The sequence below is a fragment of the Vigna unguiculata genome, chromosome 3, assembly GCF_004118075.2.
Source record: "Vigna unguiculata cultivar IT97K-499-35 chromosome 3, ASM411807v1, whole genome shotgun sequence".
Lineage (NCBI taxonomy): Eukaryota > Viridiplantae > Streptophyta > Magnoliopsida > Fabales > Fabaceae > Vigna > Vigna unguiculata.
The window spans coordinates 49,865,367-49,926,314 of NC_040281.1; the positions used below are offsets into that span (position 1 = coordinate 49,865,367).

The 60,948-nt window shown below is 27.1% G+C and overlaps 4 protein-coding genes across 5 annotated transcripts; 1 reads left to right on the forward strand and 3 right to left on the reverse strand.

Moving 5' to 3' along the window:
* Positions 1-21,230: 21,230 nt before the first annotated feature.
* On the forward strand, positions 21,231-25,726 carry LOC114178684 (AT-hook motif nuclear-localized protein 1-like). The gene is made up of 5 exons (XM_028064732.1): positions 21,231-22,102; positions 23,274-23,341; positions 23,816-23,947; positions 24,800-24,961; positions 25,150-25,726. The coding sequence occupies exons 1-5, from the start codon at positions 21,703-21,705 to the stop codon at positions 25,381-25,383; spliced, it is 996 nt and encodes a 331-aa protein (XP_027920533.1). The 5' UTR covers positions 21,231-21,702; the 3' UTR covers positions 25,384-25,726.
* A 6,834-nt stretch (positions 25,727-32,560) lies between these two features.
* Positions 32,561-37,352, reverse strand: LOC114175498 (ATP-dependent Clp protease proteolytic subunit-related protein 2, chloroplastic). Of its 2 annotated transcripts, XM_028060254.1 has the most exons (9): positions 37,140-37,352; positions 37,003-37,046; positions 36,849-36,921; positions 34,914-35,034; positions 34,614-34,751; positions 34,384-34,500; positions 33,632-33,700; positions 33,450-33,545; positions 32,561-32,875 (listed from the first exon to the last, which is right to left on the reverse strand). In XM_028060254.1, exons 1-9 carry the CDS (start codon positions 37,199-37,201, stop codon positions 32,738-32,740), a joined length of 858 nt encoding a protein of 285 aa, XP_027916055.1. In that variant the 5' UTR covers positions 37,202-37,352; the 3' UTR covers positions 32,561-32,737. The 2 variants fall into 2 exon arrangements, with proteins under 2 accessions (XP_027916055.1, XP_027916054.1); XM_028060253.1 differs by having other exon boundaries at positions 36,849-37,046; positions 37,140-37,346.
* A 3,080-nt stretch (positions 37,353-40,432) lies between these two features.
* On the reverse strand, positions 40,433-43,466 carry LOC114176702 (protein cornichon homolog 4-like). The gene is made up of 4 exons (XM_028061823.1): positions 43,138-43,466; positions 42,119-42,300; positions 40,796-40,918; positions 40,433-40,709 (listed from the first exon to the last, which is right to left on the reverse strand). Exons 1-4 carry the CDS (start codon positions 43,207-43,209, stop codon positions 40,673-40,675), a joined length of 414 nt encoding a protein of 137 aa, XP_027917624.1. The 5' UTR covers positions 43,210-43,466; the 3' UTR covers positions 40,433-40,672.
* An 8,036-nt stretch (positions 43,467-51,502) lies between these two features.
* LOC114179526 lies at positions 51,503-52,335 on the reverse strand. The gene is made up of 2 exons (XM_028065896.1): positions 51,845-52,335; positions 51,503-51,762 (listed from the first exon to the last, which is right to left on the reverse strand). The coding sequence occupies exons 1-2, from the start codon at positions 52,185-52,187 to the stop codon at positions 51,614-51,616; spliced, it is 492 nt and encodes a 163-aa protein (XP_027921697.1). The 5' UTR covers positions 52,188-52,335; the 3' UTR covers positions 51,503-51,613.
* Between the last annotated feature and the right edge of the window lie 8,613 nt (positions 52,336-60,948).

Below are 60,948 nucleotides of genomic sequence, written 5' to 3' on the forward strand. Positions count from 1 at the left end.
CACCGTCTCTGCGAGAGTAATTTATTTTATATTTATATATAATCAAATTCCTCGTTTATTTTCTTTATTTCTCTTACCTCTTTAATTATTTCTTTTTACTTAGCACATTAGTAAGTATATACTTGAGCTTTTATTACTTTTTGTGTTTTACAAATATTTTAAACAAATTTTAACAACTTCCCAACAGAACTTAATTTTTCAAAAAAGAAGACAGATATGGATAAAAATGAGTTGTGATGTCTTTTAAAACAATTTTAAAATCATATTGACTCGTCTTTGATATTTTTCCATGTTTTTGAAAATTTTCGTTGTCCTTTTCGTGCCAAGTTAGGGGAATCAAGATTGATCTTGAACATTAATCACTTGTGTCTTGATTCTGAAACAGTTTGCAAATTGGTGACGGAAGAGAACACGATATACTCAGTGGGAAAATGTCTTTTTTTTTAGTAATTTGACTTGTTAGGATAGTGTTAAGGAAAATGAGAAGTGAAAGGAAAGACGTTTGAATGTTTGTGTTTGATTAGAAATAAGAAAAAAAAATGAAAACAATCATTGTTATGCAATAAAAACCTTTGATTATAATATTATTTTAATTTTAAAATTCAAAACTTTTTCCTTTAAAATTTGGTGTTAGTTAGAACCTTAGCACCTTAGATTACTAGTGCATAATTAGTTATAATATATTTATAATTGATTCTTAGATTTAAGTATGTTTCCAAGATTTTAAGTTGTCACCGTTCGAAGGTGTGAATATAAGACTTTGACTGAGAAGATCAGTATGATGAACGAATAAAGGGATCGTGTCGGTCAATTTAAATGCGAGAATTCCACAATAAGAGAACGAAAGAAGGAAAAAAAAAAAATCAAAGATACAGAAGATACTGACAAAAGGAAAATTTTATTTAATATTAAAAAAAACCTTAAATACCTTTTTGGTCTCATTTTCGTAGTGTTTGTTGCGAATGGTCCTCATTTTCACAGAATGTTTAAAATGGTCCTCATTTTTACTGAATGTTTAGAATGGTCCTCATTTTCGCAATTCGTGTTTTATTTGGTCCTTTTCTGTAACGTCGTTTAAATCATTAACGGAGCATTATACATGTGGCACGATTTGTATTAGGGTGTATTATGTGTACTGTACAGGTGACTTAATTAGATATTTGGAGATAAATAAGTGAGCTAGGATTTTGGTAGGGAATGTATGGACAGTTGGTGAGTTTTGGCAATCTTGTTCCTCCATTCCCAATTGGTATTGCTGCAATCTTCTTCTTCCCGCAATCCCATTATATAGGTATGTTACGGTCCCAATCTTCTTCCTTTACCTCTGGTTGTAATAGTTGGAGGCAACCGTGTTGTATCACTTCGTGCACTATTGGTGATTCAACGAGAAACAAATTAACCCCGATTTGTAGTTGCAGAGAGATGGCTGCTTTGAGGATGGCAAGAACTCCAAAGAATATTGGTAGAAAATTTTGGGTACAATCTATTTTTATTTTTGTGTTAATAATAAATTGGTTTTAATTTTTGATTTATTGATTTACAGAGTGGTGGTTCTAATAATGTGAGCTGAAACTTTTTCAAATGGTGGTGTTGATGAAAAGGATGTCATCATCATGACACAAATGAGGCATATTAATGATTTGGAAAATGATGTCCACTTCAATTTCACCTTCCACTTCAACATCACTATTTAGACCACTGGCATCCCCAATCTCTACTTCAACAGCCTCTTCATGGGCCTCTACTTCACCACCGTGGTGGACAATAACATTGAACCTATCATCACTCATTGCCCTAAAGTAAATTAAACAGATAAAAAAGATGTATTATTAAGCCTACTTTAACGCAATGGGGGACCACTGCTACAATCAATTACAAATAAAATAATGGAAACCATTACACCAACATCGACAACCGACAAACAAACCAACTAAAATAATACTCCACTGAATCCCACCTACAGACACAAACTACACAAAATCATGAAAGTAATTTAGAAACCATGCAGAACATCACAACAATCGAAAGACAAACAAACCCAAAAATAGAATTACGAAAACCCTAACCCACGAGTAAACACAACCCAGAAAACCCTGAACCCACTTACCTCGTTGATGATTAACTAGAAAATTGAAATGAAGAGTGCAACTGCAATCCAATGATGAAATGGCAAGTATTAGCTGCTTCCTCTCTGAACTCAAGAAAGACGAGGATAAAGAAATTTCCCTAATTGCAAAATTTCTTCTAAATTGAAAAATTAACGTTAATTAGCCACCTGTACAGTACACCTAACACCCTAATATAAACCGTGCCACCTGTATAATGTTCCGTTAATGATTTAAACGGCGTTACAGAAAAGGACCAAATAAAACACGAATTGCGAAAATGAGGACCATTCTAAACATTCGGTAAAAATGAGGACCATTTTAAACATTTGTGAAAATGAGGACCATCCGCAACAAACACTACGAAAATAAGGATCAAAAAGGTATTTAAGCCTTAAAAAAACAAACAAAGAACAGAAAAATAAAAATAATAAAAGGTAATATATTGATTAATCATCATTATTAAAACATTATCGAACTCATTATTAAATTGAGACTTGTATAATCAAATCTACCTGAATTATGCAATAAATACTAATACACTTTTTACTATATAATTAATAATCTATGAAGGATTCTCTATTAAATTATGTCCTATAATCGCATAATTAATTATAATCCAAAAGTTTGTTGAGATCTAAAGAGAGCTAACTCGATATGTCCTTTATTTTGTCTTTGTTATTTATTATTACTGATGGACATTGTGTTTTGCTACATTATTTACTTAGCTTTATCAAGACTTGATAATGAAATAACATGTAAATGGAATAACTTGATAAAGAGGAAGATGAGAAATTTTGGTAAAGTAAAATTGAATAAGGATAAGTATTCCGAGATTAGCGGCAACTATGATGCAGGAGCACGTGAATTAATTTTACGTATCCTCTGTTTAACACACACGCGACAAATATACTCTGGAATACTATGGCAATTTGTATTTGTGTCGTATTTCACGGCAACCGTTTCACGCATGTGCAGCGTCTCACACTAATAGTTTTGCATATATATTTGCTGAACAGTTCTAAAATAATAATAATAATAACATCAACAACTTATCAGTTAAAATCAAGTAATAAAAATTTTAAAAAATGCTTAAATACTTACTTCCCATAATGCACAGGAACAACATGTTAATTAAAATCAAATACCACCTAATAGCTTCAAAATTGTCACGGCCACTAAAAAAATGTTTTATTAGTAACCAGTATCTACAAATTTATATAATTTTAAAAGACTTGACAACTTTGAAATCACCAAATAATTATTCTAATTTTTTTGAAGATACATTTTTTTAGAGAATATAACATAGAGCAAATAAAATATAAACTATAATAATCTTAAAAACTAATTTAAATAAAAAAAATTATTAAGTAATTAATCTCAACAGAAATATGCTACTATGTACAAAGATATTGGAATGATGATTTAGGTTTTATTTCCTAAAGATTTTTGGACGCCTTATGTTGTAAACACATCGAATATTGTCTTGAAAAACATACATGCAACAAAATATACTAAAGAAAATAATGTTGTTTATGGTGAATATAGTTGAATTATAAAATAAGTTGATGTTTTTTTTTTTGTTCATAATTTTATCATGAACCAGTTGATCACTTTTAATCATTTCTCACATTTGAAATTGTTTGTTGTAGTAGATTCGTGTTTTTTTTTGTTTGTTATAATTGTGTAGATATAGAAAATAGTTGTTTGAGTAGCAGTAGGTTTAACAAAACGATATTCAATTATTTTATTAATAAAAAATCTAACTACAAATAAATTTTGTTTTTATCGAATTCAGTTTATAAAACTTTATTATCTTTATTTTTTTTCTTAATCTTCCTTTGCCTTTTATCTAAGATATCTGATTAGTTCTTCATTTTTTCTTCAATTAGAGACCATCACTGGATTTACAATAAAAAATCCTACAACTCTATTTGACAAAGTCAAGAATAGAGTAATTTCTTTTTATGTTCCTTTTTTAGATTCAAAGGTATTTTTTCCTTTTCCTCTAAGTATAACTGGTTGCATGTGGCTCAATTATAATCAAAATGATTATCATTATGTCGGTGATCTTAGTAGTATGTTCAAACTTATTTGATGCTCCTATGTGAGGTTGAAGCGCTCGAGGACTTCTTTGAGAGCTATAGGAGCATCAGTCAAGGTAAAGGGAGCTAGTCTCTATTGTTGATGTAATATTGTTCATACTATGAAATATGATTTGTGAAGTTACAAGTTTTTTATGTAAAATTGAATTGGTAGATTGTGATTTAATGTTAAACTACTTTCATAGATGACTTGAGTTTAATTAATGAGTTTGTGAAATGGATTTGACTATAATAGAATATTCAATTCCTCTGTCTAATGATAGAAATGTTAAGCTATAACTTGTCCTTTTACACAAAAGAAAAGACGGAATCAACTAGACAAGTAGATTGGATAACCTAATATAGAGAATCAAAAATTAGTCTTCTGGTGTAGTGTTGAGCGGCATGACAATAGTATTGGGCGTTAGATTAAAATCTAAAGTCAATGAGATTCAATGAAAGTAGTGCCAAGTGCCACTCCAAAATCAATGGGCGCTCCTTGGACATAAGTCCTAAGGGAATTTATCCTATGTGTATTCACTTTTAATAATTTATATGTAAATCATTAGAAAGTTACTAATTTGTATAATATAATTATATTTTCTCAATTGATATTTATAGGTGCTATAATGAAGAATGACTTCAAAAGATTTTAAATACAATGCTTCCACATGAGGAATAAGGAAAAAAGTTTTTTCACAACTAGTGAGGACTTAAGAAATATTTCACATTAATATGTTGACTTTCCATAAAAATAAACTCACTTTGATCCTTTTGACTCAATTGACGATAGAAGAATATTGGACCTTAAATGTTGTTGGGTGATACATCCTTTAAAAGTTAGCATTGAACCTTCTTCTACAACCTTACTCATCATCTTGTAAAAGAAATTAATCACTCATTAAACATAAATTAGTTGAATCTTAAAAAGTAGAAGACTTAGTTTATGTGCATATTAATATGTAACTTCTAGTTAAGAAAAGTGAATAATAGAACCATGTGAACACTAAGATGTGGGACGCAAGTGGAGATGTATGAGATCCTTTTGATGATGTTGGAAACCTAGGAATGACAATATTATTTCTACTTCATATACATACATAGACACAAACACACATACACACAATCAGAAATTAAGGTCCATTAGTCAATCAAAACCACTACAAGGCCACCACTAATTTGAACTAAGTTGAGTTAAAAAAATTCAAATTTTAAAAATAAAAATCAAACTCAACCCACTTTTACCTTGACTTGACTAAACTCATAATGAACTGAATTGACTCAATTGAATCCATGATTAAAAAAATAAATAAAAAGCACTTTAATGAAATATCTTTTAAATTCTCTTTCTCTTGAATTGTTCTTCTTCCCCCACATTTTTCCTCTCAAAATCCAAAATATCTTAATTGACAAGTTTTTTTCTTTCTCTAGTTTAAGATTTTCGATTTTCCACCCCTAGTCGACACACATATCACTTTCCGTCGTCTCATGTTCAACTATAAGTAAAACTGCACACAGCCACACCAACACTCCTTATTAACAAAAGAATTTCAGTTGTGATTGATCTAATAGTGTGTTATTGTGCCTCTGTGCATGATTTTAGCAATGTTATTATGTTTCATAATTACATGATAATTTTATACCATCAGACCCTGGGTAGTGATGTACCCAATAGTAGGGGTTTCATATAAGTGGAGATTTCATCACAGTCAGAGACAGAGAGGTACTTATAGTGGAGAATGCACGTACTGTGTTCGCTTGAAAACACCACAGATAAAAATCAAGTCCAGATAAATAGGGTAATTAGTGAGCTAACATGAACATGAATATCCCAAAAAGGTGTGTCACCCCACATTATATAAGAGTATCTAAGGTAAGCATTAACGCCAAAACTGGTTTTGCATGATGGAAGATTATCCTAAATGATTATGCCGACACAAATACTATAATTCATGATCTACAACCACATGATTTGAATTGTCCCAAGTTTACATTAGTTTATTTTCTTATCAAACAGTTACAAATGCTTTTATTGTACATGTTTTATTGTGCGACATAGACATAATTGTTAGGAATCCAAGTGTGAGTCTAAGTTTCACATTAACTAGAGATAATAAAATAGAGCATTATATAAGGATAAAGACCCATAAACACATTGTCTTAAGGTTTTGGGTTGGAAATTGTGTCAATGTCTTATGTGATTAGGCTCAAGTCTTATTAGTGTTGTATCTCCCCAATGAACCTCCTCTTAGACCTAACAATAATCAATAATTTAATAGATAAAAAAACACCCCCTATTTATAAGTTGTTATATTAGGATCGGGAGATGCTGGTTTACCATAATTAAGGTGGTGAAAGAGTAGGTTGAGAGCTGGTACTAGTTATTTTCTTTTAATACACTTAAGTACGTTAATATTTTATAAATTTTGATGCTAATACCATAGAACTCAAAAGTCGAAAACACAAAAGAGAAAGGAATAGGTGAAAGAATCATATGAATGGAAAAGCATTCAAAGAGATGGCGGAAAAAGAGATAGACAGCGAGGTTGACTACCTGTCTTTACATTTGTTTCTTAAGTTTGATGTCTTGTGAAGAGAGCGAAAATTATAATTTTATAATTTTATAATTTTATATATGGAATAACCAACACTTATCTATTTGTTGCTTTGGCCTTTGGCTGTTGACATAATCATATATAGGTACAAAACATTCAATTATCAATGTCTGATTCACACTCCAATAAGGTACAAAACATTCCTATTACATAAAACCACATTAAGAACGATTAGATATAAGATTACATGAAAAATTGTTGTTTTTCTGTTACATTTATGTTTACTTTTCTATTCTTACATCTCGAACCATCATTTATGTCACACACATTCTAAATTCATAAATGTTTTTTTCTAGTCAGAATCCAGTAGCATATTCTTTATTACATCATTAGTCTCTGCTAATATGTCTAGATTTATAAATTTTTTTTCAGGTTTTAAAACATTACTTTGATAAAGTATTCTAAACACATAACTTATTTCTATATATTTTCTTTCAATTTACACGCTGAATAATTTAAATAGAAAAAAGGACATTTTTACTAATTCTAGTGCTGGGTGTATAAATTAATTTGCTTTTATTTAAATAAAAAAATCATCTAGAGGTTTTGAAGAGTTTCTTTTCTTAAATATTTTTATTTAAATAAAACCACAATAAAATAGAAAGAAAAAAAAACTCTACAACTTAAATTTTTTTTTATTAACATGGAACATAAGTGTATACTTTATTTTAATATAATTAATTATAATAAAAAATAAAAATAAAGTTTAAATTTATTATACTCTTTTATTATATTTTGATGAAGTGGAAAACGTAAACCTTTTTTATAATTTATAATTATTAGTATTTTGTGGGTTTAATACCCATATACTTTTAATACAAAACCCTGTCTATAACAGTAACTATCAACTAAATCTCTTTATTTTACCACACCATATTCTATTGTTTCAAATTATTCAAAAATATAAAATATAAATATTTCTTTTATTATTACATGTCATTGTAGGTTATCAATGACCTGTTTTTACGTCAAAGTTGTTCTCTATTTATTATTTGAGCAAAAAAAAATTGAATATTTTATCTATATCACTATATTAGAATATAAATGATAATCAGAGGAGGCCTTTAGATGAATTTTAAAGTGTTTTTTCTAATATAGATATGACTCAGTAATGTTGAGCCCAAATTACGTCTTTCTGGAATGAGAAGCCTGTTTTGTGTTTGTTCAATGGATAATCTTCAATTTTGGGCCCAAGGTTATTTAGCTTCTTTCTTTGGGGCATTTTTCCTTCCAAAATTTCTTCTACACATCTAATTATTTTTTAAATCTTAAAAATACTTTTTCAACATTTAAATAAAACTATGCAAATTACATCTCAATTTTCAGTGAAAAATATTTTTAAATATATATATATATATATATATATATATATATATATATATATATATATATATTAGTGTTTTATTTTATTTTTTAAATATATATTAAAAATACTTAAGAAATAAAGTAAATTAAAAATATTTAAACTTTAACTTAAAAAAATATTAATTTTGTTTTCACTTTTTTTAATTTTTTTTAAAGTTTATGTTTGCTTAATTTTAATGTTTTTTTATTTTATTATTATTTTTTATGTTTTCATATTTCTTAAATATATTTTGAAAAAAAAGTTAAGAAAAGAAAAAAAGAAATATATACATATATAAATATATATATATATATATATATATATATATATATCAATATTATATTTTACTTTTAAAAAATATAGTAAAAAAATAAAATTTTAAATTACAAATGAGATAAAAAAAACTAACAAAAAAATTAAACATAATTAATAAATTAGAGAATTAAAGAATATATATATATATATATATATATATATATATATATAATATAAAGTTTTATTATTTTTAATTTAAATTATTTTTTAATTTTATTTAATTTATAAGTATTTTTTATAATTATTTTATTTATATAATATATATATATATATATATATATATATATTTATTTTATTTTATATACATTTTTTAATTCTATTTAAAATTTAATTTTAAATTTAAATTTATATATATATATATATATATTTATTTATTTATTTTGGAAAGTCGACTTATGTTGTATATTTTGTTTTACATCCAAAAGTCTTAATTCATGGTTGTCGATATTTAAAAATATTTCTATTGAAAGTGTAATTTTAGAGTATGATTTATGTTATTGTGATGAAGTGGTCAAGTGACATTTTTTAAATTTAAAATTTTGGGAAAAGGTTTTTGGACGTGTAAGAAGAAATTCTCTCTTTCTTTTTAGATTAAAACTTCTTGCAACTTATCAAATTTAAGTCTTATCCCATAAAAATTGTAGAAAATATTCTTCGTTGATTGATATCAGGAAAAAAAATTGAAATTTTATTGCGTTTAAAATATAAATTTTAAAAATATAAGAGAAATGACAGTAGGATGTAGAAAGAAAATGATAGGGTCCAGTAACTAATTGTCTGTGTGTTTTGTTTTTTTTTTTCATATTTCAACGACAGACAGAAAATTTCAAAATCCTATTTTGCCACGATAACGTGATTCTTGTACTTACACTCATTACATTAGATTGAAGGAAAGAAGACAAGAGAAAAAACTTAGTCCTGTATTATAAATTTATTTTTTTAAATGATAAATATTTAATAGAATAAAATATTAATTTTAAAAATTGTTTAAATAAATTGTACTATTTCAAGACCGATAAAATATAGTATTATGAAATTCTGTTTCAAGATTTATTGAGTTAAATATTTTTGTAATCCTTAAATTTTGTATAAAAAAATTATAATTCATTTTTATCTTAAATTTTGGCAAAAATTTTCAAATAAATCATCTGAACGTTATTTTTTTAAAACGTAAAAAATTTAATTCAATTAAATCATAAAAATTATATTTGTTCACTTTTTAAATTTATAATTTATATCAAAATTTAAAATAAAAAGAAATTTAATTTCGTCTCAAAAAAAAAATACTTAACTCTCTAATTTCTCTAGTTTTATCTTTATGAAAACACAGCGTAAGTCACTGTATCATTAATGAATATACTGTCTTTTATACGAGAGCAGTGATATTGTTTTGCCAATCTATAAAAACGAAAAACAAAACAACTATTTCACAGTCCAAAATATAAATGTCTTAATTATATTTTTTTTTTCCGATAAGCGATAAAAGTTTGTTTTTATTTAGTTATACCCCTCACTTTTGTTTTTGGCACCAAACCCTCACTTTATCAAAGTAATAATGAGTTTTTCTTTTTTCTTTTTTGAAAGACACAAATCACTTAATATTTAAAAGAGAGTAAACAATAGAAAGAATAAAAAGTAGAAATGAGTGAAAATGTTTTAAATTTTGGTTATAAGTAGTGGAGTAATAATATAATTGTGTTGTAGGGCCAAAACCAGCCATACCCATCTCAAACAATTGCCACATTAATGCAAAATTGAACACTTTCACATGGCACACATGAAATTTGTCAATAGCTTAAAAATATTAATATACCATATAAAACTGTTGCGTTTCTTAAAGTTATAATAAATTTGTAGGTGGTATAAGATAAAGTTTTAATTATATAATTAATATTTGTAGTATATATTCATTTTCCTTGCACAAATCACATTATCATTAAGATTCATAATAAATGAGAAGGTTAAATATATTTATAGTTTTTAAATTAATTAAAATTGTGAAATTAAAATTTATTTATGTCTCTTTGATAAAGTTTAATTTTAAATTTATAAAAATGAATAAATATAATCTTTTTAATATAAATATATTAATTTTTTTATATGTTAAACGCGGTTGAAAATATTATTTTAGTGACTTACATCCTTAAGTTTCAACTCAAATATTATTTTGGAACACCATTTAATAAGTCTAGTAAAGTCAATGTTATTAGCTTAAAATGATTATATCTATTCAATTTTAAAGTTTATAAATAAAAATATATCAAAGTTTAAGACAAAGATGAATTTAAATTTTATATCAAGATTAAGAATTAAAAACATTTTTTAACTTTAAATATAATTTATAAGCTACGGATGAATTTTAGTTTATTGGTTATAACTTTAAAATAATTTTATAGCTTTTATATAATTATGATAATTATATGGGAAGAGAGATTTTAAGAAATTTTATTTAATAAGAATTGTATCGTTCCTAATAAACCATTGCGTTTTATATAATTGTATCGTTTCTAACTTAAATAATAATTATGTTTTCCAACTTCTTTAAATAAAATTTTCAAAATACAAACTCTCTCTCTCTACATATATATATATATATATATATATATATATATATATATATATATATATATATAATTAAACAACTTTTAGCATTTCATCGTTGAATATTTTATGTGTAAGATTTTATGTTTTTGTGTAATACATACCATTATAATTGAAAGTCACATAAACAACAAAGCAAGGTATGCTAGCAAATTTTTGTTAAACATATACATTTATAATTTAAATATTCCAAAAATGACATATTTTCATATCTTATCCGACAACTATACACAATATCATTCAAATTAAACATTTATCACTATAGACAATTTATTACAGTTTTGAAAGACTTTTATTGAACTGGACATATAAATTTTTTACATGTCATATCACATTTCACTCATATAAAATCATATGTGTACATTTTAATAATTAAGTCCTTATCATATAATAGAGGTACATTTCTTTTAATTTTGAGATATTTTTTTCATATCACACTTCAAATTACGAACATTCATTAACTTTCAACTCCTAAATATCTTTTTCTACGAGTTTGATAATTAGTATAATCAGGATAATCTCGTTAAGAAATTTTCGTTCAATACACATCCTAAAACCATACAATATAATATTTCTTTCTTAAGAATAAATACCTTCACATCACATATACATCAATTAAAATTTCACATCAATCAACATTTGTTCAGCGAGTATTGGCTTTCAATCATGTAAAATGGTTTGATCACTCTGAATTTTAAAATCTCAAAATTTGCTCAATGAATGATGGGTTCATTTAATGAATTTGCATAATTTCATAAATCTTTACTAATATATTAGATTAGTTATTTGGCCATACCAGACAATTTCTCCTACTTTTACCAAATTGACTAAAATGATATATTGCTATTGCTTAGAACTCGCAAAAATTAGCAAAGCATATCATGTATCATGTCAATCCTTAACATCTCAAACAACAACTAATGCAATATTCATAAATCATTATGTCTTAATATCCATCACAAGGGTAAATTTAATATTTTAATTACAATATCCAATTAATCAAATCATTCAATTTACGATAACAATAAAAATAGACTAATTTACCTAAGCTGAATTTTTGACTTAAGTGAAACTCCAAAGATGTTATATTCATAGGAAGACTTTCAATAAAAGATCTTGTTTGAGCCTTTGATACCATTGTTGGGTCTTGGGTCTTTCAAGACTGGGGAGATACAACACTAATGAGCATGAGCCTAATCCACACACAAAGGATTGACACCACTCTTAACCAAAAATCTTAAAATGATGAGTTTATGAGCCTTGATGTTTATATAATATTTAACTTTCTCATTTTTATTTAATGTGGGACTTAGATTCACACTTGAATTCCCAACAATATCATAGGTAAAACTTTTAAAATTGATTATAGAGAATGGATAACAATGAACTTACATACAAGAAATATCAATATATTTAAATCAGGATATTTATAACGGTTTATGGTATATATGAATTTGGTGAACGAAAAGATAAATTTTAAAAAAAATAAGGAAAGGAAATAGTTTATAAAATAAAATGTTATCAATTAATTTTTCCATTTTATATTTTGTATTTTAGTACTAAAATATTCAAGCTCAATTTTTAAATAATCACTTTTTATCGACTATTTTTCCGGTTCTTATAGGATTTTTTTTAAACAAGAATATTTTTAAGAAGTTGAATTAACCTCTTAATTTTAAATTAAAGTCCAACAGTTTTGAAACTGCAAAAATGATTTAACTTATGAAAACGTGAAACATACAAAACTGTTTATTTGAAAATTGTCACTTTATTATAGTAACTAAAAAACTGTCTTAAAAGGTAGCGATTTTTTTTAATGTGATTCTTATATTTTTCTTTTCTCATACTATTTATTGAATTTTGATTTTATTTTCTGATTTTTCTATCTTAAAAAATTTCAAATTACATTTTCAGCTTTTAATATTTGTTTTAAAATAAACTTGTACATTTTAAGAAGTTTTTGAAGCATAACCTGTTTTGACATTACATTGCAACAATATTATGTGTCACTTAATCATTTTGTTTAACACATTAATATAATTAATTAGTACCATATAGTTCGAGAGACAACCATTACTAATTTCTAAATTTAAATAAAAACTAAAATTACGTACTAAAAACATATTTAAAAAAGTTAAGGGAGTAGAAAAACATAACAAATAAGCTTAAGTGGAAGTGAACAACATTGGAATCTGAACACCCTCTTTAGGTGATATTCGAAACAATTGGAGATTCTGGATCTAGTTGGAATTTAGCTACGAATGTGATGTGAAAATGATTTTGACACCAATCACAGTCAAAATAGAAAACAATTACTCTAAATTAATTAATTAGTACGAAGAAATACACTCACAGATGTATTTGCCAAATCCACCTACTCTAATTAGATGCAGATTTAGATCACAAGATCCTCGCATTTTCAATTCTCGCTACCCCTCTCCTTGTTTATCAACAAATCATTAATAAATTTAACTCCTATTAATTATTTACATATGCTTCATAATTTGTTTTTTCAAGTGTATTTTAACTATATAATTATCTCATACTTACACTTTACAATAAATAAATAGATATTTTTCACCATATAAATTATTTTTAAATTTATGATAAATAATTTATATTGTAACATCTTTAAAATGTTTCTATTTATTATCCACAATATATATATTAATGTAAGAATGCGTATAGAAAATAGTAAATTATTTTTGAAAGTATTAAAAGGCCATATTTGGTGTGACAAAGACCTCCACTGACTAAGGTGTCCTTAATCCTCATTCATTGCCTGTAAATTGGAAGGGTAATTTTTCCCATGTCACACCTGCCAACTTATATAATTTTTTAATCATCTTTCGCTTTTATAAGTTAGGTCCTTTATCAACTAAAATATAATAATTATTATTATCATATTGTAATATAAATAAATAAATAAAAAGAGGTTGAAAGTTTGAGGGCAAACGCAGAATAATACATAACCAATGAAAACAAGAAAGCAATTCAATTAAAAAACGTATAGTTGCGGAAAGCTAGTGTGCAATCAATACTCGTCACCTAATATAATATTTTTATGGTTTTAATAAAAGCACAAAAATCTAGTTCGTTCTTATCGCATCCTAATTACTTTAATATATTTCTTTTTTGGTGACTTCACTAAAAATTGTTTAAAAACATTTTCAACTTTATTGCAACTTTTTTAATCATTTATAGAATTGTGTACATCGTAATAAAATAAAAGGCATAAATATTACAATATGTTTGATAGTTACTCTAATATTTGTATTTTTTTTATTTGGTATCCATGTGTATAAACTTATTATAGTCGTAATTCAGTTGATTTGAATTTATATTTTATTATAAATTTATTTTGCAAGCTAATACGTCATGAATGTTATTATAATTATGAAAAATCAGTAAAAAACATCATTTAATGTAAAATATAATATAAATTATAGAAAATTTAAAATATTATTAAATTATTAATTGTAAAATGAATTTTCGAACTTAACTAAAAACTATTTTAAAACACTCAAATTCCAGTTATAAAACAATTTAATATAACATCCGTGTTTGAATAAGATTGGGTAACATACATAGTCGTCGTACTCTAATTTATACATGGCAAAATTTTGTGTGTAATTCTCCTCAAACTTATTTGATAATTAAATACCTTACCAATTGATGATAATTATATATACTTTAAATCTAGGTTTGATAATGATCCCTACGTGTGAAAACTTCGATAATAGGTTAAATCACCTATTAGTTTAAATTAAATTGAAAGATGACTTTTTTAAAACAATTGAAAGATGACTCGAATAACAAGATCCAAAATTTTAAGAGTATATTGTATTATGTGTGAAAAGAAGAGAGGAATAGTTCAATAGTATATAAAAAATCAAACCGAAAGGTTTATATATATATATATATATATATATGTATATATATATATATATATGTATATATGTATATATATATATACATATATACATATATATATATATATATATATATACATATATATATATATATATATAAAAGAAAGAAAGAAATCACTATTAAGTTTATTGAAGTCACTATTCACATTAATAAAAAATATTAAAAATGATAGACTGTTGTCCAAATATTAATGTTAAGAACAATTTAATTTTAGATACTAATGCATGTTATAATATTTGATTTATATATAACATATTTTTTCGAATGTTACATTTGTTCATGAATCGATACATAAACATATGTCTTTACAATATACTATATTGAGAGTTGGGATGTAAAAAATATCCATACACTCGTGGGTATCACGAATAAAACCTGCAATGAATAAAAAATAAATATTAAAAATGAATACCCGCTAGCTGCGGATACGGATATCATAATATCTGTATTTGTGGATATCCGTACCTGCTAAATTTTAATTCACAAAAATACCCTCATATATATATATATATATATATATATATATATATATATATATATATATATATATATATATATATATATATATATATACACATACATACATATATTAGTAAAAAATATTCTGACCTAATTTTTTCTAAGCTGCATATCTTGTCTTCTATCTTCACTCTTTCAGCTTTAAGTATTGATACGTTGTCTTCTTCCAGTTACACCCCTTAACATTCTCCTCTTTCCTTTTTCTAAAATTAGGCATATACATCAAATCCTATATAGACAATGACGTTTATGGTATGCTTGTTGTCAAATGGTGGAATCAAAATAAGAATATTTGGCACGTGGCAATTGAGGTTTATTATTGGTTTATTTTGTTTATTTTTTGGAAAATGATTTTTTTACTACTAAATTTTGACAATTTTCTCTTACAACCTAAAGTGTCATCTTTTAAGTAGTTTTTCATTTTTTATTTTTCTCATTCTCAATCTTCCAAAACCACTTAAAAGATGACACATAATGTCGTAAGAGAAAGTTGTCAAAATTTAGTAGTCAAAATTATCATTGCCCTTATTTTTTAGGAATCAATCGGAGAAAGTGGGCTTATTGATCAAAACACTAATTAAAGAATTTTCATTGTGTTGGACATCATTTTATATTTACTTTTATAATTATTTGGACTTGTATGAACTTGAGTTTATTTGAACTTTATTTAAAATTTATGACAGTGATGTATTTTATTTTATTTTATTTGAATTTATGATTAAATATTTTTTAAAATAATTTTGTAAATACCCGCGGGTACCCGTGGATACCTGCGAATATGAAAAAAAAATAGGCGCGTACCCGCATAACGGATATCTGACGGATATGCGTACCGGTACGAGACGAACATTTATCCAACGGGTAAGGTATGGGAGAACTACTACCTGTACTCTATCTGCCCCGTTGACATCCCTAATCGAAAGTGATGATTATTTAAATTATTATCTCACACTAATAAGTATGTTTTGAAAGATAGAAGGACTTATTTATTACAGTAATGTTACATGTAATAATGAAGAGGTGATAGTGAGAAGGAGATTACATACGATTTTTTTTCTAGGTTTTTTACAATATATATATATATATATATATATATATTATATAGAATATTAAATGTGGTATTAAAATAATAATTGTACTAAACATCATAAGAAAAATAGAATTTATGGATGGATAAAACTGGTTGTTAAACACAAAAATTCACTGATAAAATACATTATTAATGACTAAAAATATGTTAGTAAAATGTTTGTTAATAAATTTTTACCGACGAATCATAAAATTTGTTGTCAATTATCTTTTGGTATTTATGTAAAAATATGTTGATAATTATATTTTTGTAATTAATGACAATTTAAATCCATATGTAATTATCGGTCGGTAATTATCGACAATCACAAACATGTTTCATCGGTAATTATTTATTAATAGTTACCGACATTTTTTTTTCATTCTCTTCCTTCTTCTCCTTCCTCCTTCCTCCTCCTCCTTTTATTCTTTGTACTCATTTTTCTTCTTTTTAACCATATTCATCTAATTTATAACACACTCCTTGTTAGATTTGGTGGAAAAATTGACGTCATTTTAGGGACAAACTTTCCAATGAAATTACTAATTGATTTACAATGGATATACTTTTGTGTCACGTGGAAAAGATAGTGTGATATGACAGTGACAATGCAAAATTTGGACCAAATTAAGACAAAATAATAAATACAAAGACTACATTGAGAACTTTCACATTCAATAGTGACACACTGCGCATCCGATAGTGACACGTAACATTGTCGTTGCTACATTATACTGCCTCTATCATGTGACATAACGTCAGCTTGATACGTGACAATTTTTATTATTTTTAAAAGAAATATAAAAAAATTAAAAAAAAAATTACGTGCTGACACATGACACATAGTTAACACACTTAGTAAACTACTAATAGAAAAAACCTCATTATAACAAATTTTTCAAAATAAGAACCTAATTTAATAGACAAAAAAGATCTTATTGAGATCTTCCTAAAATATAGGAACCAATAAAATGATTTAACTTTTTTTCTTTTTTTCGTTAAAAAACATAGTTTTATAACTATAGTTTCTCCACAAACCATGTATTCCAAAACAAACATGATCACATAAAATGACTCTTAGTTTCTCTTACCTAAATTGGAACATATTTTGTTAACAATATCTTGATAGTCCTTTTTCACTATTTCAAACTATTGAGATAAGTTCTTAAAGGTTTAATTATATAATAGCGTTTTTTCTTAATTATCCATTCAATAATAATAATATAATAATAACAGTTAATTTACAATTAATTATACCCAAAAAATAAATTAAATCTAAATCCAGAACCTTAAATAATACGATCTACACACGTTTTTGCAATTTAATATATAAAATTTCTATAATTTATTTCAACCTTGAAAGAATACATAAAGAAAATATTTTAAAAAACTAAATTTTTAATAATTAATTTTTGTTATAATTTTTATATATTTTAAAACTTATTGTTAAAATGTATTGACGTCTTGCACTCTATAAAGGATAATTTATTGGAGTTCTTAGAGCATGTGAAATTGGATTATTTTATTACACATGAGAACGAAGACACTACTTCTCAATCATTTTATTCGTTCTCCTATAGTAAACCGCCATCAATTATCTAAATACTCATGATTGAAATCAAAGTTTTTTTCCTTCTTGAAAAATACCTTTTTTCTCTTAAGTTATGTGATTTTTTCGTATTAAATATTTTTCCTCCCTAATTATTGTTTGAATTTAATTAATTACCATATTTAAATTTAAATTAACATAACGTATTCAATGAAACATATTTCATTCCATGAAATATATTCTAAATTTTGTAATCTTATACAATCTTTATTAAATTTCAAATTTTGATACTCCATATTAAATTAGCAGAAATGAGTCTGACGTATTGTAGATTCTGCCATGTTTTAACTTTTGTAGATTCTGATTTATGAAATTTGGAAATACATAAAATTTAAATACAGTTCTTGATTTTTTATACTTTCGTTAGTTACTCCTACAATCTACTTGAAACAATCATTATAATAAACGCTGCTATAAAAATATATGAATTACGTGTATGTGTTCAATAACAAAAAATAATAAAATTATTATTACAATTATTATTGTAAATAAATTTTATTTATTGTGTACATAAAAATAAAATTAAAAATAAATATGAATACCAAAAAATCTTTTTATACATCAATAGTATTGTTATTGTTATAATTAAAAAAATTATATATAAATAATTTTATATACAAAAGTATAGCTAAATGATAAGATTGGAAAAAAATATGAAAATAATAATAATAATAATGTGTATAGATTTAATGAATAATCAGCCTTAATTATGAAGAAAAAAAAAACTGTGGATTGATAAGTTATTTCCCTGTACACAATAATTTTTTTTTGTTCTAATCTCCTAGTTTCAAACAGGCACGATTCCACTATACTCTTAAAATATGCATTTTGTTGGGAAAAGATAATTAACAGCATTAAAGAGAAGTGACACTCAATTTTATAGTCCACCATGTGCGACCACTAACAACCAGTGGTTGTTTAAGCACATGATCTACTTAGTTTAGACTCAACACAACACCTATCTATCTATTTATTTTATTTTAAGATTAATCACTAGTACTATAATATATTTATTAAAGAAAGTTTTAGGAGTAAACTGTACTCAAAATTAGGGAAGTGTATTTAATTATCATAGATCATCATTGTTTTGTATATGTATACTTTTGAGGCAAAATCATATTGAATACAGTTTGAGAAAATAAAAGTTGTATTTCTAACCTTCGAAAAAAAAAAAATACGGTCTACTTAAAACTATCTTATGATATAAAAATTCGTGTTTGTTATTCAAATTGGTTCCTACACTTAAAAGTTTGTTAACCCAATTTTTATACGGTAGATATAATAAATTTTAGGGTTAAATATGGTTTTGGTTCTCAAGTTTTAGTGAAATTTGAAATTAGTTTATCTTAAAAAATTTTGATCAATTTAGTCATTTATATTTAAAAATACGTGAATTTAGTCATTTTAATCAAATTTTGTTAAGTTTATCTGATGTTTCAAGTGTATTTCACGATAATATTTGAATTATTTATACCATTTAACACATTTAACACATTTTCGCTTCAATGTTAACTCAAATATTATCATATAATGCGTTTAAAATGTTAAATAAACTTAATAAAATTTGGTAAGAAAGACTAAATTTACGCATTTCTAAAGATGAATGACTAAATTGGTATAAATATTCGAAAAAGAACTAATTCCAAAATTCACTAAAACTTCAAGAAAAAAAAAACATATTTAACTCTAAATTTTATTTTATGACTAATGATTTTGTTTTTTACAATTTTAATTTAATGTATGGAAAATATGTTATTTTATATATGTGAGTAAACTAAAAATATATATAAGAGCTAATTGTCAACGCGTGACTATTGATACCAAACCAATAAATCATTTAATAGTTTTTAGATGATAAAAATCCACAACTTCTATGTGAATTAAGTTATGTTCTTATCCTAAAAAAGTATTATAGAAATATTTAGAAAAAGTGGTGGATTTGGTCAATAGTTAGATTTGAAAGTGGAAAAGCAGCAGTTTGTGATAGGCAAATACTGGAACTTGGAAGAAGCAAAGAAGCAGAGTCACTGTTTATTGTACTGTTTTTATTTTTATTTTAATTTTTTTAATTTATTGGTTTCATGGTGTCATGTATATCTTTCTCAAATTAACTTTCCTTTCTAAGTGGAGGGGGAATTTATGAATGTCTTGCTTTACAATTTATTCCACTCATAAATAAAGTTTTGTTTAAGCGTGAAAAAAGCGGAAGTGCGGGTCACGGTTCCTTTTCGTTTTATTTTCTCTTTTCTTTTTTTACTACTCATTTCTTGATATTACATTCCTAAACTTACCTCTGTATTTAGGTAACATATTTTAAAACTCATCTCAATTAAGATTAGAACAAGTTGCACTTTAATTTTTTATTTATTTCAGAAACAAAAATTAGAATATTTTAAAATGAAAATTTCGGTTTAGTTTAAAACGTACGTTTCTCTTCTTCTAATCAAATTATTTAAAATATAACAACACTGAATGCATACAAACTCAATAAAGAAAATTGATGAAGTAATGATTAATTTATTTGTTTGTATAATTTGAATTGTTACAGGTGGATATGATTTATGTTTTAAAATGAAATAAGATGGAGTGAGAGTAATTGGGTAATAGGTATTATGATATTGTCATTCATGGGTTGCCTTGAGAGACTCTCTAGCATGCCTTCCCTTTCCTTTGGAGGGTAGTTTCTTTGGTTCATGGCAACCTATTTTACTTTTTCATTCACCTAATAAAATCATATGGTAACGTGTGGTGATTCTTTTCTTTATTTTTTCTTTATTTTTTTTTTCTCCTTTGTCCATATTCACACATTATTATATATTTTTAAATGGGGGAAAGAAAAAGAAAGCCCCTCCCAACAACTTTAATACTATTTTATACATTTCTCCACCAGATTCCAACCAAAACCAAATAATTATTTCCCTTAAAATATTATTTCCCAATTAAATATTAATTCACTAAAATCATTTTTAATGCTCCTGTTCAGTATATCTCCTTTTCCTTCCCTATAATTTTTTAATCTCAATTTGGACAGTCTTAGGAAAGTTAGGAACCCAATTACCTGATCACAAAAACAAAGATTCATTTTATCTGCCCATTTTCATTTCCCTTGGAAACTCAAAATATTTCAAATTTCACTCTTTCTTTCTGCACAATATTTCCCCCATCTATATTTATCAAAACTCATTATTTTCTCAACAAAATTTCAGCTCATCATTTTTATTTTTCCAGTTTCATCCAATCCTACTAATTTATTTTAACCACAAAATTTATGCAAAGGGTGCAAAGCTGCAGATTTTTCACATCTTGTTTTATGCTCAGCTCCTCAGACTTTTAATTTGATTTTCTCATTTTTCTTGCATAAATCTTCGTATTTTCTAAAATATTTTTTTCCCAGCATAGTAGAGAGGAGGAGTTGGGGTGATCGAATTGTTGAGGAAAAAAAATGAGATACTGATGCGTGATTTTAGTTTATGTTATGTGTGACTGCTACTTCACAAGTGTTTGAACATGGAGTCAAGTGGCGGTGTTAGCAGCGGCGGCGTTACGGTGGTGGGATCGGATGCTCCGTCGGATTACCATGTAGCTCCGAGGACCGACAACCCAGCTCCCGCAAGCGGATCCACGACGCAAATTCCGGCGACGGCGGGGAGTGCTCCTCCGGCACAACCACAACTACCGCACACGGTGGCGATGGAAGCGTTGCCGGCGACGACGATGCCAGCTAAAAAGAAGAGAGGGCGTCCGAGAAAGTACGCACCGGACGGCTCGGTGACCATGGCGCTGTCTCCGAAGCCGATATCTTCCTCCGCTCCGTTGCCGCCGGTGATCGATTTCTCGTCGGAGAAGCGTGGAAAGATAAAACCAACGAGTTCCGTGAGCAAAGCCAAATTTGAGTTGGAGAATTTAGGTAATAAACAAATCTTTTTGGTTTGAGTTTATTTTGAAAGGAAAAAAGTAGTTTGAGTTGAGGTGGTGGTATATTTTGTTGTGAGTAGGATTTTGGTGTTGGAAAATGGAAAATGAAAAATGAAAAATTGGGTTATAGGGAGAAGTGGAATGAGAGTGAGGCAGAGTCACATTGACAGTGTGGGACCTTTGATTGATTGGATGACCTAAGTTAGGGTAATTGTTGTCCTGAAAAGTGAGTTAGCTTTGTGGGTCGGTATGGGACGGTGGAATCTCGTTATGCCTGTCGTTTTTGCAGTTCAAACATGATCGTAGGAACCCAAACCAAACCAAACCAAATCTTTCTAGGTACTATGTTAGGTACTACCATCTGGACTTATAGGAGGAAAAGTAAAAATGCTGATTTTTTATTTTTTTTAGTTATTTGGTTTTTGTGGTTATGTGTGTGTGTTGTGGGTGTTGCTTTCTAGGGGTAGAGTGATGGAAGGACTTTAATATTGTTGTGCATTGAGTGAGTGTGTGTTGTTTGGCAAGAGGTGAGGTCCAAAGTCCAAGTTGACATCAGGTCCTCCTTTTGGTCTTCTCACATCAACCAACGCTATTTACTACTTCTTAGTTCATACATGATGCAATGCTATTACGTGGTCCTTCTTTCTCGATCACCAGCTTTGTTTGCTTCTTGGGATATATATATGTACACACTCATGCACACCCACCTAATATTATTCTCAGATTTAAATGGGAAACAAACTCTTTGCTCACACTGTAAACGTATTAATCAGGACCTCTATTTTTCTGTTCCATCTCTAAAAAAGTAAAGAGGTATAAATTTCAATAGTCTAGGCTTCGTGAAGGTAGTTTCTGTGTATAAGATGGTAATAATATGATATTTCATATGTATTGGATACACGATAAATGTCTGAAGACTTGTATCATTTATTTAACCAACATTATGCTGAGTTTTAAAATGAAATTTATAAGTAGTTCATAACATGCGCTATCAACATTATTCCTCAATCTATGACAATATAATGTTTCAACTTTTTAGATGGAAAATCTGATATAAATATTTGTCATTCTTTATTTGGCCTATATTTAAAACGCCTTTTAATAGAAACCGAGACTTTCTCATTTCCAATTTTATTGATAATTTTTTTTCTACCCTTATTCAGGTGAATGGGTTGCATGCTCAGTTGGTGCTAATTTCACTCCCCATATCATCACTGTTAATTCTGGGGAGGTAAGCGTCAGAAATATCTGTTACTTGTTTTGCTCATCTTATGCAATGCAAAATAACATTTCTCGCATTCATGGTCAGGGAGTAGCCAAAATTATTGCTGGAATAATATATCTGTCATTTTCTTGGTTTGAAACAAAAATTCCACCGAAAATAATCATTGTATCTATTACTTTTATTTCTCCTCCCTCCTTCAAATGTTTCCCCTGTGGTCCGTTTTTCACTTTTTCTTTGGCCTCATTCTCTCTGACTTTAACATATGTTGCATGCCTTTTGCCATACAAAGTGATAATTGTATGAAAGATGAACCATTAATTATCAAAAGAATGAGAAAGAGAATAGAGAGAGAGAGAGAGCATACTTCAGCTTGTTAGTTTCCAGGAATGATTATGTTCATTTTGTTGTTTACTGTGATAAGTGAAAAATATTTGTTATGATGGTTGACAAGAAAGAATTGGTTTGTTTTTGTTATCTTAGGATGTGACTATGAAGGTAATATCATTTTCTCAGCAAGGGCCTCGAGCTATATGCATTCTTTCAGCTAATGGTGTCATATCAAGTGTCACACTTCGTCAGCCCGATTCTTCTGGGGGCACATTGACATATGAGGTGAAACATTTCTGTAATTTGATAGTATCATTTTATTCCATGAACAAAATATTTAATTTATTTTTAGTTATTTTTTTTTATTTCTTAGTAACATTCGTTGAGGAAACTTTATATGTCAGCTACTGTTATCCGCCCGATTATTGAATTTGCATTTACTCTTTTTCAGAAAAATACATACTACAAATATTTGCTGATAACCTATTTCTATGTTGTTCCTTCCTCTTATTATTATAATGCTCTAAATTTTAGCTGTGTAGTTTATACTTAATGGTGATGTTTCATTTTTTTTATGATTAGAAGTGTAACTATTAAAAGGATGGATCTGGATGTTTCTAATGCTGATATCTCCCTCTTTCGTATTATTTGCTGTCCCAAGTTATGTTTTGTGATATATGTTAAAATATACCTGTTGTTGTGTGATTAGAATGTAAACTTTGCTGTGTTTTTTTTTTCCCTGTTTGAAATTTTCGGATCCGTTGCTACGTTAGCACACTATATCAACTTGATGATTAACCGGTAAAAAACAATATGTTTGAGGGTCTCTGAGCAGTTTTATTGACTCTGCACTGTTAAATAATGCTACCACTCCTGCCTATCTGAACTTTGTTTTTTGCATTTGATTTCTAGCATGTCCTTTATTTTCTTTGTTTTTGCCTTTGGGTACGTTGTTGAGTTGGTTACTCTTGGTTACTGCTACTGATTACTGTCAATAGTTTCATCAAACAAAGTCAAAACTCTAGCTCCACCGGATGACTTCTTTTCATTCTGCATTCATATTTGAAGTATCACATAGCACTTAATTAGCGTTCCTAACACGAAGAAATCCAATCTCTCTTGCTGCTGTTTCCACAGGGACGGTTTGAAATTCTGTCTTTATCTGGCTCATTCATGCCCAGTGAAAGTGGAGGAACACGAAGCAGATCCGGTGGCATGAGTGTATCTTTGGCAAGCCCTGATGGACGTGTTGTAGGTGGAGGAGTAGCTGGTTTATTAGTAGCTGCAAGTCCTGTGCAGGTACGTTTTCAATTCACAGATTTATTCCTCTTTCTTTTTAACAATGAAGTATGCATAGAATTTGTTTGGATGAATTGTAACAACAATTTAGTTTCAAGTTTCATGTACTAGATGATAATTTAGTATTCAATGACAAGTTTTATACCATTCTGACCATTCTTATTTTCCAATTAACTGATATGTATCAGGTAGTGGTAGGAAGTTTTCTGGCAGGAAACCAACATGAACAGAAGCCAAGAAAACAGAAACATGAAGTTATATCAAGTGTGACAGCAGCAGCAGTTGTTCCCATCTCCACTCTTGATCCAATACCAATTCTATCATCAGCAACTTCCATCCGCGGAGAAACTTGGTCTGCTATGCCAGCAGCAGAGGCCAAGAATAAGCCAGCTGACATTAACGTGTCGCTTCCAGCAGGGTAACTAATTCCTAGAGTTCATTCTATCTGCACTTTCACATGCATTTGCTGCTGACAACATTGTAATGGGAGGATTCCTAGTTGTTGCTCTTCTATCCTTGTTTGTTGTGTCTGTAATCTTCTTCACTGTGTATCGGTACCAGCATTGTTTTCAGAGGTTTACCAGGTTCATGTTCTTGTAGAATTTGAGTTCAGTTGGCTGATTAGGTATGCTTTTAATGCAGACATTGTGTCATGAATAACACTTTCATAGTTATTCCTCACAATCCATCTTCCTTTCGAGTGATAGATTGTGCAATCCATGCTATTGCTTGCTATTAAGACAATTAATATTCCGAATTTGAGTATGATATCAGTCCTAATTAATTTACACTACACCTTATCAGTTAATAATTTAAATTTTAGTCTCCATGTTAACCAATAATAGTAACGTATAGGACGTTGTTTTCTTCTACCTTTCAATCTTACTATAAACACGCTGTGTGCGTGTGTCTGAATAAATTCTCGGACAGCTTAGTTTTTTCTTTCTATGATTTATCTCTCTTCCGAGAATCTAGGGTGTTCTGTCGTCAACGGCCATATTGTCTTATATATGTACATAATGTGCCGTGAAGCTGGGTTTGGCATTTGATTTAGACTACTTTAAATTTTGTCAAAGGCCATACCTTGGTGCACGTAACGTAAATCTATTGTCTTGTATTGTATATGGATATATAAATGTTTGTTGAACCTTGGTTTGACATCTCAACTCTACTCTCAGGTTGGTTTACACTAGTTTTTGTTTTATTGTTTTTGTGGGTATAATATAAAATTTGAAAGGAAGGGAAGTTGTTTGAGAGTGATGTTTTGAGCCAAACCCACTAGTTGGATTAGTTTAATTGTACAAATAAGTAACTTGTTCGGTCCATGTCTCTATCTGAATTTGTCACCCACTTGGCCTCTCCCACTATAGTTCGTGTAATTATATTGATATGCATGCGATGCGATGCCTCCTATTCATATACAGAATTATATATATATTATCAAAGCCATTTAAGATTTATCAAAGGGTAAGGAGAAGAGTTAGAATAGTTTAAAAGAGATTATGATGAAAAACACGACCAGTTTGTGAAGAGGTTCGAGACATTTTTGAAATCTTGATGGAGTCGAGCTCAAAAGTTTGATGGATGTTAATTATAAATAAGATACCTATAGAAAAAGAAAAGTGAAAGTTTAAAGAACGTTGCAGATTTATAAGTATGATACAATTAAAATATTTAAAGTTGTATTATATTCTTGGGAGATAAACCAAAATGGTATGCATATTTTATGGATAACTCTTCACGAAAGAAGCATGGATTTTGCTATGGATACTTATTGTCTTCATATTTAGAGACGTCACCCGACACAAGTTTATTAGGGCATTACCTAATAGGATAAAAAACCAACATAGTTCAAGAACAAGGGAAGAGGACTAGAGCATAACCACTTATAATAATATTGATTTGTTTGATATAAAAACTACGATAGAAAAATATGTCAACCATACAAAGCTTATTCTCATAAAAGAAAAGAAAGATTTGGTCAAGAGAACAATAAAAATTAATTTTATGTCTCATGTTGCAATTTGTTATTATGTAAGCTTCTTAATCTCATTGTTAAGTAATTTTCCTCATTATGTATTCATTTTAATCTTTTTAATATCTATTGTTTAACTTTTTTATCAATAATTAAATGTGATTACTTTTGTCAATTTTTATTTTAAAAGCTTTATATGTACTAATTCTAAAATTGAATTAATAATTTAATTTTTAGTTAAGAACTTAGACCAGAGTTCCTTACTAAACAATAATTATACATTCAATAATCACTCTTGACCAAGTAATAAGAATTGTTTGGATACAATCACTTTTGACAAAGTATGAGAATTATTTTTATCCAACAACTTCTATTAAAACACTTTGATAAACATAGGTTTGATAGGTTTGATTTAACCGATAACATATTTTGTTCATAGAAAGAGAACAACCTTCTAATTCTAATATGAATACAAGATGATAAATACTTTTTTAGGTTGCTATGAACACAAATAGTGCTTTGACTCACACATTAGGGTTAAGGATTGCTAAAGATTAATAAAAGTTTTGTTAATCTTTCTTCAAAAGCAGTGACAGATCTTCATAAATTATTTTGGGAATGCCAAAATAGATATAATTTTTTTAAGGTATGAAACATCCTAAATGGGGTTAAAATGTTTTTGTCTGGTAACTTACACGAAATTGGAATTATTTTCTACTCCAAACATTGATACAATTTGTTCATCAAATTTAAAAAATGAATAAATATAGTCACTTTAACCTAATTGTGTTGAATTTTGTTAACGTGTCAAATAATGTTTTAGATTGATGTTTAAACTACTTACACTATTTAACATTTTTTTCAGGCTCAAATGTTTATCAAGAATTTCGTTTAACACGTTAAATAAATTTAATGTCATTAAATTAACACAACTATGTCCATTCATTTTTAAATGTTAAAAATCAAAATGTATCAAAGTTTGGAACATAAAAGAATTACAATTTCCCTTTAGGGATTCAGAGTATATTTAACCATATTAAATAAATTAAATCTATAAAATTTTATTTTTATTTATATATTAGTTTATTTATTTGAAAATTTTTGGAGGGGCATGATCGTCGTCACACCATGCTAAGGTTTGTCCTTGTTCACAAGAGTCTACTATATATAGAATTGAAATGAAAATATCCGTTACAAATATTTTTGGAAGTTGTGAGGTTGTATTTCTTACATCTTCTTTGTCTTTCTGACCATGTTCAAGAATATAGACACATTGAATGTTGTCCATCCAACATTAGATGTGTGTGATTTATGCATTTACTCAAATACAAGACATGCATGATTACTTCTTTTCTTTATCATGTATATCATAGGCTGATACAAGATGCAGACTTTGCAAAACAAAGACTATCACTCCATCTTTCTAAAATAAAGTTGTTTGCATAAAACAATTTTAAGTACATTCTTTAAAAAGATCTTGATGTGAATGTTTCATTAGCAGATATTGTTGAGAGAAATTAAGAAAAAACATTTTGTGTACATAGATAAAAATTTACAATTCTTCAACGTACATTAAGAATTATTTTATAATTTATTGCTTAAAGAGATAATCAAAACTAAATTAAAATGTTTGCTGAACTTTGATATACCAATTCTATGAAAAAAAATTAGATTTTTAATGGACATAAACTTTCAGTTCATTATAAATTTTATAAAAGTTAAACTAAATATAATTTTATGTTTTCCATTATAAATTTAAGTATTTACTTTACTAACTTTTCTTTCGGTCCTTAATACATTGTGAGCTCCACACAATTTATGATAAAAATAATTCATAATAACTTATTATGTGAAAACTCTTATTCTCATTTTTTTAAATAACTTATTTATAGAGAAAATATAAGCGAAAGTTTTTAAAATCCAATAATCAAAGCAAAGTGGTGTGCACGTTTAAAATTCATTCCTTTTTTTCCTTTAGTGTGAATCCTTTCTTCTTCATCTTCGTCTCCTAGGAAAATTATCCTTCTCCCTCCTTTTTCATAGTGAATGGAAGCCATTGAAGTAGATTTGGGAAAAAGTTCTCCTAAGAACTCTCGACATTAAAATAAAAATGTGTCAAACAATATAAATAATTCAAATACAATCTTGAAATGCGTACGAAATATCAAATAAACCTGACAAAATATGATTAAAAAAATTAAATGAAATGGACTAATTTTAAAATTTACTGAAAATTAAGAGATAAGAAAAAATGAAGAAAATAAAGTTGAAACCTTTTCAACTGATAAATAGCTTGCGAGTTCCTACAAGAATGCCGAAAATTATCGTGTGAATCACAAAATACGCTTGAAAAGAGGTTGATGACCTTAAATTGTGAATGAATATTCCCACGCACAAAATTAAAGGTATTAGTATCCTATCTAGATTCACATCCATGTCTAGAGAAAGTATTTAGTGATAATGTTTTGATGTGATTGTGTACGAATGTCCTAATGTATATATATATATATATATATATATGGAATTTTTGTTCAATATTTGATTGTTTTCTTAGTGAAGTGGGTAGGGGATTATTTCTTGGAAAGATTGATGGAAAGTGTGTATTTGTGTTGCAACTAATGAAAGCCTCGAAGCATTAATGATAAGAAATTAGTAGGCATTGAAGCGGATACTTCGCTACAAGCTACAGCGCCATGCGGCTTCCAACGTGTTGTTTTCTTTGGGGACTTTTTCATACACAAAATTCCAAAGAGACATTATTTGAGAGAAATTGTATTTTAACTTCTGCAAGTGTACAAAATAAATGTTTTTATACACAATGTTTACTTGCATCACAGTGAGTAGAGATAACAAATAAACCTATCTCTATGAATATTGTCCAAACTCGTTTCTGTTTTGATAGAAAATCTTCACATTGATCGGATATGGATACGAGGATATACATATTCCCGTCATACCGTTCCCGTTTAATTTATTAAAATATTCATAATTAATTAAGTAAACATATATATATATACTTTCTATTTTTTATTTCTTTTAATTATTTGGTCTGTCATGAAACTCATTTGCATCCCCAATATATTTTTTATGTTGTCATAACATGTATGTAGTTATGTTAAAATTATGTATGTCAATTAAAAAAAATTATGTCTCTCATTTGAATATTTCTATTATTTTTATATTTTTATTTATTGTATATTTTACTTTAACATGAGAATGTTGAATACTCTCAATTTAAGTGTTTAATAGCATAGACCATTCATTTACTAAGTAATATATATATATATATATATATATATATATATATATATATATATATATATATATATATATATATATATATATATATATATATATAAACTCTTTACTTATTATTATTAATTTTTGTTTAATTTGAAGAACTTTTTTGTTTCGCTAAAATATTTTTTGTTATTTCTCGACCATTGAGTATATATGTTGATATTTGAAAAGTTTTCTTAGATCTCTAAGGTATCATTCATCAATTTGTTTTCCTTTACGCGGTTTCTTTCAATAATCTCTCAAATTGTTTATAAGACACACATTTGTTAATTTTTTTAGTATTTTTATTTGTTGTTTATTTTCATCATGTAGAATACTATTTCAATATATTTTATCTAATTATTTTTTTTATTTTCTAACTCATTATTAATCATACTGTAATTTTTTCACTATAATTTTATAAATAACTTTTATTTACTACAATATAAAAATTTAATGTAATTGCCATGAATATTTTTTATCACCATCCAACATATATTGAAGTTCAAAAGATACAAGATCTATGTTAAAATTTTATTATTTTATTTATTATTTGTTATTTGCATCATTATTATCAAGTGATGTATTGTAACTTTTATTAGTATATAAAAAAATATTCATTAGAATTTAAAAAATTGAAGTAAAAAAACATTTAAAATATTTTAATTTGAATATTTGTTTTCCTTTTATATTTTTTCAAAAATATTTTTAAATTTTATCAACTAGGTTTCATTAATGTTTGCAAATTTAACTAAATGTTTTCATTCTCATGAAATTTTATTTTGTATTCTAATCTAAAATGTAAACAGTTATAATTTATTTCAAAGTATTTGAAATCGAAGAACCAACCATCCTCCTAATATTGGATATTTGATAATGTTATTTTTTTTTACCGTAATTTTTTATCATTTTATAAAAATTAATTAAAATTAATATTGAAGTAGTAAGAAAATGGGTACGGATACGGATACGTGATTATATCTGTTACCCATGGGATGGGAATAGAACAAAAGTTTGATACTCGTTAAATTTGGATATGAAGACGGGATGCATTTTTTCTATGAGAATAGGAATAGGAATGGGTATGAGATAACGAAATTCGTTCTCCTCCCATGTTGTCATCCCTAATAATGACTTATTATTTTTATCGAATTAAATTCATACAAAAATAATATTTGATTCTATTTTAATTTAAATATACTAGTATCGTTACAGCAATAATGGTTTTAAGATAATTAATATCTTTTAGAACTTAAAAAAAAATACGCTTGAATTTTAAATCGAATAGCATCGTAATCCTAATCAAACAATCTAATACATATTTGAAATAATTGCAAATCGTATTTAATGATTAGATAGTTAAATACGATTTTATTTAAAATAACAACGTACACACCCGTAATAACAGTAATTTAAATTTGAAAAAATTGTAAAATCTCAAAAAATATCTACAATCCCTTTAACACACAAAATTGTAATCTAAGATAAAATTTTCACATTTCGTTACTTCGCCTTTAGAACTTACCATCTTATTAGTAGTTCGACAAGAGAGATTTTATATCCTACCATCTTGCGCATATACAAGTAACAGATCTTTATCATTTCGGACAATTTTGATCCAATTTGAATTAGTTCAACTTTTTTCAATAACTACATTATGTTAATAAATCATTATATTTATTATTAAAGTTAAAAAAATGAGTAAAACGAAAAATGCAAAATATGAAAGAACAAAGAAATCATGAAACATTATGCGTATACATAATTGAGTTGTGATAAGTGTAGAATAGTTAGATTTAAACCAAAACAATTAGTTAAAAACATATCAAACCAATTAAACCCATAAATCTAATCTAATTTTATTTGCTTGGATTGGATCGAGTTCATCAAATTAACCCAACTTCTGATTATTGACAGCGATTACAGCAACCATCCCTACCACGTATTTTTTAGTACATTATTTTTATTAACTTGAATTTATTAAGACTTGCAAAATAATTATTCGTGCTATGTACTTAAATCAAAGATGAATCCATTAATTCGAATAAATTCCAGTCCGTAATAAATGTGTACAACAACATTAAGTATAGGTAAATATTTCATTGTTATTGCCATAGCTAATACGATACACGTTTATTATTCGATGATACAAAACAGTTTGTTCCTTATTCTTGGAACACGCAAGAACTTCTTCATAAAAAGATCTGTTTGATATGGAATTTTAGACACTCTGCTGTAATTGCTCACAATCTAATAAGGGTGTAGATGACAATGGTTATCTTTATGTACAGAGATGGGACTGCAAGTGACGAGGGCCAGAGCAACTACGTATGAGCCACCTTACCTTACTGCTTTCAATTAGATTCGAATTTATTCACTTCTAAACAAGTAACAAGCAATCAATATCTAGATACACCGGAAACATTAGTATAAAATCTCCAAAGATTTAGGAAAAAAATATTACACCGGAAACATTTTTGATTTAGTGATATTATTCAGTAATGTGGATTACAAATGTGTTCTTAACCAAGGCCTGTTCCTGCATCCTGTCGAGGAGCGTCAGCTTTAATGCGTGGCGGCCTGACAATTCGATCAACGAGTCCATATTCAACCGCTTCCTGTGCGTTGAAGCGTTTCATCCTGCTCAGGTCAAGGGTAATCTGAAGAGATGCATTCACAACATGTTAGTTTCTATGCCAACAAACTCATGAAGGCAGGAACTAAAATACGCACAATCCAAAAAATGGATTTCAAATAGAAAACTCAAGGAGGGCAAAGAACAATTGTTGGAAAAGCACAAGCACATCCCATCCTTGTTTAAAGGAGTATGTCAAAGAGTCTCTCTTGGGACAATTTTTTGTTTGAGCACTTCTAGAAGAGAAAAATAATAAATAAATAAAAGATATAAGATTTTCAATAAGCTCGAATTTATAAACTAATCTTTAGAAACTCTCCAGTATAACTTATCTAAGTTCTTATTTTTAACTTTTGCCAAAGTTAATTTTAGCTTCCGGAAAAATTAAGTTTCTTTTTTTTTCTCAAAAAAATGCTTGTGGATAAATTTGACCACACAAACCCAGAGTTGAATATCAGCAAAGAAAAGCTACTGATTTTTCAATTCAAGACTTATTCTTGTCTTGCAGTAAGTTGGATAGTCATGTTATATAAACCAGCACAGACGTCATAATCACAAACTCATTTAACTCCATGAATTTCATTGTTGGATGAACTAACCTTCTCAACAGGCTGACCTGTTTTCTTAGCCAGCTCATTGAAAAGGTAATCTCTGATTCTGAGTAGTTCATTTGCTTCATTCTGAATGTCATCAGCCTGACAATTTTCATGATGTTAGCATCCAAAGTAAAAACAATCCCATTCATCATCTGAGAGGTGATATCTATGACGACAAGACATACCTGTCCACGAGCAGCTCCAGCTGGAGATTGAAGGGCAATTCTAGATAGAGGCATTGTAGAACGATGACCCTAGATACAACAGAATATCATGAAGAGATTAATAGATCGTCAGACCCATTTCAATGAACCAGTGAGGTCTACTCGATACAATGAGCTAAAGGCGCAATTGTATGAAATCAAATAGACGTGAATGCCACAAACAACACAGCAGAATGGAGCTGAAAGAGGGAGCTCCCGAGTCAAAATTCTGATAGTATTAATGACTGAAAGAGTAATTCAATGATCATTACTATTTTTTTTTCCATTTATTATCTAATTGTGTGATGTGATCCCAGTTCTGTATGGGATATATCCTCGTTCTATTTTCAAACTACAAGACTTGTCAGGTTTTCAATCGTAATAGAGTACCACAAGTGTTATTACTAAAAAAATGGACATTCATGAAAAATAATGATATGCTATAAATATAAACAGTAGTACATGTCAAGTACTCGCTACTGTTATCTTTTTCTTTTCTTGTGTTGTTTCAAATGTATATGAAGTCAAGACTAATTTTACTCATATTAATGATGGGAGGATACACAAATGTATCATGTATGATGTAGAGACAAATCTCCCTTACAGAGGCCTAAAGTCCATGCAACATTGGATAATTTGTTTTATATTGGGAGTAGAAATTTCTAATCACATAAAGTCAGCAGGATAGACTTGACTTTTATGAGTTTTATCAACAGACACTGATTATAGAGTACCTTTTCACCAGCAGCAAGGAGAAATGTTGCAAGATTATAAGCAAAACCAACACAGTGGGTGGCTACAGAACTTTGCAAGCTCTGCATTGTGTCATAGATAGCCATGCTTGGTGTAAGCTGCAAAATTGGCAAGCTTAGGCAAGTTAAAAAACATGACTAATTAACAAGATGAAGAAAGAAATAGAAGGATTTAATTGATTGATCATAGAACACTTAGTCAGAGGACTTACATCACCACCAGGACCATTTATGTACATATAGAGCTTCTTGGAGTTCTCTATACTGTCAAGATACAGCATAGTCGCCAATATTTGGTTACTAAATTCTTCATCTATCTCTTGTCCAATGAAGATAATACGTTCTCGATACTGCATCAATAATGAACTAGTGTTTGTACTACTTTAAAAAAGAGATGAATAACTAAAGGAAACTTGAGGTTCACTATACCTAAGTTATACAAAAGAAAACCAGCATCTTTTGTATGTGTGAAGCGTAAAATTAGTAATATACACCAAGGACTAATGACTTACTAGGGCATTCCATATATCAACCCATTGCCAAGTTCCTTCACCAGGTGTCCTATAGGGCACTTTGGGAGTGCCTATGGGCATCATTCGAATACTCGCCCTTGATGGATTGTGTTTGGCATACCTGAAAACATGAAAAATCTATAGTTTGCATCAGTCTGTTTCAAACAATGCACCCCCAATTAGAGTAAACCATGCTGTTCCATACTTTTGCTAGTTCAAAGATTATTAAGAACGCCCTTCACAATTCACATTCGTATCTTGAAATTAATTAAGAAATATTGATAGAATATCTATTGATATATTGAAGAACATGATTATTAAATCACAGAATACATATAAAATACAACAGAAACTGCGGTCTCAGAGTCAAAGACTCCGACATAGATGGGTTCTCTATCCAAATAACCAAAAAAGCAACTCACCAATCACCCTATATACCTATGACATAATTGCTCCAGAAATTCTTTCCTTAACTGTCAACATGGCAGCGACTATTCAACAAATTCTAATTATACATAAACTCCTAATGATAATTATATTGAATATATTTTAATATATAACAACTGTTTTTCCTTACTGCTAATAACCATCCTAAATGTCTCCAAGGCCGAAAGTAGGAAACTGGCTCTTCCACATTATCTTTGTCCACTTCAAATACCAATTACTTTGCCATCTTCACTTAGCTCTTATTATATCACAAAATTAACAATCTTAATTGCTTCTCTGCACATAAAATACAAGGGTTGAAATTTCTCTCCAAACCTGGAGCATAAACCCTTGCTTTTCCTTCCTATCAATTTGTGGTTTGTTAAATGGCGTGAGCCTCCGCTTCTCTAACCCTGAAACCAAGGCTGCAATAAATTTTCCCAAAAGTTAAATGTTCCACAAAGTCTCTTAATAAATTCAACCAATGAATGCTTGAGCCTTCCGTACTTAGTTTTTCAAATTTACTTTTTACACCCTCACTTGCACTCTCTGCTTTAGCCTTTGTGATCCATCCAATGGGGTCTTTTTCAATAAAATAGGCAGTTAAACCCTTTTTTTCTGCCATACTATATTCATCAAACTGTGATGATAATCCAAATTAGACTCATTTCCTGCAGAATCTCCATCGTTGCAGTTAAAACTTTCATTCTGCTCCTCTAGATGATTGACCAACACCTTCGTTAACAGCTTTTTAGTCATGAAAAATTCCATAGATCCCATCTTTTCTTTTGAAGGAAGCATCGATTTTGACCTCTAACGAACCCAATTGCTCAGTCACATTAGTCACTGAAATGATGAATTCAATTTCTGCATAACAACCACTTTTAAGTCCGGCAAGAAACCAAAGCAATAGAATGCCAATTGTCAAATTAAAGAACAGTATAATTAAATCGCACAAAATAAATAGAATACAACAAAATTTGCTGTCCATAAAGACTCTTTCAGAAAAGAGTTCTCTATCCAAACAAATTGCCAAAAAACACATCTATCCCCCTATGAAAAACATATTTAACGATATGTAAGTATGTAACTGCTCCTAACTTTCTGCCAAAAACTTTATACCTGCTCTTAACTCTGTTGCAATCATACATGATATCTCGTGTTATGGACACCGTGAACTCGGTTGCTGTTTAAAATTACTTACTAACCAATAATATTAACAATAAACAAGCAGGATTTCCTTCCTGCAGCAAGAATAACTACATGGGAATCGAAGTGCCGCGTTTGCATATTTAGGGAAACAGAGTCTATAAATCTACCATGCACAGTAGAAAAACAATATAGCAGAAATCAAGCACATCAGCTGCAAGAAACATTACATATACATTATTTATTTCTCATAAAATAATGAGCTGCGAAGAGGATAAAAAGGAAATAGAATTGATTCCTTGTTTGTTATATAGCACGGAAGAAACAAAGATGAATTGGAAAAGGAGAGTGAAGAATTACCGACACTGAAGAGTCTTGTGTACTTTCCCATAAAATTCAGCGGTTACATTAGGTTTTACCGCTCCAAAAGAAACTGCAATGGAAAACGATGAGCGGGCAAACAGAGAAATATAAAGATTGAAAGATAACAAGAAAAAGATGAAATGAGACACACTCGGAGATTGAAGTTTCAACCCGGAGTAGAGTTTCGTGGCAACGCTGAAACCGCAAAAAGAGAGAACACAAGACGCATTAGTTACACTATACAGTAAAATATATAATTTTGGAGGAGAAGGGGAGAGAGACTGTGACCTAAAATTGGAAGAGGAAGAAAGCCGAGGTGCAGAACCAGTGGTGTAGGGTGCCACCGCCATGTTGGAGCGATTATGAGCGGATAGGGAACGCACTTTTGTGCTCCAAGAACCAGAAGAGAAAGGAGCTTCTTGCAAGAGGAATGGAGATGAATGGATATCAGAGACGATGTCGTTTGGATCCTCCTTATGCTAAACTACTGAATATTCCGTCAGGCTTTGAAATTATTTTCTTAGAATATATAGTATTTTTTATAATTAAATAAATATTTGTTAATAATATTTTCTTTAACTAAATACTTATTAAAATTTTCAGCAATAATTTTTATCTCACATTTTGGATCACGTTGTAGTAGATGATCTTTTCGGATTAACGTTTACATTTAAAGAGCAAAACCACAAGACTAAAATTTATATTAAAGTTGTGTTTATTATTAATTGATGTGGAAATAAATGTAACTAACATATAATCAAAAGCATGTTAATAAAATTTGAAGAATGATTTATAGAATATTTAAATAAAGTATGTGGATTTCATAAATTATCCAGATGAATTAACATTTTTTTTATGAAATTACTTTTAAAAGAAAAATTGTAGCAAGGTATTCTCTATATTAGACTTGATAGAAAAATTAATCATGTTATAAACTTTATCGTCAATAATATGTACATATATATATAGATGTTTGTACTACAACAAATACAAGAAAAAACTTTTGGACTAGAAATTCAAATTTCAAGATTAATCAATAATAAATAATATCTAAAATCACATAAAATAAAATAAAAATTTTATATATATATATATATATATAAATAATCCGTAGTGGATTCTAGTCAAAATATTTGAAGAGACTAAAATAATATAATCAAATTTTATATATTTAATTATTATTACTAATATATTGTATTGAAATTCTTATATGTTTTTTCTTACAAAAATTATAGTTTTGAAATTGTTAGGTCTACAAAGGGGGCCTGAGCCTAGGTTTATGGGTCATTTCTAATGTGGGACTTAGACTCACACTTGGATTCCTAACAATCTCTCTCTCAAGTGTGAGTTCCTTCAACGATATTGGTACACTCCTCCTCCAGCGGAAGGATACCACTTGTTAGGTTTACAGGTGAGGTTTTACTGGGAAGATACAACACCAATGAGACCTGAGTCCAACCACATAAGGCATTAACACCACTCTCAACCCAAAATCTTAAAGCAATGAGTTTATGGGTTTTTATTCTTATATAGTGCTCTACTTTCTCATTTCTAGCTATTGTGAGACTTAAACTCACACTTAGATTCCTATCAGAAAATTGTATTTGATATGAAACTCATTTTAAATTATTTTTTTCTAATTTCATATTTTTTCCTGGATATTTCCATATTTGAGCACGTTTTCTTATAATAAGTTTTAAAGAATTAATATGAAATATTTCGCCTATAATTCAAAAAAATTAATATGAAACTTCTCACTTATAATTCTTTGAATTTTAGAAAATTGTTTTCTAATTCAACAATTAACAATTAAATTTCTAGTATCATGTTTGGAACTTCAAGGGTATATTCCCTTTTATCACTTCACAAAAATTGAATCTATTATTTTATTTTTCATTAATATACCTATTTAAACAAAAATTAAGACTAAAAAATAACTTATCAAAATCTAATAAAAAATTGAGAGGCGTAATTAATATAAAAAATATGATAATCAAGTTACAAATGGTTATGAAAAATCATATAATGCATAACTTTTCTTTTTATATTCATAAAAAAATAAATATACAAAACATACCTAAGATGAAAGAAAAAACTAAATATCAAATTAATATTTTTCTATCAAAAGAACGGAAAGAGCTACCTTTTCTTTTATCTGAAAAAATAACAGATGAGAATTAAGAACGAAAGAATAAATTTATATATGATTTTTTATTTTTTTTAAAACAAAAAATAAAAAAAAACAATAAATAAATACAATATATGAAAAAGTTAAAATAAAAAAATAAAATAAAAATATCTTAATAAATTTAATTATTCATTATTATGTTAATTTTTTATTTTACTATTTATTAATATTAAATATTATATTTTATAAAAAAATAAAAATTAATTTACAAAAAATTTAAAAATACTTTTTAAAAAAATTAAAAAATCTTGGGGCATAGCCCCCTGCGGACCTTCCCCTTATAATATTATAACACAGCATATTAAAAAAGTCCAAGTTTTCGGTGCTATTAGATAATAAAAAATTCATTATTTCCTTCACAGAAAATTGAACATTACACTAATATTATATAATTATTAGATAATGATGCCAGCTAATATATCGAAATAAAATTTAGAACATTACACTAATATTATATAACTTGTTAACAAAAACATAAGGTTATGACTTGTGTTCACACTTTAAAAATTTAATAAAATAATTTGAGTTGTAATTAAACATTATAATTAATAATAAAACTTACCATTTTAGAACATATTATAAATTACTTTTTCTATTCATTGTATGAGATATAATAAAAAGAAAAAGTGAAAGAGCAGGAAAATTATACATATGTATACGTAGAGAAAGTACTTATATTTAAGAGTAATTTTGAAAAATGTGTATAATTATATATTGTTAATATAATAATAATAACATAAGTATATAAGAGAAATTTTCATTTTTTAACTAATATCTCATTTGATAGTACAAACTACAAAATAAAACATCATATATTTTCCGATCAAACAAAACGAATAGTTACGAGAATATAGAGTAAATGTCTTTTATAAAAGTTATCTTAAATTTAATTTTAATGGTGATCAAGACAATATGATATGATATTATTCAACAATTAAACTTGTTCTCAATAATATTAAAATTCATGTATATAAGATCAAGCATTCCACCCACCCACACAGAAAGAGAGGAAAATGTAAATTACAATTACATGTTACTGTATAGCTTGTAGTGTAAAAGTTAGGATAATTAAACGATTTTTCATAGTATATATAAATAACGCTTAAGTTATTTTAAGAATAATCTTAAAATAATGATTTTTTATTTGAGTCTCAATTTTGTTTTTACCTGTTTTTATTCTTAAAACTAAATAATATTAAAAACTTACAACTACTCATGCTTCATATTCAACCAGTTGACTCGTCATTTTTCTTATCTAAAGGTTCCTAAAAGCATCACAGATTTTAGCGGTTAGATCAATATAAAAAGATAAAACGCCACTTAAATCCCTAAAACTGTAATAGTAATTATTGATATTTTGTCTCTCACCAACGCCAAGTAACCTAATAAAAAGTAACTAATGAATGTGAGTTTCTAAATAACTTTAAAAATTAAGCGTATAGCAAAGGTTATAAGGCAAGATTTTGTAATTTGAATTTACTACAACAAGCATGAATTGAACAGAAAAATAAAACTTCTTTGAAGTGTGTTATACAGAACCAGATGAATCAACAATGAAACAAGCCACCATCTTATATGAGTCATAATTAGTGCCCTCAAGCTGTGGATTCAGACTCCTCCACAGAACAAGACATCAATCATCATGATCTTCCAAAGATGTGTAGATCATCCTGCACCAAAAACCATTAGTAAGAATAATAACTTAACAGCAATGCCTTTTAAAGAACATTGACACTTTCTCTGCTAATCACCATACCAAAATAAGGATAGGAAAAGGATAAAAACAAGATAGAAGAGTTTGACAAGCCGTTGCTTCTTTTCCTTAGGGAGCAAGTTGAATATCTCTGTAACATCAATCAGATGAGTTCCTTGTCTATACCTGTTCAAAGGGAACAAAATATGTAATTAGGAACATCATACTAAGCACATTCCAGAGCATACTAAGATAATACAAATGATTAAAGCATGAAACAACACACAAATGCTACTAGGTGATTTCGATCAGAAACTGATGCTGAACTCTAAAATAGGAAACTCCTTTATTTAACAGGCAAGGTGCATAGACTGTCCTAAAGAACTCGGCTAAAGAGTAACTTTTAACTTGAGTTACTAATTTTGAATACTAAATCATTCCCTTAAGTAGCAAACAAATCTGAGAATGTAGCCTGATTATCAATTATATAAAGGGATAGAGCAAGTTTCACCTACTTAGTTCATTTTTGTGTGGTGAATCATGCGTACATCACTCCTTTGGCTGATTACAATAATAGGGATGTTAAGGGCTATTTCCGAGTTTGGTGCAGTTTGAGAATCAAACTCCATTAAATTAGCCTTCACTAATCCTTAAAAATTAGAAACCAAACTGAACTGCTTGTCCCATTTCATTTGGATTTTTGAATTCCAACAAAAACTAAACCAACTATAATGACCTTTTACAATACATGGATTAAAGAATATAATAACATAAAGTTCATAGTTCTAAACCTAGATAGATAGTAGAAGATGGAGGATACAGAGTGGGATTCACTGAAGAAAAAAACAATACGAGGCCTATTGACTTCATCATACAAGAGAAATTGCCAATCACCCCCCAGCCCTTTTTTCCAGTGAACCAATACTACGAAAAAGAATGAACAAACTTTCCATATGGTAAAAAATTTGGTTAACTAGTATGGTTTTATTCTCTTAACACTCCTATACTCTCGAATGAAACAGCAGAATAATGCAAAGAACCCAAAATCAAATCCAAACCCTCACCCAAACTACTCTTGAACAGAATATTACACTTCGTAACATCTAGGCTGCTTAGCAACTCCATGAAGTGTAAACTGAAACTTACATTATATCAATCAAATTGCCTTCTATCATGCCATGAACAAGTGACTCTTTTCCTGGTCAGTCACATTACTTCAAAGCCAATGCAAAGATTATAACTTCTAACTCAATCTGCCATCCACTCTTAGTGTACAGACATGGATTGTTTTCACTTAGATGTTTTCTTAAAACCATAATATTCATTAACCAGTATATTTCATAAACAATAAACTTGGATTACTTCTAAATTTGATAGAAAACTTACAGTCTCACGTTGTAGTAGATGTACGGAGCGCAGAACAGTGCCATGAACCAATGCCCTGTGACGAGGTAGAAGCTGCATAGAACACCTACTATAATGTATTCAGGCAATACCACTTTGTTTATTCGAGATGCGGAATCATATGGATTTATATAATCAAATTCAAGGTCTGCCAGGCACATTAACTGCAACAAATGTTAAACATCAGCAGTCAGATTATACCAACAATAAAAAAGATGAAAGCACACCAAACCGCAACCAAATTCATTAGATTCTTGGAGAACATATCAATGACAAAACACATTTTGGTAGTAATAAATAACACTTAACAATCTTCAGACGCAGAAACATAAAAGTAACAAAACATGGACATAAAGCTGGATGAGGCTCCTAACTTCTGGAATATACAATTGATCAAGTAAAGACATGAACACATAAAACATAAGAAAACTAGGTCCTCTCCAGTAGATAGACCTCTTTTCAAAATTATAATAAGCACATATGTAATGTAACCTAACCATACCAGCATCAATCTTTGACCCCCCAGAGTTTTATTAAAATTGAATGTCATAAATTTGTTAATTGAGTATCATAAAGACTCTGACACATTCATTCTGTTTGTTGAAGTACATCTTCTGAGGAAATACTCTACCTAGACCCTTACCTATAAAAATAGACCCTTACATATGAAAATGTTGCGAAACTTTTTTACACCGCATAAGAACCCGTATGCACATAATTTTCATCTCAAGTGTATTCGCTTGAAATTGGTAAGTATTTTTTTCCTCGACTTTTTTAAAATACGAATTGACTTCATATTCTTTTTACCCACAGCAATCAAAGTTACACGTGGAACAATCAAGCATACACCCTGTTGAATGTTTGAACCAAAGAACCAATTTTCTGATGATGGGGCGCTTTAAATTGCTCTGAAGTTGACTTTAACAAGATATTGAAAAGAAAAGAAAAAAAGAAACATACACACAAGCAAAAAGCATGAGATTAGGGCTTTTGGGATTGACCTGATAAATGACGAGTACAATTAAGGCAATAAGGATAAAGAAGGAGATGAGCCACGCAAAGATATCAGCCATTCTCCCTCTCTTCTCCTCTTTCTCTGGTTTTCGATTTCAGTTGCAGCACAACGGCGTTCGAAACATGCGATGTTAATTGACACGATGGCAGTACAAAGAGCTCGGACGCAGAGTGCACGACACAAGAAGGAACACAGGAAAGAAACCTCGGAGGGTTTGGATTCAGCAGACAGACAAACACTCGGAGAAGCTAAGAATCGTGTGCCAACTTAACCATTCAAGGGTCCTTGCCAGTCCAACCGAGAAAAGAAAGGAAATACTAAATAGTAAACCCTTTTAGAAAAAATAAAAACAGAAAATAAAAAGATTAAATGCTCTTCATCTTTAATCGTGTAAAATGATAAAATTGGTGAAAGGATTGGTTAGTTAACAATTTGTTACTTCTATTTTTTTTTTTATTTTTTTTATTATAATGACATTCGACATGAATATTTTGCATAAAGTCCTTAATTTAAATTGTGGTCAAAATTATAATTAAAAAAATCTTTAAAGTAAGTAGTATTTTTTTAAAAAATATATATATTTTATCTAAAATTATATATTCTTTTTAAGTAACCGCGAGTTTGACGTAGATAATTTTATCTTTTATTAAAATATTTCATTTATTATTTTATTTTTTTGTAAGTATTTTCTTTAATTCACTGTTATAATCATTTTTTAATGATATATATTGTTCTCTATTAATTTTATCCTTATCAATATATTTTATTTTGTTATTTTATTTTATAAATTTTTGCAAATACTTTTTTAAATTGATTAATTATCAAAATTATGTGATAGTTTTTTATTTTATCACAAAAATTTGAATGCATCTACGCATATGTTTTTACCTATTTGAATATAAAGTATTTAGAGAATCAAACTTTATACAATATTACGTAATCAAATATTCAAAATTATAAAAGCTAAATTAAGATATGTGATAAAATAAAAATATAGTACAGAGCAATGATAAAAATAATATTTCAATAGATAAATTTGAAATAGTTAAAAAATAGAAAATGTATAAATAAATTATAAGTGTTTGTTTTTAAATTTATTGTAATTTTATTTTATTAAGACTGCAGAAGGTGGAAGAAAAAAAATATTTAAATTATCTCACCCCTTAATTTCTAAACGGTTTGATTTGAGACTATTAGATCATATACAAACAGATACAAACATTAACTTAGTTAATGGTTATAAGATAAGAGGACAATTGATGATGATAACAACTTATTCATGCATCAGAAAAACAAACGAAAAACCCATTAAATTTTCAAAAGCTTGCTAACAAATTCCCTAATTTCTCTCATCAAAAAAAGTTTTTTGAAGGAGAAAATATAATTAAAGAAAATTTACTTTAAAAATAATTAGTCAATTTTTTTAAATATAAATATTTTATCTCCAAATAAATTATTTTAAAAAATCTAACTCTATCTAATATTATACAGTATTATAACATCAAAGTTACGAAAAAAATAACTTAACATACGTGATAAAATACAAATATATTGAACTATAATAAAAATAAAATTTAAAATAGATAAAGAATAACAAGTTTATAAATAAGTTATAAATGTTTATTTTTTAAATTTATTATAATTTTATTTCATTGAATCGTAATAAATAATTTGTATTTTGTTGTTCTATCATAACATAGTTACAAGATAAGAAGGTAATTTAGGAAGACAACTTCTCCAAACAATGGAAAATATATATATATATATATATATATATATATATATATATATATATATATATATATATATATATATATATATATATATATATATATTAAATTTCAAGAGTTTCTTAAGAGATTCATTAATCCCTCTTCTCAATGAAAATTCCTTAAAAAATATAATTAAAGGAATTTTATTTTTTCTTTAAAATAGTCAAATTTGTATATATAAATATTTTATCTCAATATAAAGAAGTTAAAGAATTTAATTCCAATGCTATACAATATTATGTAACCAAAGATTCAAAATAATAACAAAATAAAAAAAATACAAAGAGATATGTGATAAAACAGAAATACAAAACTGATGTATAATAAAGATAAATTTTAAACAGAGAAAAAGAAAAATAATTACAAATAAGTCATAGATATTTGTTTTTAAATTTATTATAATTTATTTTATTGAGTTTTTGTTAATCATTCATATTTTTTTAGTCACTATATATTATAAGCTAATAAGAAAATTATTATCTATATAACGGATTTTGATCAAAAGTTTTAAATGATCAAAATAATATAATAATTCTTTGATTATTAGATTAAATAATTAATATAATGTTTTAAAATATGTGAAGAAATAAAATTATCTTTTATATCCTCTTTTAAAAGAAAAATACATTATAATCAAATCATAACAAAAAAATTGATTATGAAAAAATACATAATATATTATTTTTCTTTATATTCATATAAAATAATATATAAAGGTTCATGAGATAAAAAAATAATGTTAACTATTAAATAAATATTTCATTATCAAGTGAGACAAGAGAAATTTACCTTCTTTTCTTCACGAAATAAGAAAAAAACAAATAAAAAATGAGAGTAAAAGTAATGAGTTTGTATGTAACTTCCTTCTTTATTCAAAAATATCAAACATGTAAGAGTGAGAGAAGAGTACAAATTGTAAAAAACTAAAAAGACAGTGAAAAAGAAAATAAAAATATCTTAATAAATATTGGTTTAATTCCTTTTTTGGTTCCTATTTTCATATAAAAAAAATTAAATGGTCATCCAGTTTTTTTTAGTCTCAATTAAATACCAATTTTTAAAAAATATGCAATTTAATCTTTTTTTTATTAAATTTCTTTAAATAGATCAATGACTTTTTCATTAAAATTGAAGATGTTAATAAGGATGGTTTGCTTTGTTAGTCTAATTAACATAATCTCAGTGTCAATCTTGAGAAAAATCATTAATCCCCTTCAATCAATTTAACAAAAATGATTTAAATTGTATCAATTTTTCAACAGTTGAAACCAAATTGAGACTAACAAAAACTAGATGACCAATTTAACATTTTTGTACAAAAACAATAATTAAAAGAGTAATTAAACCTAAATATTTGTATTATTTATCATATTTAATTTAATGTATTATTATCTATTAATGTTAAATGTTGTTCTTTATATAAGAAATTGAAAGATATACAATTTAATTTTCATCAATTTCTAAAGCATACTACTAATTTAAAAATATTCAAAAAGAAAATAAAAGTTCAGAAATACATTTATAATTTTTTAAAAAAATTCAAAAATATTTGGGGAGCCGTGATCCCACTCTATCCTAAGATTATCCGCCATTAATGAAAGGCAACCTCACAAAGTAGCCTAAGAACAAAAATATATATTATATTTTGATAAGTTTCTAAAATTTGGTATTTCATATCTTTATGAAACATTGATATTTCAATTTGTGTCATATATTAATGTTTGATACTTTATGATACTTTAGAGATACCTATCAATGAAGTATCTCATGTATAAAGTATTACTAATTTTATAATAACAATAATTTATAATTTTTTATGTTGATAACTTTAATATATATAATTTTAATTTGCATTCACACGATAACAACCATATATTTATCAAGTTTTTTAAAATTATTGTATGTTTTTCAATTAAGTACGGTCCTTGGTTAGGACAAAGGGGAGCCACAACTCCCCAATTTTTTTTCATTTTATTTTTTATATATTTTAATATTATATTTATATATTATACATTAAATTTATATTTATATTTATATATTATCTATTACTAATTTTGGATATTACTTAAACTATTTCAATTTATTTCATATTAGGTAATTTTTTTACATTTAGTGATAATTTTTTTATTGTTATTTTATGATATGACAATGAATAATTATTATTATTTTTTTTTCAGATTTTAGTATTATGTGTGTTTGTTTTTAGTAGACGAAATAATATTTTTTAATTAAAAAAACTAATTTATGTATAAAATGTTTAATTCAGCATTCTTGAATTTTTTATCCAAGTTCTATCATTGTTTTCAATAACATATATCACATATCATACCTATTAATTTTAAAATAATTATATTGGCATATCGAATACGTGTCTTATCCTATACATATATCGTATTCGTGAATCCCATAACCTGTCTTCAAATAAATTTTGTTAAGATAGGTAGTTTATCTCAATATACGGTATACTCTATATAATATTATGTCATCAAAATTTAAAATTATGGAAAACAAATTAAGATATGTAATAAAAAAAACACTGAACTATTATTATGGATATAAATTTTAAATGGACAACGAAAGAGTAAAAAATTTGCTAATAAGCTATAAATGTTTATTTTTTAAATTTATTATAGTTTTATTTCATTGAATTTTAGTTAATAATTCATACATGTTATTGTTCAATCATAACATAGTTATAAAATAAGAAGGTAATCGATGGAGACAACTTCTCCAAACACCAGAAGAACAGGAAAAATATTAAATTTTAACAAGTATCTTAACAAATTCATTAATTCCTCTCTTCGATGAAAGTTGGTTGGTATGATGTATTTGAGATATGCATGATATGTATCTTTGGGTTCGGTTATGTATGTATTGCCCCTCGTGGATGTTTGGCCCTTTATGGGTGCATTGTATGGACTCCAGAGAAGCACAAAACATTTTAAGAAAATAGTATAGCAAATAGTATAACTTGTCTTTCATAAAGGGGCTTCTTCCTGATTCCCATAGTTTTCTTTTTGCACTTCCAAAATTTTATCTCCTTTTCATTTTGTCCCTCTAACGATACATTTAAAAAGATAAATATATTTTTAGTTCCTGATTTTTTAAGTGAAACTAAAATTCTTTATTATTCAAAATTTTTATATATTTTGATCCCTAAACTTAAAAAATGAATGAATATAGTCATTTTAACACAATTATACGTTAATTCTTTTTTACATGACAAAATACATTTTCCTATAGATTTTGAAGCGTTAACTTATCAAACGATGCAAATAACTCAAATACTCGCATGAAACATGTTTGACACGTAAAAAAATTAATATAATTATGTTAAAATGACTATATCCACTCACTTTGAAAATTAGTGAAAGTTTGAAGGTCAAAATGCATCAAACTTTTGGATAGAGATGAATTACAATTTTGCGTTAAAATTTAATGACTAAGAACATATTTAACCAATGACGGACATTCTTCATGACCCAAGAGAGTCACAACTCTGCAAAAAATTTCATTTATTTATTTTTTATATTTTTTATAATTTTAATTATATTTTTTATATTTTTTATATTTTTTTTTATTTTTCTTAAAATGTGATGCATAGTTGCTCCTCTTTTTATTTTTTCTTTTGTTTATTTCTCTTTTTTTATTTCAATTTTCACCTTCAATCTCTCATATTTTCAAGATAAAAATTGTACTACGGTCAAATTGAGGGGTTAAAGAATATTTTAGACCGATGAATTACTTCTTTTGAATAAGTTTATTCTTTTACCTTTCTTTTAAGCAATATGTTTTTCTCTTGCATGTGATAAAATTGTTTATTGTGTACCACTGATTTGTCGTTTTTTTTCTTTTCTAAATAGGTGAAAAGTAATAAATTTACATTAGAAAATTATGATAAAGAGTAAAATAATTATTATTTTTTTTCAATTGAAAAGTTCGTGATGAAGATGAAAAAATATATCTATGTCAATTAAACTTGAAAAATTTAATGAGAATCCAAGAATTAAAAACAATAAAAATCAACTCTCAAAAATTCCTAAAATTATATAAAACAAACTTCAAAAAATCTAATTTAACATCCTTAATTTTTTTTTTCCAAATCCCGCCATAGATTTAACCTATATTAAATAATTTAATATAAGTAAATCTTCCCTTATTTATGTCTCAAACTTGTTTACCTTCCATTGTTGTCGTTATCTTGCCATTGTCGCAATTCTCTCGCCATTGTCGTTGTTCTTGCTAGCATTAATGGTTTGGCACTTCTCTTTGGCGGTGTACTACTTTAACAACGTTTTTCACCCATTGTGTCAGTTACCAAGTTACCATACGCCTAATGATTAAAAGGTTACTATAAGGTTCTATAATGCATGTGGGAGTCTTTTGTGTTGCCTATATTTATTTTTCAATTATTTATAATAAACATATTTATTGGTTTATTGGAATATTTTTAGTTTTGTAATATGCCTATTTAAGAGGCTATATCATTCTCAATGAAATATAATCTAGAAAAATAAAGTAAATTTTATACCAGTGATATCAGAATTGATAGTTTGTTTCGGTACCGATTCAGACAAAAATAAGTATCTCCCGTTGTGGTAAGATTCAATTTGTGTTGAGATAAATGAGTAAAAATATGTCTTATTGTGGTAGAAACATGTGGTAAAACCCAATTCATAATTATGGAGGAGTCTCTTAGGAATTTAAGTATGAGTTGAAAGTTCCACGTTAAATAAAAAATAAAAAATTTGAGTGATATATATAAGAAAAGTAAGATCCATGAACATTGAACTTTGAGGTTTTACGTTGAAAGTGATGTCAGATCTCTTATATGGACAATTCATACTTCAAATGTGGTCAATATATCTAGTTTATCCTAGTAAAATAAAAAATTTAACCGTGATTTAATAGCTAATGATTTGTTTTTGTGTCAAATCTAGTGGAGACCAAAGTTAGTGAGACAAATATATTCTATTGTGACAAAAACATGTGAAGGTTAGAAATTTAAGTATGAATTAAAAATTTCACAGTAAAAAAAAAAGTTGAATGGTGTTAAGTCTTTCATTTCAACAATTCAAATTTCAGACTTAGTCAATCTCTCTAGTTTATCAAAGAAATTCCCTCAATACATATATTTTACTATTATATTTCTTTTCATATTAGCTCATTATCATGTATGTTTGGGTGTATTATTATGATCCTGCTTGATACTAAACAAATGATGTTACAGATTGTATTATACATACTCTATTTAGAACTGTTCCATTGATGGATATAATACACTTTATATGATTATAATAGTGGATGTATGTATTGTAATATTACTATATAGACTAGTATATTGAATTAAATGTGACGTTGAAAATATAATTCATTCTATTTTTAAAATATTATTATTATGTATTTGATTTTACGAGTACATTTAATATAAATTTTTGAAAAAATAAATATTGACAAAAATAACAATTGTTAATAAACTCGCGAAAGACATGTAAGTGGTAAATTTTATTTGTATGGATCTTAGAAAATAATATATCTTATATTATATACTTTAATAATTTAAAAACAATAATGGTGATTTTACTTTTTACATGTTTATTTTATGTACATCCCTCACTCATTATATTCCATTTGAGCAATACTTTGACACACTTACATGCATTTTCATGACAACATATTATAGAGCTAAAATAGTCACACAAAAAATGAACTTTTGTATTTGTAAAGGAAAGTAAAGAGTGGAAGGTAGTGAAGAATATGTTAAATGAGTGTAAAAAGAAATTTATATGTCAAAGTATCATTATTCATCCAAGTTTTCTTCCTCCCAAATTATTAGGCCCAAAGGCACATATTATCTTACATGTTACACGCTTATCCATGGTAAGCATGTCAAAATATCATTTTCAAAATACCTTAATGATATGGTACAAAATATATATGTTTAAATGAATTCCAATCCATGAATTAACCCAATTCATTATGGATTTGTGTCATTTCAATTCTTTTAAAAATATGTGTTGAATTAAACCGGACCCACTTAACTTGAGTTAAAAAAGTTTAAATCAAATTGAAGATGTTAACTCATAATTTAACATGAACAACATATTATTAGTTTCTTTTTACCATTTTTTATAAGTTTTTATGATAATTATTTAGTACTTTGATGATATAGGTTCATAATTTGACTTTTTAATTACTAGAACGATGTTCAATAATAATATTTAAATAATTGAATATTTAATTTATTTGTTTATCAAATTATATATGTTAATATTTAATTTCTAACTATTATTTTTACAACAATACTTAGATAATTACAACAATACTTCACACTTATAACAAAAATTAAGTCAATTTATTTTTATTGTAACTCAAGTACTTACAACTATGAGTTGAATCGACTCATTTTCACACTCAAAAACAAGTTATCATGTCTATAAATTATAATATGATCTTAATTATTATGAAAATTTTATTTGTATTGGGAGCAAATCAGAAAATATCAATGACATTTCAAACACATCAATCCAATTATCCAATTCATGCGGTAGAGTGTGTCCTAGAATTTTCTTATGCATGTTTCAGAATTTGAGAGAGTTGTTGAAAAAAGGTATTTGAAAAAAAAAAAAAAAAACACAAGGCGTTGTTGAGATATGGGCGTGTTGTTCATCGATGATGCATGATCCCAATCTAAAGCAGGAGAGGAACGAACACCATCCAAGGAAATGCAGAATCAATTGCCGTATTCTCTTTCTCAGAGCAAGAAGAAGAGGTGGGCTTTGAGCATAGAAAAAAATTCCTTGATCCCAAGTTCATTAACTTTTCATCCACCTTCAAACCTGCACATCAAAATAACCTTTGTCATCAATCTCTAAAACGAATTGTAAGAAGAGAAAGATAAGATCCAATGTTATTATTTACTTTGAAGGGTGAAAGAAGAGTAATGAAGATCGTAGAAGTTGGGATCATTGTTCTTCAAGAACGGTCTCCTCTTCTCCTTCTTGTAAGAAGCCAACGCCGCCTTTATCAGATCGGCGACGGTGTCCTCAGGCGATATAACCACCTGTACCGCTCCCACGCCCTTCTCGATGCTCACGTTCACCAACACCTTAGATGGCCGGAGAAAAGACTCGCTGTTATCCAACGGAACCTTCAGCGTCAGTGCGAACCTGCGAACGCCGCTCCAATGTTTCTCCGCCCGCAGCGAACTCGGCGGGTCCTTACCGGAGAATTTTCTCCGATGACCCGGTGACACTGAAGTCATGCTTATGAGGATAAGTATTTTGGCTTTCCCTCTTTTCTCCTTGATAATTTTGTTTATGGATCACATCACATGAGATAGAGATGTTGGTGTGAGGTGTTTGAGAAGCATAAGTGACGCTTAAGGAGAGAACAAAACTTGTAAGTAAGGACGGTGGTTGATGAGTGAAACTTCTGTGAAATTACTTCAGCTCTAACTTCTCTCATTGTGTTCAATAAATGTACAAAATGATATTTTGACACAAATAATAATATTTTGATTTATTTTTTTTAAGAACTCTTACTTCATCATTTTAATCATTTTTTAATTATTATACCATATTGTTAAAAAATTAAAATAAATAATTAGATATGTTTTTTATAATCTATATATGATATACTTTTATCAGTTTTGAAATATAAAAAAATAAAAAAATAAAAAAAATTACTTAAAAGATATTATCTCATATGATAACTTATTAAAATTTAATTATTAAAAAATAATTTTCTATAAATTAATCTTTAAAATTGTAATTCGAATGAATATAAAAAATATTTAATTTTAGGGATTTTTGTAAAACTTGTATGAGTTTAAGAAAATAAATCATGTACACTTCTAACAATTTGAGGCCGGAAAAATAATAATATTTTGACATTTTTTATTTTTTTAATCTATTTTTTTAATATTTTTTTAATTATTTATTTTGATTTTTTTAATTTGTGATATGATGAGTGATAACATAAAAATGATAAAAAAGAGTCAAAATATCCTTCTCAGAAAAAAAATATACCGCGCATAATAACTGATTTGAGAAAAACAAGAGAAATAAGTATATGATCGAGTAAAATGAAAAATAAAGTGGAGATATATGAGTATAGTTATTAAATTATTATTGGCTTTAACTGTTTGTTTTTGTTTGTTTTATAACTTTAAAATAAATGCCATTTTTTAAAAAAGTTATATTAATTCTTACGTACATGTAAAGTAACTAAGAAAAAAAATAGTGTTTTTAATTTATTTGGATATTTTTAGTGAAATATTAGTTCTATCTTTTAGTGATACTTTCATTAAAAAAACTATTATTCCATCAGTTAATATTTTGGAGGAGTTATATGAACAAAACATTTTTTTTACTCAGATTATAATAATCCGGAGCATGTGCTTGATAATATTTATTCTAAAATTAAATAAAAAATATCAATTATTATTATTATTATCGTAAATTATAAATAGAATAACTGAATATAAGATAAAAAGTTATAAAAGAGTGTACTTTACTCTAAATTTACATAAATTAAATATTTTTAATAGCGTGAATAAGATTAGGGAACCAAACGCATGTAATAATTTTAAAAAAGTAATATTATATTTTTCTATAAATCTCTTATACTAGTATTTTATAAGGAGATATAAAATGAAAATTGTAAGATCCTAAAAAAGGACGTTTTAAAAGTAATAGTGGTTTAAAATTAGTGAAATTCGATTATTTTAATATTAAAAGATTTTAATATAAATAGAATCGTTATAAACTAGTTTCATTATTTTAAAACACATCATCTCTAGAAACCACTTTTCTAGAGTTCTTTGACTTATCTCTGGTCGTCTGATTGAAGAACCGAGACCGTAGGATTGATCCTCTCGGCGAGCTCTTCAAATTGGACAGATCAGTTTATCCGTTCGCCTAAGTTGAGTTTCCACTCTCTTTTAGTCTTTGTTCTGTTGCATCCGAGCTCTCTTCTGCTTGCATGCAACGTTTTAATCATCAATATGAGTCTTTGTTGATCAGTGATCATAATGGTAGGTCCTGATCGTTCTTATGATGTTTCTATGTGTAGATAGAACATCCTGTGGATTTAGATGCGTTTTGGTGTTTTTTGAGCGGTTTGGGTCTGCGGAGTTGCTTTGTCAGGTAAGGGAAGTTGATAATTGAATTTAATTAGAGGATACAATGAATGTAATTGTGTGTAATTAGAATTGATTGTTTGAAGTGTGATGGAATGTGAATTGTTTAATGTTTAGTATAAGTGAAATTGTGATTGCATTGTGTGAATTGAGGTTGAATTGGAAAATGAATACTTGAATCATGGCTCTAATTAGTATCATCTTACTTTGCTTGAAAACCATTTTGAAAAATATACAACACTGCCAAGGAGGTACTAATTTGGGTCATGAAATCAAGTTAAACATCTCCCAACGAAAACTATAATATGTACTGTTTTCTGGTGCAAGGTTGAGCCTCAGAATTCAAGGCCGAGTCTTGAAAAATGCGAGAGGATCAGCGCTGAGCGCCAACCCAGCGGTGCCTAGCGTTGAAAAATGCGAGAAGAATGAGGTTGAGCGCCAGCCGAGCGGTACCCCAGCGCTGGGACCCCTGCAGGTCTGGAACAAAATTTTAATGCTGAGGCTAAGCGTTGGAATCTGAGGCTGAGCGCTGACTGCCAGATTTCATGTGTTTGGTGTTTTGATGTGTTTCATTGCATTAACTAATCTGAAATGGATTATTTTGACTGTCTTGGTATGCTTTGAGTAAGATCGGGTGAATATGGATTTGTTCTAAGTGTGGATGAGGTAGGGTATGCAAAGACATAATGACTCAGTTTTGGTTGGTATCCTGAAACTCCAATAACCATTAAGGCTCATATAGAGTATAATGGGTTATGTCGTGAGGAGTAGCAGGAGGTCTTAGCCATTGGACTCGATCAAGTCTTTGGCGCGAAGGAGACTTACCTGGTGTGATGATTGGGTGATAACCCCTTAGGCCAAACTCTGCAGAGTTTGGGAATCATACACGATACAAGCCACCAAGAGGTCCGATGTTAATTGCATATATACGGATAATTGAGTCTAGAGTTGAATGGCGTGTGAGTATTGGAATGTTCCTGTGTGAATTTGTGATAATTGATTGTTATTATGCTCTTACTCTAATGTAACATTCTTTAAATCATTATTAGCTTACCCTTGCTTTTTGTGTTTCTGTCTCGTGTTGTATGTTTCCTTTTGTGATGATCACCTTAATGGTGGGAGTAGATGTGGTTGCAATGTCAGAGGCACTCCTAGAGGATGAGGAACCATCATTTTAGGTGGGAGTTTTAGTGGTGGTCAGTTTAGGTATATTTTTATCAGTTTAGTGTAAATGTATAAGTGATATATTTTTATAGTCATATCTTTTGTAAGATTGTATTAATATATTGTGTACACTGAATTACTTGTTTTGAAACTATGATAAAACTCCATATTTTTATTAGTCTTAAGCTGCTAAAAATTGGGATGTTACAAAAAATATAAATACATTTAATCTTCATTTTAATTTTTCATCCAGTAAAAGAAGTAGACATATTAGTAAGAGAATATATTAAGAAAAAACAGAATTATTATTTTCAAAATGAGAAATGATGATTTAAAGGTGAGCCAGTGGGTTTAAATTATTGCTGAGGGAAAGTTCTTGGAAATAGACGAAAGCCTTTGTTTTTGGATTATTTTTTCGGAATTATAAATTGGGTTAAATAGATCGAAGTAGTAATTGAAGAGGCCAAAACATTAACTATTTTTATATATAGTTCTGTTACATGATGGTTACTAGTTACTTATTATTACTAAGGAGTTCACGTGTGTGGTGGTGACTTAGAAATTGAATTGTCAAAAGATAATGCTTTTTAAACAAGGATTTAATAAGATAAACACGATTATTTTTATTTAAATTATATACTATAAATATATTAAAATTTGGTTATGTTGGTAATGAATTTGTTTTCTATGTAAAACAAAATGAATGTTTCGCAATTTGTTTTTAGAAAATAACCTCTTTAGAATTTAAAAAAATGTTCAGAAAATCAAATTTCAAAACAAATAAAACTACGAAAGTTAAATTCAAAATAATAAATTAATAGTTTAATACGCATAAATACTTTATTTGTATGAAAATATTGAAATGAAAGCATTTCACATTATTGAATGTGAACTTTTCATATTTCATTATTTATATAAACAATTATTTATACAAAAAAAAACATAAATATAATGATTAAATATAGGTTTCGATTTCGATCTATTTTAAAAAAAAAATGTTTCATTCTTAAATTAAATATATATTCATTTCATTATAATACATTATACTATAATTAATTGCTAAAGAAAATACTTTACATTATTTTCAAAAAGTATAATAAAAAATAAATATATATTCAATTTAGAAACAAGATAAAAATCATTATATATATAACCCTAAATTTAATATTGTAATTTTCTTGAGCTTTTGTTTTACATTATTGGATACTTATTGGGCTTAGCCCGTCTTGTTAGGCTCAGTAGGTTTCCTTCCTACCCTCAGAATTTCCTTGTTTTATACCGATACATATTTGAAGAAAGTTATAGTTATTTCCTTTATTCTATTATTTTCTTAAATTTTAAATAAACATCAACATGTTAAAGATTTTTTTTATAGAAAACTGAATGATTTAAATAGAACAAGAACGTGAGTGTTGTTTGGTGAGGGTTGGCTTTGTCTTGACCTGCCCCTACTGGGCCACTTCTTTATGGCCTTTTATTCTATTCATAAGTTCGCCAAAAATACCAATAGTTTACTAATGAATGATAAATTTGAAGGTTTAATAATATAAATTTTAGTAATCGAGAAATTGTAATTATATATATAAGACATTTAATATATTTTTTAATGCAAAATTAATGGATTATGGATCTTTTTCATCTTATAGTGTTTAATTTTAATTTTGTTTTTTTTTATTCAATGTAAAATTTTAACTCACTTGGATCTTTCCCAACAAAAATACATCTTCCAATGTTCATTTCAGAATTTAAAGAAAATTATTTTCTATATAAAATGTACAAAACACTCTTGTATTTTTAGGTCGTAGAAATTTCGAGAAACGTTTGTTATATATATATATATATATATATATATATATATATAACAAACGTAATTTTTGTATAATTATATTAAAAAAAAACTTTATTAAATACTATTCTTCAACGAAAAATCAGATTTATCATTTTGTGGAGTTTCTCATTTCAACTAAAAAAACTTGAATTTGATAACTTAAGAAAATTTTAAATATAATTATGCAAAGTAACGTTAACAATGTATTAAAGTTTAACTATGATATAATATTAATTTGAAAAAAAAATCGACTTTAATAACCCTAAATATATTCTTTTGGAATCGTTGTTTAAAAATCCATAACTTTATACTATACAATCTCGCTTTTTTCTTTTTTTTTTTCTAAACAAATCCACGATTGGGTAATAATACGAAACTTTTGCATTTCCAATATAATTAATTTTAATTAAAATCCAATGTCAACACGTGTAAGTTAATTAATTACTAAAAGAAGTTGTATTTTTTAAGGATAACAATTGTTATAATGATTATTAAAATCATGTTTCGCAATGATATTTTAGATTGTCACTATAGGTCAAGGATCGTATTCCATGATTAAAAAACCATTTGCTTATTTGCTCTAATCTGTAACAAATTTTAAATCACTTATTTTGTTTAATGAACACGTTACATGATTACATATATCGATCCTCATGTTTGTTAATTGATTCGGAAGTAAGAAATTCACCATCAATCCACTCATAGTATATATTTTGTTCTTATTATTACTTGTATATTATTGTTATTAGAGGATTTTGGTTTGATGTAACTTTTAATGTTAATTGATGAACCAAATCTACTTGAAGTAGACATTTTGTAGTTATTAGCAAATTTTTATGTTTTTTAGTCTGACTTGTGTTTGAATGTTTATGCATTCATTGTCAAAATAAATTAATGAAAAAATTAAAAATATCTTCAAATGATAGAATTTTCTCTTAATATATATTTCAATCAACAATTGGTACACCTTTTTTTTCCACAATTATATATATATATATATATATATATATATATATATATATATATTTTTTTGTATTTTTGTCTAAAGAGGTGGGATGGTGGATGAATCAAATAAAAATAAGATGAAGAATGATAGATAAAGAAGACATGGGAGATGAAAGTTTTGCAAAAATGTAAATTGAAATAAAATAAATGATTAATTATGTTTTGGATTGGGATAAATTTAGGAAGTTTTATTTGACTTTTTATTAGATTTTTGTGGTATTTTGAGTCCTCAAGAATCTCTGTCAAGGGTTTGCTGTTATATTTACTTAAAATTATTCTTAAAAATAATAAAAATTTTAAATTTATAAAATTTTAAATTTTAAAAATAAAAATATATAGTAGTACAAAATAAAAATATAAATTAAGAATTTATAAAATTCTTAAATATAAAATAAAAATATGTAATTTTATAATTTTATAATTTTACAATTTAATAAATTTCTAATTTTATTATTTATAATCTAGTAATTTTATAATTTTATAATTTTCTAAATTTATATCATTTTAGAATTTTAGAATTATTCTTAAAGCTAATAAAACTTATAAATTTATAAAATTAAAATTACAAAAATTACAAAAATATAAATTATAAAATCATCAAATTATAAAATTATAAATTTAAAAATTAAAAATATATAAAATTATAAAATTATAAAATCATAAATTTTATAAAATTAAAAAATTAAAAAATTATAAATTTTTATTATTATGACAGTATATATTTTTGTTTTATATTTCATAATTTCATAATTTTATAAATTTATAATTTTTATTTTTTGTTTTATAAATTTATTATTTTTATTAGCTTTAAGAATAATTTTAGGTAAAGAGAGTAGCAAATCCTTAAGAAAGGTCTGTCATTATAGTCTTTTGCAACAAAATATTATGTGGCGGTGGATGTTTAATAGAGATGGCAAACAAACCCGTCCCCGTGGGTATTATCCGAACTCGTCCCCGTTTTGACGGAGAATTCCCGCATTGATAGGGATGGCAACGGGGCGGGGCGGGGACGGGTTTCGCTATCCCATACCCATCCCCGCATAAAAAATTCATCCCCATCCCCATACCCAAACCCAACGGGTATCAAACTTTTTTCCCATCCCCATCCCCACCGGGTAACGGATATAATCTCGTACCCATACCCGTACCCGTGTTCTAACTACTTCAATATTAATTTTTATAAAAGAAAAAAAAAATTATGGTAAAGAAAACATAATATTATAAAATATTCAATATTAGGAGGATTTTCTTCGATGCCAAATACCTTAAAATAAATTATAATTGTTTACATTTTATATTAGAATACCAAATAAAATTTCATGTGAACCAAAACATTTATTAAATTTGCAAACTACAACATTGATGAACTTAGTTGATAAAATTAAAAAATATTTCAAAAAAATATAAAAGGAAAACAAATATTCAAATTAAAATATATTTTAAATGTTTGTTTACTTCAATTTTTTAAATTCTAATGAATCTCTTTTTTATACACTAATAAAAGTTATAATATATCACTTGATCAAAATGACACAAAGAACAAATAATAAACATAATAATAAAAGGAAAACAAATATTCAAATTAAAATATATTTTAAATGTTTGTTTACTTCAATTTTTTAAATTATAATAAATCTCTTTTTTATATACTAATAAAAGTTATAATACATCACTTGATCAAAATGACACAAAGAACAAATAATAAACATAATAATAAAATTTTGACATAGATTTTGTATCTTTTAAACTTCAATATATGTTGGATAGTGACAACAAAATATTCATAGCAATTACATTAAATTTTTATATTGTAGTAAATAAAAGTTATTTGTACAATTAAAGTGAAAAAATTACAATATGATTAATAGTGAGTTATAAAATAACAAATAATTAGATAGAATATATCGAAATATTATTCTACATGATGAAAATAAACAATAAATAAAAATATTAAAAAACTAACAAATGTGTGTTTTAGAAATAATTTGAGAGACTATCGAAAGAAATCGCACAAAGGAAATCAAATGTATAATTAAGGTATGATAAAATGAAAAATACCTTAGAAAACTAATTATTAAATTACGTTTGAAGTGGTTAAAATTAAATAGAAATATCATTAGTGACCAAAAAATTTGTCATTAAATTACAAATAAATTAGTAATTAAATTGGTCATTAAATCAAGTATCGATTCGATCATTGAATTAGTCACTAATTTAGTCATTGATTCAGATAATAAATCAACTACTACCACCAATGACAGAAAATAGTGACTGATATGGGTTACTGACTAAATCAGTCACCATTTCATGTTTTTCTTGTAGTGAATTATCATATATTATTCCTAAATATCTTTATATATATATATATATATATATAATTTTAACCACTTCAAACAGAATTTAAAGTGAAAAAATTACATTATGATTAATAATGAGTTATAAAATAAAAAATAATTAGATAGAATATATCGAAATATTATTCTACATGATAAAAATAAAAACAATAAATAAAAATATTAAAAAACTAACAAATGTGTGTTTTAGAAATAATTTGAGAGACCATTGAAAAAAATCACACAAAGGAAATCAAATGTATAACTAAGGTATGATAAGACGAAAAATATCTTAGAGAACTAAGAAAAATTTTCAAATATCAACATATATACTTAATGGTTGAAAAATAACGAAAATTATTTTAATGAAACAAAAGAGTTCTTCAAATTAAACAAAAATTAATAATAATAATAATAATAATAAGTAAAAATTTTTTTTTATATTACCTTAAATTGAGAGTATAAACATTCTCATGTGAAAGGAAAATTTATAATAAATAAAAATATTAAAAATAATATAAATATTCAAATGTGAGGCATAATATTTTTTTTT

Excerpts from the sequence above, each read along its gene's own strand:
- LOC114175498 (XM_028060253.1), bottom strand. The coding sequence starts at position 37,201 with ATGGCGGTGGCACCCTACACCACTGGTTCTGCACCTCGGCTTTCTTCC. Across the intron at positions 34,501-34,613 it reads TAAATGGTCCTGGTGGTGAT|CTTACACCAAGCATGGCTAT; the intron begins GTAAGTCCTCTG and ends CCAATTTTGCAG. Across the intron at positions 32,876-33,449 it reads CAGGTCAGCCTGTTGAGAAG|ATTACCCTTGACCTGAGCAG; the intron begins GTTAGTTCATCC and ends GCATCTCTTCAG.
- LOC114179526 (XM_028065896.1), bottom strand. The coding sequence starts at position 52,187 with ATGACTTCAGTGTCACCGGGTCATCGGAGAAAATTCTCCGGTAAGGAC. Across the intron at positions 51,763-51,844 it reads CTCTTCTTTCACCCTTCAAA|GTTTGAAGGTGGATGAAAAG; the intron begins GTAAATAATAAC and ends TTTGATGTGCAG.
- LOC114176702 (XM_028061823.1), bottom strand. The coding sequence starts at position 43,209 with ATGGCTGATATCTTTGCGTGGCTCATCTCCTTCTTTATCCTTATTGCC. Across the intron at positions 42,301-43,137 it reads TTGTACTCGTCATTTATCAG|TTAATGTGCCTGGCAGACCT; the intron begins GTCAATCCCAAA and ends CATTTGTTGCAG. Across the intron at positions 40,710-40,795 it reads CTTTTCCTATCCTTATTTTG|GATGATCTACACATCTTTGG; the intron begins GTATGGTGATTA and ends TTTTTGGTGCAG.
- LOC114178684 (XM_028064732.1), top strand. The coding sequence starts at position 21,703 with ATGGAGTCAAGTGGCGGTGTTAGCAGCGGCGGCGTTACGGTGGTGGGA. Across the intron at positions 23,948-24,799 it reads GGGGCACATTGACATATGAG|GGACGGTTTGAAATTCTGTC; the intron begins GTGAAACATTTC and ends CTGTTTCCACAG. Across the intron at positions 24,962-25,149 it reads TAGCTGCAAGTCCTGTGCAG|GTAGTGGTAGGAAGTTTTCT; the intron begins GTACGTTTTCAA and ends GATATGTATCAG.